Raw genomic sequence first — 60948 nt, 5'->3', positions numbered from 1 at the left:
AACTAGGAGGTCCCTCCAAAAAACCAACCTCAGGCCCCAGCAAGGAGATATGTGTGATGGAAGGCACCTTGGCACACAAGGATGCACCTAACACATATATATACATATTTGAGAGGCTTAAAAACTAAACCCAAAATAAACAATATCCCCAAACAGAAAACTAACAGACAAAACCACAGAGCTCTAGAAGCCATTCTCAGTAGGAAAATTATGTTCCTGATTAGAAAAATGAAGATTTTTCACTATGTACAAAAGGAGCTAAAATGTATTTCTTGTATACAAATGTTGAGGAAGTGCTGAAGAGTTTCCAGTTGCAAAAAATGGGAGGTCCTTGTTAGAAAGGAAAAATAATAATTCCAGTATCTACATCAGACCCACTACCCAGTCACCAGTGGCAAGTTACTTGTTAATCAAGCACAAACCTCCTAGCCTGGAAGTGACTACTTCCAACGTAAAAAAGAAAGTTTATGTAGGTAATTTCAGAAGTTGTGCTCATCTCTGACCAGAGGCAAAACTGTTTAAAAAAGCCAAGCATGAGAAAAACCAAAAGCAAATGTACATTTTAACTGCAGCATGACTTTCTACTAATGCATTCAATAGAGGGAGCACCAGAATAAGCCATAGATTCATGTCCATAATGCCTCATGAAGCTGTGAAAGTGAAGTTAATAATAATAAGTTCTTCTCAAGACTGTATTGGTTGTTAAACACCAAAAAAAAAAGACAAAAAAATAAAATTTAAACCAAAACCTGGATTGAAAATAAGAGGGAAAAAAAGCAAATTTGGTTAAAGATCCTTTCTGTCCAGCTAGTTACCACATTAGCTGGCTGTGCAAACCACTGTATTCTAGTACAAAGATAGTAAACTTAAGAAAAAACGTAAGAAGGCATTTTTTCCTATAGATATCTTAATTATACCATCAACCAAAGATTCATGAAATCTGAGTTATGTTCTGTGACAGTATATTTTGGTTCTTGTATTTGCTGTATTTATTGCTTGCTTGCAACTATGTTTTAACACATGTCTATCCCCTCACTTTTAATGTCCAGTTTTACCCAAATTGTAGTCTTAAAGGAGTTCTAAACATGGAAGCTAAGAAACTGTTCTTCAGTGACAGGGTAAGGATCAGAAATCTTTCCAAATGTAAATGTCCTTTTTCATTAAAAAAAAAAAAGAAGCCAAAAGGAGAACTTAAATCACACTGCAAGATATAACCCTTCTTATTCACCAGAGTTGGTAAGGGTTCTCGAGAGTATCTCCAAAATGCATGGAAAAGGTTAGAAAGCAAGAAGCATATTTTCCAAGGAGAAATATTTTAAAAAACCAAAGAGAAACAAACCTATTTACATTAGCTTAAAATTACTTGCAAAAAAAACAGACTATCACTGAATTTTGGGACGTAGGAACAGGTTTGATTCCATACATCCAATGAGACTCCAGGTCCCATATTCATCCCACAGAGATGAATTAGGTTTCAAATAAAAATTAAGGTCAGAGGTTTCCTACATGTTCTATTGAACAAAACACTCTAAAGGCAAAGACCTTTCTTTACTTGACCATTACTGCCTCACCTTCAACAGAATGAGAGGTATCCAGTTTTGTGACATATCGAAGTTACATCTCTATGCAGTATTGTCCACAATGTCTTAAGATAACAGCATGCTATGAAGAGGAAGGCAACTACTCCCATTCCTAGAGGTACAGAAAAATATGTCATCATAAAACCATGCCACACCAGAACAGGTCTTTCTCCATCAATAACAAAAAATTCACTTTAAAAATACTCATTTTGTTAGAAAACTACTACAAAAAGAGTATTTTCACCAAGGTTCCCTGCCCCATACTGAATATCAACCCATTGCAATAATAAAGTGGAGGGAAAGTATGTATAAAAAGTTACATTTGCACCTCTGAAAATGACTGAGAGGATATTAAGACCTACTTGCTGGTAAAACAGTCTGTAAGAAGCAACAGTATTAGAAAAGAATTTGTAACTACTTAATCACCTTAGTTTTGACACAAAAGCTTTCTTCTCTCTACTTGTCCCACACTCAATTTATATGAAACCAGAAGAAATTTGTCCAAAAATTTGTCCTTTTTTTGCACTGGTTGCTATGTCTGTGCCTTCCCCCAGTATCTCTATTATATTCCAATTACAGGAAAACTGAACAGGCTGCAAGGATAGCATACTTTGAAGGGCTGACAAACTTCTTTCTATTTCCTAAATCAGCACATCAATTACATAAACTAGTGATACGCACTGCCAGCTGAATAAACAAAAATACAAACATATTTCTAAACCACAATCATTTCTCTCAGCTACAATCTCATTATTACTATCAGTCAAAAAACGGCCACTTCCTCTTTGTAAGGCTTGTATTCAAACATATTTTTCTCCATTCTTTTGTCATTGTTTTAGACTGCTCAGTGACGTTCATGTTTTCTTTTTCCTCATTTTCTCAGACAAAACAAAAGTGCAGCTTATTCAGACATTCAGGAAACAACACAATTATTAGAAATTTTTTAAAGTAAGATTTTCACCATCTTCCTCAAGAATACTACTATAAAGGTAGGTCAATGACCAATATTCTGACATTTTTGTTTCCCTGACAACTGGAAATACTATCAACCAGTAGGAAAAAAAAGATTTCTGAGCTGATGGGCTCACAGCTTCTCACTGTCTAGTGGAACAGAGTCAACCACTTCTTTGGAGATTTGGAGCACCTCAGCTCCCACAGATGGGAAGGAAAAACCCCAACAGATTAAGAAAGCAGACAATTCAAGCCAGGATGGGACAGATGGATATAGAGAGGTTTTGACCTAGCTTAAACATGCACACAGCCTCTGGACCTTAGGATATTGGCTGCAAAAGCTTTTGGAGTGCATAAGGTAAGATACCTGACAACTCTTGAGAGCCCCATCTCTGCCTGCCAGAGAATACCCCACCACCTACTGAAGTCAGGAGCCTTGTTTCCACAACTGACTCCTCTTGCCTGATACCTCAGGTTGGCCATTGGAAGACAGTTATGGGTGGATGCTCAAAGACTTCCTCAGGTTAATTCACATGCTAGATTCAATGACGATAATTGCATCAAAGAGAGGTAAAAAAAAAAAAACCCCAAATAAAAACCACAAAACAAACACATACCAACCAGTATGCTTCTAACTAGTCTGTCTGGCAGCTTTGTAATAACAGTATCTAGTTTGGTAACCTTGACCTGGATCCTTGACTCTTTCATCTGTCCTACCAAGTTTTTTGATGTAGCAATGTCCACTTAGCATTAGGGAAGATATCCTTTGGAGCAAAGTACTTCTCAATGTTCAGCTATATAGCACCTTCACCAAATGATTATATAAAAGGGGGAAAGGGGCAAGGGGTGGTTGATTCTTCATCCTCAACTTTCCTAAGTAAAAGAGATGACTGAACAACTTGCCTTTATGTTTGTCTTTCCTGGGAACTTGACATAAACCTTAAAAGTTCACTTGGTGAAATCAACTGGCCAGATATTACAAAGTTCAGCAGGCTGAGTTATACCAGTTATATAGTGTCACCTAGAAAGGTGTCTTCCCATTTCATACAAGTAAATGGATTTGAAAGATTTCTGTTCAAATGGAGCTGTTCCAGGTGATGCCTTTGCAGAGCAGATGATTCTCCCTGTGGTTAGCATTCAGGAACCCATAATCATGGAATGATTATGCAGGTGGCTTTTATTGAAGAGCTCTGGGTGCCAGGGGCACAGACCCAAATCTGACTCCGACATGGGTTTGGGATGAACGTGTTTTTATACCCTTATCGTTACATGACTACTTAATAATTATTAAACTTATATTGTTCTGTTGTATATATTGATTTCATCCAAGCATGGATTTTTGTAATTTCCATCAACCCCCCCCAACATCGTTTCTCATGATTTTTGTTATGATTAGACAATAATTATATCCAATTACCAAACAATCATCGCATCTAACAATCATATCATTTATCATAGTCATTAAATGATAATACAGGTGCAGCCTAACATTTTCCCAGGGCCTACCTTAACATTTTCCCAGGGCCTATCAGGCCTATCCTTCCTTTCTAACTCCCCCGAATATTCCATGATTTAGAAACATTTTATCCCTGTACTATCACTATGACACTTATAATGATACCTTTTGGATAGAATAACATTTCAGAACAGCTGATCCAGTTTTGTTCCAGACTTTTAAAAATTATAAGGAAGACCATGAAAAATAAATTATTTTCATGTCCTTTCAAATCCCTCTGACACAGCCTTTTACTCAGATTACATTAAGGTTGATTTATAGCACAATCAAAATTAACAATCTGTTGCATGAGTTTTGCCTTTTTGCTAATGTCTGGGTCACAAACTGAGTTTTCAGAAATGGAAAGCAAAAGGATGCTTAAGAAATCAATGCCAGAAGTCTAAATTTAACAAAATAGTCAGAAATGTTTTCTTTAAGTATCTGAATCCCATCTTGCCTTATCATAATACCTTGTCTAAACAGTCAACATCTTCCTAGCTTCAACATCTAGTGTAGCACCATTAAGGCTAGCTCTGGAGCATTTAATAGACAGCATAAAGTAATTCTGCCATTAAACATTTTCCATGGAATGTGATAAATAAAAAATATGTGACCTTTCAAAACAAAACATACTGTAATTCCTTGAAAAAGAAGGTGCACTTGACTAATGGGAACATGCTGGTTTCAGTCCTCACACAGAACTAAAAAGCCTTACATACAGTTCTTCCTCAAACATGCTGGTTTTTTAAATCAGGTTACAAACATCTAAACACACAAGTTCACTGTGCTGACAGCTGCAGGAACTATTCGGCTCTACTGCCTTCCCAGCAGGACTGGACTGCCCCAACAGGCTGAGCACTGCATTGGCAGCACTGTCAAATGACTTATTTGCAACCAAATATCAGCGGATTAGCAAAAGGAGCACAGATCTGTACAAAACCAGTGAACAGACATGCTGTACCCTGCAATAAAGCAGACTACCCTATTACACTCACATAAAGGCCACATCCCTTATATATAATGCCAAATTTGGGGAAGATTGAAGCTCTCATTACAGCCAGTAACACATATCTGCAGTGGCACAGACACACTTGAAGTCTTTGTACAGAAAACTCTGAGCATAGGCACACCCTATTTGTGTGACTTCCTCCTTCCAGACAGGGGTCTGTTCTTGCTCCAGATCTAGGAGTGGTTTACATATTTGAACAAGAATAAAGTTCTACATATCTATAGTGCCTTTCACTCAAAGATCTCGAAGGACTTTATACCTATTATATACGTCCCAACCCCTCCCCTTGTGAGGTAGGTATTATTCCTATTATTTACAGATGGGGAAATTCAGGCACAGAGGTTACATTATTTGCCCAGGGTCACACAGTGAGTCAGTGACAAAATAAAACAGAATCCAGATGTTCTGATTCCTGTTTGCACAATCCAACTACTAATAAGCCTCATTTTCAAAACAGCCTTAAACAAGTACCAGTGTGCATAAGAACAATCTTGGTTTTCATGGGTCACTCCTGAAAGGCATAAGAAAGGAGAAAAAAATAGAAAGAAAAAGATTTGGAAACACATAACTTACTTCCTTCTGCAAGCCAACACATCTTTAAAGAAAGTTTCTGCTAACACCCCTCCCAAAGCTGAGGCAACTTGACTATGAGCCTGAGAAACAGGGTGGGAAGAAAAGAGACTGAATGAAAGTCTGAAAAAAAAAACCCAAACCAAGCTAAACAGCTATACTGTAAGCCTTCATCTTGAAAGCACAGGGTCATAAAATAAATAGGGCTGAGAGGGACCTCAGGAGATCATTGAAGTTCATCCAACCTACCCTGAAGCCAGGATCAACTACACCTACTTGTTTCCAACAGTCTGGTTCACCTGCTCTCAAAGACCTCCACCAGTGGAGACGCCATGCCCTTCCCCTACCATCTGTTCCACCTTACACTATCACATGAGCAAAAGAGGACAAACAAGTCTTAAGATAGCTACTTCTGCTATTTCAGTGGGGGTATGATGATTCCCAGGCCTGTCTAATGATCTGAATGTATTTCAGAGAAGGTAGTCTCCAGATATTTATTTGTTTCCATTCTGGATTCCTTGGGAAAACATCAAACAGTGATGTCTGCTGTAGTGTAATATTTGAATATTATTTGAAAATACTGATTAATACCAGGATACCGATATACTTACTGCCAAGTGCCAAATCCTACAAGGTCAGTAACAAAAGACTTTGATATGATAATTTCAGCTCATTGCAGATTCAAACTGCAATAAGAGGGTAGGGAAGACTACAGGAAAACCCCACAGCAAAAGTCAGCAGCTCAGAGTTGCCAAGTTTCACCCAAATGCAGACAAAAATCAGGCAGCTGACAACACATCTTCAGCAGAGGCAGCACCATATGATCTCTGTAGCATCCCTCCACATTATCTGTTTTCAAAGTGCATTCTCAGTGCAAAAAGTAGGATTGAATTTAGAGGGGCTCACTGTCCCCAGTGGTTTCATATTAAGACCAGAATTCTTGCTTGAGTTCATATGCTGCAGCTTTGTGTGTGTTAAGTTCACTTCTGCATAGCGGAATGGTGCTGTCCTGGCTCTGCCCCTCAGCATCCATGTCCAACAGTGTCCGCTCCTCTGCAGGAGGACCCACCTGGAAAGGAAGCAGTGCAGGCAGTCCAGGTCTCTCTTCTACAGTGCTGCTGCTACTAGCAAAACAAGAGTCAAGATTGCTTGGAGTATCAGTACTTGAACTGTTGGCAGAAGATTCACCCTTGGCATTGCTGGGTGACACAAACCACCAGGGATCAAGCCGCTGCCGACTGGCTGCAGGACGTGGCCGGGGTAGGAACTCCAGGGTCTTGGGTCTTTCCAGTGTGGGATCCTGCTGTGCATTCCATCGTCTTGGGGTTGGAGGAAAAACAAGGTTGGGGTCTGGCAAACGAGGGACCTCACTGGGATCTCTGCTTGGACTAGGTGTTTTTAATACACCTATCCAAAACAGACAATGTAAGAGAAGAGGGAAAAACATGTTAGCTGTCATTGCTAAGTGGTTCCTACAGATCTTAGTTTATTGTATATACAGTGCAAAAACATACTCAAAGCAGAAAGCCTTCATTCAGAATGTACAAACACTGTATCTTCAAGATTATGGCAATCTGAAGATGCTGGAACCAAAACCATTACTGCATTATTCTGTCAGCTACTTGTGTAAAGATAGGCTCCACAAGCAATTCTTGTGGGCTGGTCATCTCAACAAATGTATAATTATATTGCTTCTGTCTTTACTCTGAAGAGGAAAAGGAAGATGGCTGAAAACCTACCTGTTCCCAGTGCTCCAGTTAAACAGCTACTGGAAGGGCATCCACTGGTTGGGCACCCATTGACGACCAATCCACCCCCTTTGATGGCTCCATCAGAAGGCGTGCGCCTGTGTCCACTTTGCTGGGTGTGGGAAGAGACCGTCACATGTGTGGGAGTCAGGGACTGGTTGGGGTCTTGTTTGAACCTCTCGATCTGGACATTGACCAGTGGGTTTGTAATGGCTGGCAAGGGAGCCTTGACTGTCACTGGGCTGACAGGCATCTCATAAACCACAATCTCATCACTGTCTGAGCGCAGCAGGGACCGGGTGGAATTACATTCGGAAATGGAAGACAGGGAAAGAAGGGTGAGGGATGTGGATGGCTCGCCTAGCAACAACAGGGGATCATCCTTCCTGAAGATCTTCCGGGAAGGTGGACTAGTGCTCCTGCGTGGACGTCCAGCTCGCTGAAAAATGCTGTCACGCTTCTTCTTCTCTTCCTTGGGCACCTCTGGCTCTTCCTCAATCAGCAGCTGACACTTCCCTGCTTCTAGGAGATCAAAACCCAGGCCTGCAGCAGCCAGCACTGCTCCACAGCCAAGCAATGCAATCTCACATCGCTTGTGGTGGGAGCCGCTACGTTTGAGGCTGTTGGTGGGTGTCAGCTGTGGGGTACTGGTAGCAGAGTTTACAGGGGTGGACTCCTCATTGGCATCACTAGAAGGGCCGTCCCATTCTTCATTCTTCTGAAAGGGGATGCAGAGGTATGACTGATTGTGCACAGGTGAAGGGTGCACTTTGCCCTCTCCATTAAAACATTCACTGTCCTCATCATCTGGAAAGCAAATGAAAATAGACTTTGTGTCAATGTAACATTTTCACTGGCAAATTTCATTGTCTCACAATTACACTTCAAAGTAAGATTCTCCTCAGAAGATGCAACTGTTCCCCTCACAAACATCATTTATCAACTCCCAAATACAGCCTATTGTTTCCAAAGAAGACAGGCTGAGAGAAGTAACTGGAAACACTATGAAAGTGAAAGAAATCAGTGAAGCATTCATCCACTTGGGATTAATTGCAGAACAGCGTTTCAAAGACAACCTACAACTCAGCAACTTCTAGAGTAAATTTATGTGTTTGTGAGTGAGAAGCAAAAGACAGAAAAATTTTAAGGATTTCTCCTTTCAAGTGAAGGTGTAAGCATGCAGCACATGTAAATATCATTATTCAGGAAAGGAGCTGAGAGACAGCATGGAGCTAGAGGAGAATTAACGGAAACTTGTTAGCTTGACAGAGGGAGAAGCACAAGCAGTGAGGTGAAAAAGAAGAAAATCCATAAGGAGAAAGTGGATACTTGACAAAGAATAGAGAAAAAAGAAAAACAGATACCAAACAAAATTAAAACATTGCTGTAAGGTAGCAGCTGAAGGTCAGGAAAGAGGTTCATTGAAATGTGAATGGAAGTGGGGATGAGAGTACTAAGTTCAGGGCATTCTTTTACCCATCTCTGCTAAGCTGGTGAATCCTGGAAAAGCAGGTGCAGTTCTCTGGATCTTCCCAAGATTTGGTGCACTGGATGACCACTGCTTGCATCCCTCCACCAGAGCTTTCAGACTGAAAATGGTAGAAGGATGTGAGAAAATGTACCTGCTCACAATCAGTTTCCATTCTCCCCTCCCTTATATATTCTCTATTGATTTACTTAGGGTATGCTTGTATCCATCTCAACTATATAGATCTGAAATCCTCCCACAGCAAGAAATTTTCTGACATCTTTAACTCACATTAAAAGAAAAAAAAAAAGGAAATAAGAAAAAAAGGCCTGTTCCTCATGTGTTACACTGTGGCAGTCAAAAGGCCCCTGCTGGTAGCTAGCAAGCTATGAATGCAGAATAATAGAAGGCACCACTACAAAAATCAGATGAAAAATTTTCTTTTTAAATCAAGGCATAATCTTTTTAAATCTTGATTCCTTTTTGAAATCAAACTTACCATGGCAGGTAAAAAATAAATTGCTCAGCAAGGGCAGGAGAAAACACCTCCAAAAATGTTTTCATGTGAAACACAAATGAACAATGAAATTCAAACATCACTCACTAGGACAAATAAAATAATAAGCTAAAGCCACTGTAACAGCAAAGCCATGTCCCTGTGTCATAAACCCCAATATTTTTCTTATAAAGAAAACACAGTATTGAAGTACAGTTAAAAGCACAAGTTCTAGACTATGGGGAAAAAGGTAACTAAATTTATAAACCATGTCATTGTTTCTTTTACTTATAAACAAAAAAAGCCCATGACAAGAACCCAAACCCAAATCCCTACTTTGGCCTGTGTCTAAATGTATGTTACCAGGCTCCTGAACTTATTAGTGATCTCTATTCATAGGTTTTCATTATCATCATCCTGCACTAATTTCATGACATCAGACATGTCAACAACTTTCTGATACATCAATATTCAAAGTTTTATTATTCATTTATCAACATAGTTTGAAATGGAAAATTTTTGTGCCTTTCTCCACAAACTCCAACATGAAATATCACAGTGTTGGTGAAAAGCCACACACACTGAAGATAGGCAGAAATTACATGGAAGGAATAAAAAGATCTGCAGATAGTCTAAATGATCTCAACTGGACACACAAAACCATCAATTTGTTATTGACGGAACAGAAAACTCAAAGATCTCTTCCAACTCCGTTACTAACTTGTATTGTTTTTTGGTAAGCCACATAATTCACTGCCATCATTCCCTTAAAGAGAAAGGGAAATACAACCATATGGAAGTCACCTCTCATGATTCTTATTTCCCACCAGAATTACTCTGCATTTCTAAGACAGCCTCCATTCCAGGATTTCAAAAGTTTATTACATGGGGGTAATTTTTTGCCTTGGTATGAGTTTTTCCTCTGCTCTCTACCCAGCTGAGTTGCCGTACTTGTCAACAATACGGCAGCAATAGCAAGGCCACAGAACCTAAACTCGATCCAGCACATGATCAGTTGGCTGATGACTATGGTATAGACATTACACTAAAAGTATCCTGTGCAGTGCTCAACTGCATTGCAAGTCCATTCTCATTAACCATCCTGGCACATGCAGTACCCTGCTGCGATCTCGAATCGACAGCACAGCACTGAGCCCTATTTGTCAAGACAGACAACCCAGGGTTTTATAACACACATGCCATTCAGTGTGTGCATCTGTTCTGATTTACTCTGCCCACAGCTGTATAAGCCAGCTGTGTAGCACAACACACCAAATAATGTATGTTGGATCTGAATTACCCAGGTGTGCAACATGACTACCTAGGATACATACTATAAACAGAGATGCATATTAGGGGAAAGCTGGTGAGTGAAAATAACCATGTTAACAGTGTGAAACTGCAAACCTCTGAAACTCAATCTCAAAGCTCTTATAATATGGATAGAGAACTACTGAGGAAGGTGAAACTTCCACAGAGCTGGGAAAACACAAACTCAACTTAGTTTGCTCCTTTTTGACTTCTCAGAGCAATCTTCCCTTGCAAAGAACAAACTGAAGGTTTGCTGTTACTATCAAAGTGTAGCTCAGTGTGAACAGGAAGATAAATAGCTACCAGAATAATTTCAAGGCCTCCTACATTTGCCTTAAGGTTATAAAATTTTCATCCTTCCTTTTATTTTTTGCTCCTTCTCTTTTCCCCACAAAGTACAAGCAGACCTCAAAGACCTGTTCAGAAGATTGCTGCACTTCATTTTAGCTAGACAGTGGTGTGCATTTGAAAGCAATTCAAAACATGCAGACTTAGAGAATGTTCCTACTAGAGCAGTATTGTCTGCTATTGCCCTAAGGAAAGAGCAAATGGAATGATTTGAAAGCACTAGCACTAAAACTATATTTCAATCACCAACATAACAACTCAGGAACCTAAAGACTTCTTACCTGTAATCTATTTAGATTAACTAATCAGAAGGTTGTTACTTACTTTGTTGTATTATGACTGAGTCACTTTTCTGTTGCCTTTTTCTACTGGGAAGTCAGTGGCACCTCTTTTTGAGAATGATAAGATGACAAGGTTTATTTGCTCAGCAAATTGCAAAAGAGTTCCTTGCAACTGTAAGACAGCATGTCTGGTGTCTCAATACCATTCTGTAATACCATGTTAAGACATTAATACAATATTGCAGTGAATTTTAAAAAGGCTGCTGCCAGGCTCACCCCTGTTCAGTTTTCAAGATTTTAAGATGTAACTGCCAAAGGATTTTAAGTTACATTCACTATCACCTTCTGTAAAATTAGTAACCTGAACGAAAAGCAGGGTGACCATCACCGTGCCATAGTAAGCCTGTGACTAAACAATGCCAAGTTTAAAGACAATTAAAACTTCACAGTATATCCTTGAGAATACACTGTAAGATCACAACTGAACTGCCACAGAACTAGTTCAACATAAAGCTTCATCCAGTCTCAGCAATTCACTACAAAACTCTTCTGCTGCTGTGCATATTCTTTTTGTTCAAAGATAGAGAAGTGTTAATAATCATTGTATTATCTTTTCATGACTGCCTTTACTTGATGTTAATTATAGGTCACTGCAATTCTCACAATGCTATTCTCGAATAAACTTGGAATTATCTTCTACAAAAAATACATGGAAAGTGATAAAACTTATGAAGATAAAAGTTCCCTGGATCACAAAGTCCCATAAGCAGCAGTAACAGCAGCACTTCTGCTACCAGAATGGCATTATGGAGAATACTTGAACTGGACTTCTCTATCCTAAGTTTAGCTCTCCACTTATCCCAGTTCTCCCATGCTTCAGTATTTGGGTTGGCCCTATTTAATCTCTTTATCAATGGTCTGGATGAGGGCATTGAGAACACCATCGGCCAGTTTGCAGTGACACTGAGTTGGGTGGAAGTGTTGATCTGCTGGAGGGCAGGAAGCTCTGCAGAGGGATCTGGACAGGCTGCATTGATGACGAATCGAGACCAACTGTAAAAGGTACAATAAGGTGAAGTGGTGGGTTCTGCACTTCGCACACAACAACCCCATGCAATACTACTCATCCCCATCAATGGAGATGAGTGGCTGGAAAGCTGCTTGATGGAAAAGGACCTGGGGATGCTGGTCAACAGGCAGTTGAACATGAGCCAGCAGTGCATCCAGGTAGCCAAGAAAGCCAACAGCATCCAGGAAGGAAAGTGATTGTTCTCCTGTACTCAGTGCCAGCGAGGGCACACCTTGAATCCTGTGTTCAGTTCTGGGGCCATTACTACAAGAAAGACACTGAGGAGCTGGAGCATGTTCAGAGAAGGGCAACGGAGCTAGGGAAGGGGAACGTCACTCATATGAAGCACAGCTGAGAGAGCTGGGGTTGTTTAACCTGCAGAAAAGGGAGCTTAGGGAGTCCTTATCACTGTCTACAACTTCCTGAAAGGAGCGTCTAGCCAGGTGGGGTCAGCCTCCTCACCCAAATAACAAGTCATGGGACACGAGAAATGGCCTCAAGTTGCACCAGGAGAGGTTTAGCTTAAGTATTAGGAGAAATTTCTTCACTGAAAGGGTGGTCAGGCATTGGAACAGGCTGCCCAGGAAAGTGGTGGAATCACTATCGCCGGAAATGTTCCAAAGATGTGTGGATGTGGCACTTGGAGAGATGGTTTATTGGTGAGCAAGGCAGTGTAGGTTAATGGTTTGACTCAATCTTAAATGTCTTTCTCAACCTTAAATATTCAATGAAGTTTTATTGCCTTACCCTGTGTAAAATAAGAATTTAAAAATACTAAAAAATATCAAGAACTATCTTTTGAGTCACTAATATTTACTGCAACTCTGCTCCCTTTAAATTAAAGTCTGCAGTCTGGCATGACCTCAGCAAGGAGTGGTTCATTGTATGTTAGCCATACTGCCCTCTCAGCAAAACTCTCAAATTTCAGACACTCTGCAAAATGCAATATCCATATCGAGTCTCCCTAGGAGAGACTCTGAGTAATACAGAACATCTCAGTTGTAGAGAGAACAGGACAGTTTTATGAGCAACCACAGTTTGCAAGCAACTCCATTCCAGCTGTCTGTGCCCAAAAGCAATCAGTGCTTCCCACTGATTAGTAATGAATAGAAAATGGGAGAGGTCTATTCCCAGAATTCTAAAAATGTGATTTCAAGGTAGAAGTGGTTTTTTCCAGCTTCAGTGATCTCCCCACCTTTTACATAATTAATGATTGTAAAGTGTGACATCTGTTTCAATTCCTTAGAATGCTATCCTATCCTTCATTTGTAGAACAGGTAAAGTACAGGCAGCAGCAAAAGAAGCTTCCTCCATATTGTCCTGCCAACATGTCTTGAGTATCTCAGAGAAAGAACATGTTTTAAAAGATCCAGGTCCTCTTGCAGGGGACTATAATACTAACGCACTATGCAAACATCAATTTTTTAGGCATTTCACACCTGACCACATAATAGTAAAGATAAAGATTATAACTGGCTATCTTATTTTCCCTGCTAAAAAACATGGCATGAGTCAAACCATCAATTTATCAGGGGGAAAACACTCAAACATTACTAAAAATTACCAAGCATTCAAATATTTTAGAAGGCCAAAATAGCCCTATGTTTAAAGCAGCATTCCAGCAATGATTCACTGGAGTCCTGGTATAAATCATTCGCACACACAAAGGAAAAAAATAAGAAACCACAGAACAATAACCTATAGAAACAGAGGTACAACCTGTATTTCTGCAAAAATCACTGTCAGGACTGATTCACTCAAGGCACACGTCCTTTTCAAAAGACTAAAGAGAAGATATCTGCTTGGCTTTACCAGATACTTTTTATATACTAGCATTTAACACAATGAACTACAGAAAGCTGAGCCTTAAAACAGAGAAAAATTATTACAGAGAATTTTGCACAGCTAAGAAATTTGACAGCTTACAAATACACCTAACAACGTAATACCAGACAGTGAAACATCCGTTGCTAGGCAAATGAACTGAATGCAATTTCGTAAACTGTTCTGAATCTCTAACATCTCTGGCACAGGAAAGAAGTCTGGAAGCAGAAAGGCGTTTGCAAGTGGATAGGCAAACATCCTGTGAGCCAGCTCACAGTCACCTTTAGAACCTAGAAATGAGTCTTCCTCCAGGCCCTCTCTTACCCCTCTTCTCCTGCACCTAGCTCCTTGTGACAAAGCGAGCTTGGTCCCCAGGTGCGTCCCTTTTTCTTCTGGCCTCTCTTCTCATCTTCTTCTCCTTCCTCCTTTGGAAGGACTGAGCTTCGTCCCCACGTTTTACTGCTTTCAGCAGGTGTCACTTCACAAATGGAAAGAACAGCAGAAAATGGGAAGGAAAAACAGATACACAGATTAAAAGAATCGGTTCCACGGCAACATAAAGAATAAAACATAGGCCAGAACAGGAATAGTAACAAAAGTGATTTTCCCATAATTCTGACCATTTATCAACAAAAATCTAACAACCAAATGCCGAATTAAGCATTCCCTAATCCTTTCAAGTATAGGTAGCCTCACCAGCTTTATTCCACCACCAGTTTCTCTTTAGAACAAGTGCTGTGATCTCCAAGTACAAACACTCTACATTAGTTAACATGACTTTCATAATTCTAAGTCATGTATGTCTGCCTAATTCTGTGTTATTATGGGAACATTATTTGCATGAAAAGTGCCCTTGTTTTTATTTCCTTAAAACAGTAACTTAATACACTACAGCAATGTTTTACAGATCTACTCTGAAAATTAGTATTATTTAAAATTAACTTGTACACCTATGGAATATATTTTCTATAGAAACAGCAGTATTTCACAAACTTGAGTAAGCACGGTTTTAGCTTCAAATCAGGTGGTACTTCCTCCATCACTAGGACACTCCATTTTTCTCTCCAAATGTATCCATGCAAGGCACAAGGCAAACATTTTAGGTGCTTTCTTTAACAGTCCTGTCCTAGATAAGCAATCTTGGCATCTTACCACGCTGACAGACTGTACATTTCCCAAATTCAATACTATATTGAGCTCCTTACACTGTATGGCCCTGAGTCTGGGAATAATGGTAGGACTTGCAGGAGGGCTGGAGCAGCTACTGATCAAGCTTTTCCTTTTGTCCATCGTTGGAGAAGCCTGCACAGTGAATTTATGCTGAAAATCTGTTCAGCAAAAGAAAAAAAAAAAGGCAGAAAGACACAGTTAAAATTCTCTTTTTTTTAATATAAGAAAAAAAGAAATAATAATTTATGTTAACCCTCAAAGAGTGCAACTTATGGGATCTAGGTAGAAATGAAGTTTTACAGCTAATTGCTATTTCCTCATTGTACACAATAAGAATTCAGCACAAAGATGTGCACTCACAGCCCTGAAAATGTATCTTCTTAGTATATGTGTGAAACACATACACACACAGACGTTGTGCTGAGTGACATGCCAAATTATACCCCTGCATAAATCCTAGCACCTTACCTCTCACTTTCTTAAGCACCACCAAAAATAGGTGTTTGCAGACCTAAAGAAAGGCATAGGTAACATACACATTTTATCGTAATTTCTCTTCTGAACAGCCAATGTCTCCCAGAAAACAAAGAATACAGTGCAAGTCATCATCCCTGATGTAATAATGAGCACTAGGTGATTTACAAACCCCAGACATCTGGTTTTTTGACAAATTTAAATCTCCATAAAGAATCTGCAGTAGAAATGCTAAGGATTCAGTATTTCTGAATATCAGCATCTTCACTCTTAAAAGTGACTTTGCCAACATCTTACTAATATTTAACATTTCTTCCAGAAGTCGCTTCAGTGTCAACAGGAGTTCACATATGAACTAGTAATCTAGGGATTTAGTGTCACAGCTATCAATGTATTTTTGGTAATTTTTTACACTAAAAAAAATCCAGTAGATTATAGTTTCTCATGCAGCATTATGTAAAATATTTCCTGAGCATCATCTTCTATGTACATCCTTTAAAAAACTGATTCTTTTGAGTATTAACATGCTAAACTGCAATGCCACAATTTTACAATAAGCTATATACAAGCAACAGCTAACCAACATGTTGCATTTCAAACTAAATTCTGGCCTTCATATTGGAACTTTGGGCAATACTAGCCACAAGAGCATTAAATTTAGTTTATTGATCCCAAGGAGGCACGTTTTTCCTGAAGTACATCAAATCCTTTCCAGTGCATAAGGGTCAGTAGTATCAAACCTACAAGCTACTCCCATGTCACCTGGCACAGCCTAACACACCACCAACCTGAAGGCAAGCTGATATGATTGCCATCCTTTAACTTGAGCCGGCTCCTCTTGAACTTCCCCATGCGTTTCTTGACCCGAGGCTTCTCCTGACACAGCTGGTGGATGATGATGTTGAGCTCCCTTTCCAGGATGTCAATCTCACGCTCTGCCAGCTCCTGCTCCCGCCTTCGTAGCAGCTCCTCATGGTTCTTCTGTTCAACAGCAGCACGAGACAGCTCTTCTTCCCATGTGCGCAGCTCCTGCAGGGAGATAAGAATGTAGAAACAAAAGGCTGCCTTGTGACCTGCGGGTTAAGACTAACATTACTGGTTCTTAAGGCACAGCTACAATGGCTCGCACTCACAGAACCACAAACACCACTGGTTAAAGGCTCAGCTGAGAGCCAAAAACAATCCTCAAGGACTTCAACGCTTGCCATTCAAGGCCCCTCGTACCAGAATTAAAATTCAGACATAACCACTTGTGAGGCCACACCTGAAATCCTGTGTCAAATTCTAGGCTCTCCAATACAAGGCACATATGGACATACAGGAGAGAGTCCAATGAAAGGCCATGAAGGTGATTAAGAGACTGGAGCATCTCTCCTACGAGAAAGGGCTCAGAGAGATGGGACTGTTCATCCTAGCCCAGAGAAGGCTTGGGTGGGGTGAAGGGGTATCTTACCAGTGTATACAAAAACCCAAAGGAAGGGTGGAAAAAAGATAAAGCCAGGCTCTCTTCAGCAGTGCCCAGTGGCAGAACAAGAGGCAACAGGCACACACTGAAACACAGGGGACACTCACTGAACTCTTTTTTACTGCATTACTGAGCACCAGCACAGGTTACCCAGAGAGGCTGTGGAGTCTCCCTCTATGGGGATATTCAAAAGCCATCTCAACATGGTCCTGGCAACGGCACATAAGGCAAACCTTTCGATCTATCCCTGCTGACAAAACGAATTAATTGAAACTGTCCTTGAAATCCCAAAATCCCACTGTGCTCCTCTCCTCCCACCACAAGGACAAAGAATTCAGCACTTCAAATAATTCTCTCCAGATGGTCAATTCTACTGCAGAAGGCAAAAACTCCTTCAAACATCAGATAGATAATCAAATACATTTTAGTTTAGATATTTTTAATAATGGCATTGTTACCTGGCTCATCACAGGGACATTTCAATAAGTTCAGTAAGTGAATGGCATATAAAATTATTTCCCCATTGCTAAAGAGGAATACAGTACCCAGCCTGAGGGCAGTGCAGTTAGTACTGTTTAGCTGTTTGTCTGTTGAAGTTTCTGGTTTTTAAAAACTCTTCCAACACAGATACACTGTGGGACAACAGTAGCAAGGAAATGCCTATCAGGTAATTTATTTTTCCCAAAAGTTACTAAAATAGATTAATAGAAACATTTTAAGTATTCTTGTAGAAGTTAGACTTCTTTCCTCTAACCCAAAGTCTTTTTTTCCTTCTCTCTCTGCCTCTCAAACCCAACCTCTGAGCCCAAATCAAGACAGCTGCTTATTATGAGTTTACTTTCAGGCAAGAGACTGTGAACTTACAAATATATTATTACACTAGTGATTTTGGTTCTGCTGCAGTTTTTCTTACCAATAACTAAAGACAGTCTCTGTAAGGACCTTAAATTGGATGCAGCAAGCTGCTCTCTGCAATCATGCTTGAAGAAATTGTCAGCTTTTTCACATCTCCTCTTCAAGGCTGATGGTCATCAATCCTGTTATTCCTGCTAACATTTTTGTTTCCTGCTATTTGCCCAGATGGACTTCAGTTATAGCAGTTACTGGACCCTTCCCCTGGTAGCACTCATGTTTATTAGTCCATGCATTTTGGTTGTGCTCAAAACCTTGAAAACACAAACCCAGCAGAAACAAAGCTGCAATGTTAACTAGAGTATATATATGCTGAAACTACCCTCCTACATCTCCTGTTAATAGTTTTCAGTGGGTTTCTCAATTAAGATGCTAATAGTGAAACAGTTATCAAATGCAATAAACAATCAACTCATCACAGCAATTTGCACAGAGTATAATGGAAGCTCACTACAATATTAGAAAGAGTAGCAGCTGAGGATGTGGATATTTATTTTTCTCATGATTCTACCCTTGTGTGCATCATAACCTGCCACTGATTCGGGGACTTAATATAAACTCCAGCAAAACAAAGACAACATTAGCTCTGGGATGCACGAAACAGTGATCCCCATTTGAACTAAGAAATGGGGAAATTACAATCCAGAGAGCACAAGCAGGGACCATTACTCTCTACTTACCTTTTCTTTGGCTCTAAGCTGATCAAACATCTCTTGGATCTCTTGTTTCCAGTCTTCCTGCAGGGAGTGGAAGGAATCTTTGGGCATTTCAAAAAAACCAGACTCTTCTATGGCAGTAAGATGGTCTAGGATAGTGGCAAAGGAAGGTCGTGAGTGTGGGTCAGGGTTCCAGCAATCTAGAACAGAATAAAGACAAACAACTGTCAAGCATCTCTAAGTATGAAGGTCTGAGAGGACAGGTAGTACTTTACTGATCCCCAGTGGCTAAGAGTGGCATACACACTACCTGTGTTACCCCAGCTTTCCCACTGCCCACTTTCACCGACTATTGTCAAGTACAGGATTCATGCTTTCATGCTTGTTCAATATCCAACAACACTTAAAATCTTGAACTACCTAACTACCTAGGTCTCTAGGTTCTATTGCAATAATATGTAAAGTAAAACATGGATTTGTTAATTTTACAGAAGGATACACCTCAAAGCATTTTTAAAAAATAACAAATAATTTCCTTTAATATTTTGCTTTAAGATGCATATATATAGAAATACTATGCAAGGCTCTTGCAAATACTTCTTTTATAATAGTTACACTGCAGAGTTAACAGTCATACTGCAGGAGGATATCTATCAGGGTGTTTTCTGATGCCAAAATCTAATACTGAGCTGAGTCATTATGAATCTTTTCTCAGAATGGAAAACCTTTCCTGCAAAGCAGACTGGACATAACTTGTGTGGAAATAGGAGATTCAAATAAATAATGACATCAAATGGTGCATTTGGAGTTCTCCTATTTTTACAGGTCCTTTTTTATTATTTGAGAGAAAATTAATCAGTCATTTTTCTTTTGCTTTTAGGAGAAACCACATATGTAAACAAGTCTTTTTCGTTTACAATCCAATGCAATTATTCATTATCCAATTACAGAGCTCTAAAAACAGAACCATCTTACCACATAAAGCAGCTCAGTGAGCAACACTACAAAAGGCAATGTTTTACAGTGATGGGAATTGAACACAGAAAACAGAAACAGAAAATAGTATGAAGTAACCCCCAATCCATTGCAAACAATTCCCCAAACCGTGACATCAAAACATTTGATTTAACAACACTTTTGAATATAGAATTTGCACTTATTCAGTCCTCTCTCTTCCTTCTCCCTCATTTCTACTCCAGCAGAAAAAAAAAAAATCACATTCTCATTCTATGTTGTCCTGTACCAGCACTTACACAGGTTCTTGTTCAGCAGTTGTCCTTATTCTCTTTAGTACTGCTAGATGCCTGCATGCCAAAATTCCAGAGCAACCAAACACAAAACTTCACACCCACATGTATTTGTAAGGAATACAGCTTTTCTGAATGAATGGAAGTAACTAACACATGGGTCTCTCTCATCATACAGCATTGCTCCACATGGTCACTGGCAGCACAAGACATGAATCATAAAAAAATGTTCTAAAAGTTTTCTAGACTTTGAAGTGAGAAAAAAGGGAATATTGTTAAAAATATTAGGTGATGTCCTAAAAGAAGTCCATTCATCAGTTTTGCGCACTGAAGTACACCAAGGGGCAGCTGTAATTAAAAATAAAAATCACTTCACAAAACTTGTATACATAAATACATTTGTATTTGTGGCTTTTATTTTGCTTCTTTTTTAAAATAGAGAACTGAGGATGTTTAAGAGGGCTCTGATGATCCCCTGCTGCTGGCCAATTAGTTGCAATGGGTGTTACAGCTGGACTGTCAGTACCATAATCCCTGTGTCTTTACCTCAGGTTTTAAGCATGGCAAAGCAAAAATGACCAAAAGTAAAACAAAATGCTGCAGCCAGCCAAATGCATGAATGAGTGAACAGGATAACTAGCAGGTGGCCCGTGGATTTTATTTTCCCAGGCCTAGATCAGCCATTATTTGCACTAATGAGGACAGTTGTAACATATAACTTTTCTGTGAAGAGCAAAAGTTCAGCTTTGTTGTCTCAGTGAAGACCACCACGGCAGTAATTCAAAAGTGAAAGCAGCGCTAGAGGAAGAAGAGTTCACCCGAGACGGGAAACAGCCTGTTTGAAACACAGCTTTGGTGAAAGGGCAGAAAGTAATTGGGTTCTTTTGTTCCCATCTTCCCCCTGCACACGGAGAAGCCAAGCGTTCCGAAGCCACGTGGGTGCTCACCCCTGGGCTGCTGGGTTCAGGCACTGGCCAAATGCCTCTACCTAACTTTCCCAATAGAGGGCATGATTTTTAAATCCTCACTTATAGTTAAGAAATTCGGGAAAGCATGTCAAAATAAACTACCTGGCACAACACTGAGCTGGTAGTTTCACCCACTCTTTCACATGCAGTTTTTCACTTTACACTGCCTCTATGCTACTCTACCTGCAACTCTATTGTTTACTGTCCAGTAGGATATTTCTTTTGTAGCAGAACATACATGAAATTTTTCACTTTAAATTAACTGTAGCCTGTAACCCAATGAAAACACCAGAGAAATGAAAAAGTATTCCAAAAGCAGGGAAAAAAGAATCCATCAGAAACATTTTCTTTATGATTCATATTCCTTTCCTGAGGCTAGAAGCACCACCAGAGGCCACAGAGTAACAATTCTATGTTGAGACTCATTCTTTGGTCACCAAGACTATATAAACCAAGTTTGATTTCTCTTTATCTGTTTTCCTTTCTGACAGATAGGCATAAAAATGTTTATTGCATATAAACACCCACAAATCTTTGGGAATAGGGACACTGACAAAAATACTGAAGGTAAGAAAGAGAGGGCAGGAGAAAGGGAGGGAGAAATGAAGGGAGGAACAACTGAAGCTCAAGAGACATGAAAGTCGTTTCAACGGCCAGCAGACCAGGTCACAAAGAACACCTGAAAATGACCTCACACAACCCTTTTTAATAACTAGAGCAGCTCTGGTGACTAATTTCTGTATTTCTTTCACCTCTCTGTAGCCCACCTTAGGCACGAACTACCTCCACAGACAAAGCAGAAAATCACATCATTCTGACTGAAAATATGGGTTGTTTTGGAATATCAAAGCCACATTTAAAACCTCTCCCTGAAATGTCAGTAGGATAAATTTTCATTTCAAACCAATCTGACACTATTAGCAAGATGTTTGAGCTATGAATTTTAAAACAAATTAGACTTCAAACAAGACCTAAATATGTGAAATTTTGGTGTTGGTCAGTCCTCACTACTAGAAAACAAGCTAAGAGAGAACAGCAATAGCCCCCCTTTTCCTACAAAGCCAGTTAATAAAAAATCTTTCATTATTCTGGTAGTAGACTGACTGTCACAGCACACTTACAGCCAGGCCTGGCTCCCACAATAACCTGCACCATTGGATAAAGCCACTGGAGAAATCTGTGCTCTGAGGTAAGAAAACCAACACAAAGAGGCCATGCTCAACAGCACTCTATCAACAGCACAAACCACACACACCACAGCTGGCTTACCTTCCATGAGTTTGGCAAAAGGCTCAGGACACGTGGAAGGGATTGGAAGGGCAAGCTTATTCATAGCAACACCATATGCTACTGCAAGACCATCAATTCCTCTGAATGGTACTTCTCCTGTCAGCAGTTCCCAAAGCAGCACACCATAACTATTGGGAAGGAAACAAAAAAGAGAAGAGGTGTTTGACTTTAACACAGCCTTTGTTAAGCAACAAGGTACCTGAACCTGAGAGTTTAGTATACTAAAGAAATTGCAGTTTGCAGGACAAGCTTATAATGAATGCCAAGCTGGTGATCTGCCCTATTCTACCTGCTTTTTTAAGTAAGTCTGAAATAAGATTACATTTTCACTTTTTAGGAAAAATAATATTCTCTCTGAAACTGGGAACAATCTGAAAACCATAAATCTTCTAATTTAGTGTCAAAACAGAACCTCTCAAAACACCCAACAATATGACGAAGATTGTTTGGTGGCTTGTGATTTCTAAAAATAAGTGAAAAATACTTCTTCAGAATTAAGTTGTTATCTTAAGATATTCTACAAAATACTACCTATGAAGTTATGGAAATAGTTCCAGGACTGTTCTCCCCCAAAGTATATGACAACAAACATAACCTCAGAATATTTTTTTCTGCTTCCAGGAAACTTGAAACAGAAACTGCTTCTTCATCCTTGGTGACCTGACAGTTTTTTCTTCCGTTGATCTCTTACTCTCTTCTGAACCCATTTACCATCCATTATATTCTGTGGTAGTGAACTCCACAGATTTAATGATGCATTGCCAAAGAATACTTCTGTGTATGTGTTTTGAGCTTGTCACTTGGTAATTTCATTGGCTTCTTTGTAATTCTTTCAATACAAGAAAGAGTAAACATATGTTCCCTATTAGCTCCTTCAATGCTGTCCATGATTTCACAGGCTTCCATACATCCTGCCTAAATCATCATTTTTCCAGACCCCCAAATCCTAATCTAGCTAAATCCTAGTCTAGTTACTATCCTGAACAGAAGCCATTTCATATCTTTCATTGACTTTGACATCTTCTGTTGGAATGAGCAAAATCACAAAGTTTTAAAGATATGGTTAGAGGCACAAATGGTATTGCTTGTTTTCTTTCTTTCCTACTAAATTTTCATTTGCCAGTTGCCTTTCTCACTCTTTACAAAATAAGCTAAATTATCCATAGTAGCTCCAATGTGTTTTTACTGAATCACAACAATAAAACTTAGAGTCCATAAATTGTACATATGAAGTTCTCCCATGGGTTCTACTTTGAATTTATTACCATTACCATCTATTTTATCATTCATGATAGTAAAACTTCTCATCATCTCTCTGCAGTACATTAATTTTTCTTATCCTGAATAACTTGGTATCATCAACCATGCTACCTAAACATGTATTGTTTTTTCAAATCACTTATGATTGTGTTGAACACAGAATTTCCCTCTAAGGAAACTGATTTATTCTGTTATTAATTAATAACTGATTAAATTATGGGAAAAATACTTGCCCTTTTCCCACATAAATTTACTTTATTTAAATGCTTATGATGAAGGATTTTGCTTAAAGTCTTTATAAATCTAAATACAGTATAAGCAACCTCACCACTTATCCACAAATTCAGTATCTCCTTCAAGCATTTTCACTTTTCACAAAGCATTACATTTTCTTCTAAAAAGCTGACTGTTCCCCAGATATGCTCACATGTCCAACAGCACCCTGCTCTTTAGTGCTGTTTCTACCATTGAGAAGAACTCAAGATAATACTTGCCAATCCTTAGGAAGCTCTTTTAAGACCTGCCACCATGTCTGCTGCCTTCCATTTCTCTGGTACTACACCAGCTTTAAGCAACAGATTGCACAGCAGAGCTACTAACTCAGCTGACTCTCATGTTCTTGTAGAAATCTTGGGTGTTACTGTAAATCTCAGGAATTGTCACTGCTCATTTAATCAGTCAGTTTTAACCTCTTTGAATTTTACTTCAGTATGATATGTTCTCCAGGCTGGACTCCCTTAAAGAGAAATTTTCAGCTTAAAATGCCTCTTTGCTCTATTCTGGCAGACACAAGTCACTGAGGATTTTTTCTAGTATAGCCTTATTTTCTTTGCACTCCCACATTTTACCCACCTCTGGGCTGTTATGTTCTCCTGCAGGGTTCTCACCTGTGCTGCATTTGAAAGCAAGGGATTCGGTTTTATGCTGTAAGAAGACTCTCTTCAAAACCCTTTTATCTTCTTTGTTTTATGTTAAATTTGAAAGAGCTCTAGTCAATGCATCATCTTCCTCATTTGGATACCGACTGAGCTTTTAAAAATATGTCTTTAGCAGTCTTTTCTACACTGCCTTCTTCCTTCTTTTAAAGGATTTCCCATACATTCAGTCAGAGCTTTAACAATGTCCTGAAAAGATATCCATGTTGTGTGTTGTGCTTTTGTTGTTTTTACACACAGTTCCCAATGTTGTCAATAATGTTGAGATTAAACACTACTGTAATGGACTAATTTTTCTTAATTGTGCTTGCAAAGATATAAAATCTTAATATACATATATTTGGACCATGTTATATTGTACCACCTTGAAGGCCTCCTAAGTACAACTGAAGACCAAATGAAAAACTGCTTCTCTTCCAACAAGTTCCTTAAATAGCTACTCCATGAAAGAGTTAAAATATAAATATAATATAAAGCTAAAATAGTAAGCTTTTCTTGTTTCAAAGCAAGTTTCCCTGTCCATTTGGGAGTACATTATCGCAAACTGTACCCTTGAGATCTCCCTTTCACCCCATCACATCTTTAACATTCACTGTAACTGCTGCTACCTTAGTGGGACACCTTTAACAGTACTTATCCTACTTAAATAAAGGATTTTAGTAACTAAAGATCCAACCTTTGCTGCTAACACAACTATTTTACTTTATTAAGCAGAATATAATATTTTTGACCTACACAATCTTTTGCTTTTTTCTTATCTAATTCACACTCTTGAAATTATAATTTATCATTTCTTACTGTCTCAAGAGCATTATTTGAAGAAATTAAACTACAGTCTAAGTAGTTCCCAATTTCTTCTTGGCCTTCTAGGATTTATAAAAGACTCAAAGAAAATGGAAACTGAACTAAATGTATATTTGGACTGTCTAAATCTGATTGATCATTCATGTTACTTTTCAGTTTGGATATCACTGTTGATAGTAAAAGGTAATAAAATCTACCAAAGAGCTGAATTATTACTGTAACACTAGTATTGGATAAAGCACTATTGATGTGTTCAGAGCACTTCTTCTTAAAGGAAAAAGGAATAGACAGATTGGTGTTTCTTCTAATGTGACACTAGAAGTGTATATTTCAGGAAAGGTCACTTTGCTTCTGAGAAAAACTCAATGCCACTATACTTACAGCTCATTGCTGAGAATACTGCTTCCACAGAACTGGAGAATACTGCTTTGTGGCACTTGAACAATAATCCCAAGTGAATAAACACCAAGAGAGGTGCTGAACACAGTGTTTTCCTATTAACTCTCAAGCAGAAGATTGGGAAGTACAAAGGAAAAGGCCAGATCAGAAGACTTACACAAAAAAGGCATAGAAATAAAGAAACAAGGGCCTCTATATATTCTCAGTGGGAGAAAGAAAAAGTGATCAAGCTCATTTATTTTTCCAGCCCCTAGTAGTAATTTTTGGACTTTAATTATGAAACGAACCGTGTGACACAACCCATGCATCCAAGTCAACAGACACTTGTGTGAATAATTAACCATCTTTCAGTGATCCACTAATCCCTTAAACCATTTAACATCAGGTTCAATCCTACTCACTGGATTTTCAGGGCAAGGGAGGCTGGAGGTCTGCAGGATTTCACATGTGATTTTGCCACCTCCCTTGTTAGTCTGTGAACTTTTAAAAAACAAGTAATTTTTTCTCACTGGTACTGTTCCATGGCATATGTACCACAGGCTTCTCTTATCCATCTCCCCAGGTTCAACACTTTCCATGAGGAAGGAATTATCAGCTCAACAAAAAGATCCCAGTTCCAACAGCAACTAGAACATGACTTTCATTAAGGAAAAAAACTCCCAAACTTCATTACATTTTTATGGCTATTAACAGCTGGTATTTTGCATGTTAATGAACTGACAGTTCCAGAGACGACCTTTCCTGCCCATTTCACAACAATCACTACCATGTGCTTCTCCCAAGTGAGTTTCTCCTAATATTGCTAGTCAGCATTTATCTGCCAAGTATTGAAGTCTTGACCGTGCTTCATGACACACAAAAAACTACAGAAGCAGACAAGTGGTTGGTTGTGGATAGAGGTGCTTGACCAACACTTGATTAAAACAAAATATTCCAATGACTGAAGTCTGTACACCCAGCACTGAATGCCTGAAACTTCCTGATCGTCTAATCTGATGGTTTTAGCTAGAGCTGGTATTCCATTCCTAAACAGAAATTAAATTCCCAATTATTTCACTGGTCTCAGAGTAGATACAGCTTAAAAACATCTAAACTGAGGAAGATAGAGCACCCAGATGATGGTTGTATGGTGCCTTTATATTCCACATACCGTAAGTACTTATAATATGACTGGTTTAAATAGTACAAGTAAAAAACTAAGTGTACAGCAAACAAGAAATATATTTAAACAGCCAAATGACAGAAAAATGTTATTTATACGCCTACTAACATTAGCATACAGTACTGCATGAGCTGCAATATCCAAGCTTCAACTTTACCCTTGTAAATCCAAAGCAAATACAAACACATAACAGACTCACAGGAAGGGACTTACTTAAATAGAACTGTAGTTTCACTGTCCTCTGTACGATATAAGCACAAGGCTTCTACTACATATCTAGAGCTTGTGGGTACAGCACAGCAAAATTCACAGCAACAAGTTTTCACTAGCAACATTTACTAAGTACTGGTACTATGAACAAACTTCACGTTGGCCCAGACCCTGGTGATAAATACCATGTGTGGCGATTCCTCACTCTTTTTAAGTTCTTTGCCAACCCTACTCCAGAGTAAGCAGATGTAGCTTTTCTAATGGAGCTTGAAACATGTTTTGGAAAGATGAAGCAGTCAGTTATGATACGGCTGACTCAGGAAATTTCAGTCCTAGCATACATCTTCTTCAGCTGTTTGTGCAGCAAGAACGCAAGGAGAACAAGATTCTTGTTCAAAGGCTGGGCGACGGTTCAGCCAGCAGTATTACTCTAATTAGCTTTAAAGAAAAGGTGTTGAAATAAAAGGGTTCACGAACATTAGAGACAATTCTGTTGATGCTGCATAGACTAACTGGAAGGCTGTCGGGCAAAAAAAACCCTATGACTCCAGTGACTAACCAAGTGGTTGAACTGGACAAGAGGAGGAGCAAGTCTAATAGGATAAAAAAGTTCATCCTGTTAAGAATTTCAGGTTGCATCCTTGGGTGGGGACAGGAGTTATTACACAAGTCCATGACCTCTTTTGTAAAATCTAGGGCTCACAATCATCGGCAGACTAGTAGTGATCGCACTGGCAAGCGTTTGTCCTCTGCATGTTCTTTTCAGCTTGTTTAACTACGAATAGAGGTTTTAGCCACCAGAAGGAAAAAGCTTATTCAGAGACAGTATATAAATTCCCTTAATGGTGATGACTGTCTATTTAAGGAAGAGTATTGTGAGGAACTCAAGGGAAGACTGGTAACTATAACAAGAGAAAGTGATGAAGGAATCTTAAAAGTAGAAGTAAAGTATTCCGAAAAATGAACAAATAATTTCAGTTATTTACAGTCCTTAAATCCCGAAGTGATTCACACTCCTTAAATCAATGATCAAACTGGTACTTTTGCATGGGCATAGAGGCACTTCATGAGAATCACCAACCATCTGGATAATTCTTAACTTTTTTAAAATTAATTCATACTGGCACAGAAAATCTACTGATCTGTTCATAGCATGCCTGGATTACTAAAGTTACAACTACAGGAAAACTGTTCCTCCTTTCCCTTAGGCTACCCTTAAAGGCCCTTCCTGGCACTGTTTCAGAGAACAGCAAGTTTATGTTTGAGGTTGACAAGCTGTGTACAAACCAGTACCATCATCACAGGCACAGAAAAGGTGCACAGCCTTAAAATTTTCATTTCTGCCAGACTTCACTACAAATAAAAGTCTGGTTCTCGCTCAATCTATCTCAGATTAGCTAGGCTCAGATTAGGAGGTTACCACATTTAATTACAGAGTCATAATTTTATCCACATCATTAGAGTGCAAAATACAAGTTCAGAGACTTATCACAAGGCAATACATTATCTAGTCAGCAAAACTGGACAAGGAAAATGAAAATCTCCACACCAAATAGCTGCCATAAAAGCCAGACATGTCTACCAGATGGGCTATTTCTTTATCCTGGTGGATTTTACAGCACGCACTCGCTTGTGGAGGAGCATTAGTGACCAGCAACAAAATCGTACTGCTATGAAGACAAAGATCCTGACATTTCAATACCTTTTTCTCCACAAGAAAAACAAAATTCTCTCTATCTGTTTCAGATGTTCAGTACTAATTCCAAGTCATCCAGCATCCAGAAAAGTCACTGTCCTAGAGCTATTTACTGAATTCTGTATTTACCAATCCACTTAACAGTGGCATTCAAACTCAGTGTCTGGAAGTATATGGGCCAACCGTTACACTCCTCCCCACCAAATTAGCTCATCCACAAAAACTCCAGTGCATGAATGAACAAGAAAATATATATACATACAAGTTACTATTTATGGATTACATACTCAGATGGACCCAGATAAAAAATCTAATATCCTATGTGAAATACTAGAAGTGTAAAAATAATTCAATTATTTATATTTATTTATTTAAATTATTTATATTATTTATTTATTTATAAATAAAATTATTATGAAAACAAAAAACATAGTATTGGGATTGAAACAGGATAGGGAATTCAATTAAGTACAGTGTGTGTGTGTGCACACATACATTAGTGACAGATTACTACCAAAACAAAATATTTCAAAATTATCTTGTATGTAAAACAGTATAAAAATAAAGTACTTCTCAGATTGTATTATGGCCTTTGATTATGTCAGTCAATAGCCAAATAAGCCCAAAATGTCTGGTTAAGATAAAGTAGAGGGGATTTGGATTATGGATCTCAAAATAATCTGAATGAAAACTTATAGAACAACAAAAATTTAGAGACATGCAGTAGCTGGTCCACCACTTATTTTCTACAGTAACAATAAGTCTGAGATAAGTCGGACAGATGGAAAGCTGGTGGATAAAGTTTTCTCAAGACCTGAGTTTTAATATTTGGTTCACCATTACTCATTCTTACACATAAAAGAGACTTCCTGGCAGGTCTAGTTACCCTTTAGTATCCAGTCACTTAATGCCAAATCAATACCTCCAAACATCGCTGCCTTTGGAGAACATGGAAGAGCGGATGACCTCAGGAGCCATCCAGGCATATGTCCCAGCTGCGCTCATTTTGGTAGTTTTATGCCACTCCCTGGCCAAGCCGAAATCCGTGATCTTCAACATCTTGTTGCTCAGATCTCCATTTTCCACCTTTTCGAGTATCAGTACTGGAGAAAAGAGGGGGGGTTGGGAATAAAACGTATGCAGAGTAAAGCTAGTATTTATGCAAAAAAAAAAGATTTTCCTGGAGATCCCCCAAATTGCAAGATTTTCCCTGGCTTTTCGTTATTCAAACATACCATACCCTATTACAGGTTATTTCAGGCTGATTCATTCATCTGACAACTGAACAGTTCTCTAGCAAATAACTTCAAATTTAACCAAAGCACCAAGTCCCAGAGAAGAAATACGTAATAACATAATTATTTAATATAGTGCCTAGTGTCATTCTGTATTATGCTCTGCCAAGAGGAAGTGAACCACTGTAACTTCTAGAAATCCAGATAAGGGAAGACATTTCCTAATTAATCCTCTCTCAGCAAGCCAGTAATAGCATCATTTTCTTGAACTGCTTAGAGGACTTTTTTTTGTAAATCCAGATACACACATAGGCTGGATATACCCTTCATGTAAATGTATTAGGAGTAGAAGCTCTATGCACAGGTTTTTTTTAAATCACTATTGAAAAAATTTATTTTTGATCAGTAATAACGTGCCCAATTCCAGAGCATATAGACCCCCATAGGCTCCCTCCCCCATCATTATTAAACAACTTTTCTCTGCCCTGTTTCAGTCCACAGCCAAGAACTTGAAAAACACCTTGAGCAGAACTCAAGAATGCTGAGATACAAGACATATTCCTCTGTAGTTGGAAAGTTGTACTGTTACACCACCAAGTGTACACCAGAGTCCACAAGTATCCACTCTGCTTTAGCAGCACCTCATTATCCTCTTTATCTTAGAGCAAAGTGACCACGCAAGTCACAGCAGCAATGCAACATAAAGCAACAGAAAATGAGGGCACTAAGCTTCCATAACTAATGGAACCAAAAGCCCCTGAAATATTTTTAAGCCACTTTGTAAAGCACCACAAAGAAAGAAATATTTGTATTGGTATTATTCCAAAGACTTCACATCAAAAATCACCACGCCAGTTACACACCATCACTACATGGCTACTTTGTTTTTAATGTCATTACAGACACTACAGACAGAGGTTCTTAGAAAACATGAGGATGTTGATTTCTTTTTCTATGGATATATCAATTACAAAAAAAACCCCAAAAAACAAACAAACAAACAAACAAAAACCCCATAAACTCCATAATCAATCAATCATGGATCATAACAAAACCTATAAAAGGCAAATATGCTGCAAAAATTACAGAAAATAATCTTCAGGACCATTTTCAGCAGTCCATGAAATGAAAAGACTCAAATGTCAGCCTCAAGCTAACACAGCTTTCTTTTTTTTTTTTTTTTTTTGCGGGGGGGGGGGGGCAGTATCATTCCTTCCAATAATTCAAATTATTTGAACCCTTCTACATTATAAGTAACACACATTTAAAATGTTAAAATACTGCTTTTACTTCAATAACAGATTTCACAAAATACTACTTCAAAGATTTTTGTGGGACAACTCAAGGTGTGAAGAAGTTAGACCTATGGTTAAACTCCTGGTTCTTGCTTCTTTTGCAAAATTTCTAACATGACGAAATAATGTTTTTTTCCTTTTTCCTAATCACAGAGAAAAGAGACTGAGGCCTAGAGTTACTGTTCTCTTCATTTTGGCAAAAACACATGCATTTTTAGAATACTTCAGTGCACAACAGAACCACCACAAGAAACCAAGGAAGAGAAGGTGCCTTCCTTTAGGCCTCTTCTTTAAATTAAGTCTAACTTTTTTACTTCTTTCTAGCAGATGAAGAAGTGCTAAAAGAAATTGCTAGCAAGTCACTCATTGATTGCAAAGTGAAAAGCTTCCTAGAATGTACATAGTGTTTCTTTTTCTAGCTTGTACCCATTTTGCCTAAAGAACTGGCAGAATAACAAAATGTAATTTTAAATTTAAATGCAGTAATGTAATTTAGAGATGTACAGTGATGTTGTAAAGGTGAAGTAAAACTTTGAGACAAGAAAGTATGGGTTTAGGGGGTTTGGGGATTTTTTTGCATCCCTCCATAACCACAATGAGGAACAAAGAAATTTATTGTTCACAGACCATATTCTGTCTGAATGAGGTCAATAGCAGGACAGAGTAGCACATATCACAACAGATACATACTTTGTACATACCTGCCTGGTAAGAGGTTATTTAAATCTAATTACCTTTATTTTTATTAAGTTCTAACAAAATAATTAGTACTTCCATAGTTCTTTTGTATCCAGAACTTGTTCTTTTGTCAGATGCAGGATAGTAAGAAAAATTACCATGACAAAAGACCACAGAGAAGGACAACAAAATAGTCGGATTTATCGTAAGTCTGATTCCTTAGTTATAGCCTTGGCTCCTTTTCTATTTCCTTGTAATAACTGCTTGGAATAGCAATCTTGCAATCCAAATTTTTTTAAATTAATTTTAAGAATGGTATCTCTTTCCAGCATCTGTTTCAGTTCTCTTTATTGTGTTATTCAGTATCAACAGGCTCACTTGCCAGGAGTCTCCCTCGCCCATCTGTCAGACTTTCAAACCAAAAGCCTTGACTCTCTCCTCTTGTTTTTGCCTGAATTTCAATGAAGAACTTGTAAATAGGTGAAATATTAATTTGTTTCAGTCTCCTCCTTAAAAAAAAAAAAAAAAAAAAAACCACAAAACTTTTATGGAGAACACAGAGGAGGTTGCTAGGACATTGCACATGCATTTTGCTTATGCTAATCAACATGGTCTCATTTGCTTCTGAGTATTACCTACAATCAGTTATTACTCCTTGTTTAATACTCTCAGTGCCAGTCCTCTTCTGCAAGTACTACTTCTGCACTTGTTCATGACAAAACAAACAAGATACATGAAACATGAACAAGCAACATGTTCTCTACAGTCACAGAATTAATGTACTTTCCCTATTTTAAAAGATTTGATCACTCAGGACTGAGATAACAGTGGACAGATGATTAACATCTGCCATAACTGCATTGAGTTTGCATGGCCAGGTTTTGGTAGTGGTTTGGGTGGAAGATGCTAGAAGCTTTCCCCATGTCTAGCACAGCCAGTCCCTGGTGGCTCCAAGATGGATGTGCCACAGGCCAACAGGGAGGCAATCGGAAGTGACAGTAACACCTTTGTGACAACATATTTCAGAAGAAGAATAAAAAAATAGTTATCGTGCAGATGTAATTGCATCAAGAGAAGAGTGGAGAGAGAATATGTGAGAGAAACAAATCTGGAGACACCAATGTCAGTGCAGAAGGAAGGGGAGGGGAGAAGGTGCTCCAAACACCAAAACTGACCTTTCTATACAGTCCATTAAGGACCACATGGATGCAGAGATCCACCTGTACCACATGGAGGAGACCCATGCCAGAGCAGGTGGATGCCAGAGGAGGCTCATACTAGAACAGGCTCCTAGCAGGGACCTGCAGATCGGGGGAAAGGTTTCCTGGCAAGACTTGTGACTGCATGGGGGACTCATGTTGGAGCAGGCTGTGCCTGAAGGACTGCACCCCCTGAGGGAAGAGTGCAGGAAGAGTGACCCATGTTCCAGCAGTTTGTAGAGTTGTTGCCTGTGGGATACACTCATGTTGGAGAAGAATCTCTTGTGGGAGGGACCCCACACCACAGCAGCAGAAGGACTCCTCCCCCTGAGCACCAGCAGGAACAATGTGTGATGAATTGGGCATAACCCACATTCACTGCCTCCCTGTCTTGACGGAGAGAGGAAATACAGCTGGGAAGGAGAGAAGGGGTTTTTATTAAGGTGTTCTTTTACTTCTCATTATCATGCTCTGAGTTTTTTACTAAGAAATTCAATTGATATTTCTAATTCGAGTCTGTTTTTGCCCGTAGTGGTATTTGATGAGTGATCTTCCTGGTCCTTATCACAACTCATGAACCCTTTGTTTTATTTTCTCTCCCCTGTGCAGGTGCAGAGGGGAGTGACAGAGAGGCTTCAGTGGGTGCTTGGAGTCCAGCCAGCATCAACCTACTACACTACCAAAACAAGTTCAGGCACAGATACAGAGCACTTACATCAAAACACAGCTAATATACCAAGGAAGTAAATCTCAATCTTGTCTGCTGATTTTAAAGATCTCCAAGTGATACAGAGGTTTAAAATATGTAGAAAATTTGAAAGAAAATCTTTCACATTCCCAGCCTTCAAAAGAGGGATTAGCAGCAAAGACACTGAACCTAGTCTGCAAGCAACCAGGGAAGAATGAGATCCAAACCAGAAAGAACATGAAGAATGTGTATCAGCTTGTTAGGGGTGGATCAGCCTTTCCCTGTTTCAGCAAGGTTCATGCAAGAAATCTGTTCCTACGTGTGCAGGCATAGAGCCAGCCAAATTGTAGATGAAGGTCTGCTATGTACTACTGCTCCTCTTCTTCCTCTGTGGCACAGGCTAAAAGCTGATCTTAAGTAGCATGGTAGGAGCCAACCAGCAATGTGCAAAGGGGAATACAGTCCTGAAAGACTTGGAACTTGTCCTCAAGAAAATAAGCATTTGACAATGAGAAATTAATTACAGCTCACAGAAATTCTGTTCAGCAAGACAGCTCTTCAGTATCTCCATGTGTCCTAGTGTAGAAAGAATATGACCAAATTTGCCTTACTATCTCTTCACAAGACCTTCCTTAGATCAGGCAGTCATCCAGATGCAGATACATATGATTTAGCTGTGTAATTTCAACGACTAAGTGTGTACCAAGAACTTTATTACCATATGGACCTTCAAAAGTCATTACTGATCCTTGATCTGACCCCACTGTTTTATCCCTTGAGAGCCAGGCAGACTGCAAGTGCTGAAAGATGACAGTCAATCAAGGTATATTAGAGAGCTGAGACAGAAAGTTAGAAATTAAATATTGAGCCTCCTCTTATCTAGGTTATGAAGAGATAGTCCTTTTTCTTTGAAATTAAAATGTTGACTGAGCTTCCTCCATATTCTTCAAGAACACCTTTGGTGCCCTACAAGAAGCATCAAGTTATTTTCCTGTCAGACTCTTCTGAAAAATTTTCTAATTTGTCATCATTATATTTTCAGTACTTTTTGACAGAGGTTTCCATCTATGTGATGCTTTGGCTTCTGCTCTGGCTGAAACAAATTGCAGTAACAAAGGGGAAAGGCAGCACTTCATGGCATGCAAGTTTCAATCCTACAAAGAATGATGGGGTGTAACTCTGCTAATGCTGGTACCATTTAAAGATGGTTTCTAACTTAGTATGGAAGTGGAAGAACAAATTATGTACCCAGAATCCTGTTATGCTTGTCTGTGATTTGTTGTTTTTCAACTCTGCTTTTCTAGCAGAGTTGAAAGTGATGGAAACCAACTTCTTGAAGAGAGGTGAAGCCAATTTACCTTCCCCAGTATTAGCACCATTCCGTATGTACATTAATAGCTAGCAGGCGTTCCACATTCCAATGTCAGTCTTACTGAAAGTCATTAATCCTGTGGAAGACCCAGATCCTAGTGATAACAGATGCCAAAGGTTTTGGTTCTCAGTTTCATGAGATACAGCTGTATATCAGTGGCTTCAAGAAGAATGAGGGTTACTTTTCTAGAGCCAGGGCCAACTTAGATGCTTTTGTTGCTTAAACAGAGATTTGTACTGAAAACAAACATCACAGGAACAGATCCACCGAAGTACGACTGACACAATGTTATCTGACACTGAGTCAGCTCTTCCGCCTGTTCCACGGAATTCCAAATTATTATGCTTTACTAGAAAGACAAAAAACATCTGCCTTAGTATTCAAAGCAATACAAAAAACAACTTGGTTAAGATTTCTAAAATGCCGTCATATCCTTCAGCCTTCATGTAGTTCCTGCTGCTGGATCTTCAGTTCTGTCTCATCATCACAAGTCACTATGGAGATAGATGCCTTTCAAAAGGAGAAATCACTGCAGTGAAAATACTGACACCTGCAGCTTCAAAATTTTATTATTATGGATACCTGTACAGTTACAAAACCACTGATTAGTTCTAGGTGGCAAAACAGAGGACTAAAGGATCGAATGAATTCTGAAGGAATACAAACTGAAGTTACAAAAATTAACAGTTTAAATGCTAGCCAAGTTACAACTCTGATATAAATTAGCAGATAAAACTACAGAAGGGTTACCTTGGAGGCAAATAATAAACATTTCTATAAAGATGAAATTCTGTCTTGCATGTTTACAACCTGCCACAGCTTCACATGTTCAAAAGGTGAATTGTCTTCTCCTTCCTGTTCTCTGCCCTCTGTAGCTGTGGACCATTACAGTGAAAACTGGCTTACATGAAACCAACTCACAGCATCTCAAGAAGGCAGTCTTCCCAGGCTCCAAACAGTAGAGAAAAGACAAAGCCTCTACAGAAGGGGATTCCAAGCATATATCTAATATACATGTCTGAATTACCCTCCACAGGAGTCTGTCATGACAAGAGGCACATCTGTCCTAAGTGCTTACTCAAGCCACATAAATCTCTCTGCTCTGATATAAACAATCTATTTCAATTACAGAAGTTCCCCTACACAAAAGATGTTAGGGAAACATCTGGTGAAAACCAATTTACTTATCATTCCAAGATTACCTCAGTGGTCTAAACATGTACAAAATTAAGTAGTCAGAAATATATTGTTCTATTAGTATGACAGCTAATGTAAGCCAAACTGGTACTATTGTAAAATAAGTCTTAAGTAAAACTGTCCTTTTGTCCACAAAGGCAGCTCTCATTGCATCTTGCACCATTCACCTTAATAATCACTGAACCCGTTGAAAAGTCAGTGGTGAACATCACTGACAAACACCCAAAGTCTTAATGCAAGTAAGATGTCACTTCCAGATATTATACAGCTGTGTTTTCACTACTCATGTATCTACTAGAAAGACTTAAGAGCAGATATACAGATATGCCAAAACAAAATAAAGATAGTGGGATAAAGATGTATAACCTTTGATGGGCATAAAGCTATATATCCTTTGATCTACTTGTACCTATGCTTTAAAACACCTGAAGAGATTGGGTAAACCACATCTAATATGCATCACTTCTACTTCTTAGCCAACTGCATTAGCAACTTTTAAACTGCTGAGCAAATTTTTTTTGGGGAATATTTTGAACTTTGCCACAGTCTTGCAATGTAAAAAACTGCATTGTTATATATACTCTTCTTTCTGCTTTACCCAGCTTATTTGTATTACAATGCTTTTCCTCTTTGCAATTATGCTAGAAGCGCTAAGTCTGAATCTCTTTCCCTCTGCCAAAATATATACATTTGTATCTCTTTCCTTTAATTTTCTTCTTAAACCCATCTACTCTCCTTCTAAACATGCTCCTCTATTCTACACAAACAGAAAAACCATTTGCAGCAATTTTTTCAATCCGATCGCTAAAACAAATAAAATGAATCTTTACTTAGGTTTCAAGTTGGTCACTATAAAACTTCAGTCATATACCTCCTATTTTTAATCCAACACTATACTACCTCCTGTATGCACAAAAAAGATAGATTAAAGAGGTAGGAATTTTTCACGAGGTGAATTAAGAAAAAAAAATTTTGCAACGAAATTAACGACAGCTGTTTTAATTCTCTGTTCTGCTCACATTACACCAGTTAAACAAGAAAATGTATTATAACTTCCTTTCACAAACAGATACTCCCTCTGGAAGGTGGTAACACTGTCAGATTTCTCCTGGTTTCTCTTGGAATGGTTGTTTTAGTTTCCAGATACATTTTTGAACAGCTTGAACAGCATTCTTAGTGGCCAGTGGGCCAAAGCAATGGGGAACAGCTAGTAAGGAAAAATAAACACCTAAACATATTCTAATCCAGTTGATAGCACCATCAAAGAACTGTTAGAAAATGGATACTCAACTGTCAACATTAAGTGTCAAGGCAGCAAAATATGGTCATAATTGCCTTTTTTGGGTTTCTGAGCCTAGAGAAAGGATTAGGTTAATCTGCATAGTTTAGTGCTGAACAGAATACTCCTTTGCTTTGCTTGTGTTACTAGCTGACTCATCACTTCTGAAGTAGAACAACATTCAGGAAGGAACTACTACAGTGTGATCTTCCACAACAAAAATATCCCACTTTTATCTATCAAAGTAGAAGAAAGGGGCTGCTGGTCTACTGCACTAAATAGCATGATCAGCCAGGCACAGCAAAAGCTGGCTTCAGCTTTTTCAACTCTGCTCTTGTATTCCTGGTTTATTTGGCACACAGTACACCAAGAAAATAAAAAAGTTCCTGACTTAAAAGGCAAAAATTGGTAATAACAATACCAAGGAAATCAGGATTACCCTGCAATACCACCACGAGAGTTAACCACCAAACTGCCCACTGCCCCTGTACTTCATGACGACAGCTATATCAACAACTTCATACTCCATTTCCCAGTCCAGAGAATGCGTGTGTGTATTAAGAAATGTGAAAAATTTGCAAAAAAAATCTAAGACAGTCTCTTGTATGGTCCAGCTCACACCAAGTCAATTATCTGTGCATGATGCTACTCATCACCTGGAGCACAAGAATAGAAAGCTATTAGCTAATGAATGTCAGGCCTGATGGAAATGGTCACAATAATTAGGTGAAGGAGAAATAGATAAAGAAATAAGAGCAGGACTGAGTGCAGTGAAAACATACAGAAAGAAATATGTAAGGAAGACTGTTAGAAGACAAGGAAACCTACTGTGGGGGAAAAGAGCTGGAATTGTCATCTGTAGTACACCAGGATATAATTCTAACTTGATGGATGATTGCTGGTTTCATACTTAACTTTCATATAACTTCTCCCCAGCGAGACAATACAACAGGCAGAACATGAAAAAATTATTACCTAATGATAAAGCAACATAAAAATATTACAGTAAAATACATCAGTTAAAGTTTTATCAAGCTTTCAAACCATTCAAAAGTTTTTCTAGCAGGCCAGGGTGGATATTGATGCTTTGAAACAGGTTGGGAGAATAAAGTATCAGAAGCTCTTTTGCCATGAATGTAAGAAAAATTGACTATAAAGGTACTTCAAGCAAACTGGAGCTTAAAGGGAGCTCCTGCACCTGGAGACAAAGCAGGTGGTGGATGTCCCAGGGGAGGCCCTGACTGCTGGCTACCAGACACAGCACTTGCATGATGCAGAGTTGAGAAGGGCTGAAACCCTCAAAGGCGCTGGCAATACCCAAACACCTGTAAGTGTCAGTGCACTTGAGAAGTTCTAGTTCAGCCTCTACCAACACTAGCACTGCTGTGGTCAAGTGCTTTGCCCCCAACATTCTACAAATGCAGAAAGCAGTCACATCAAAACAAGAGGAAAATCTCAGGAAAAGCACTCAGCCTGTAAATGTATCCCACTCACACCCATTCCCAGGAGCCACGACCCATTACTTTGCGTAGTGCTTTTGTCCCCTTGGGGCCACATCAGTTGCTGACATAGGCCAAGAGCTAGATGGCAGCAACACAGCAGATGGGAGTGACAACAGAGGAAGGACTATAAATAAGATAAATGTCATTGTTATTTTACTTGCTGTAGAAACATTCAGTTATAATATTTAAATCATTAACTAGCTGCATGGACTTGGTGAAGATTCTTCCCTAGTCTCCCTTTTTATGTGGACTCTAAACAAGGTCACTGCTTTACTTCCAATGCTTCAGTACATCTATCTCATTTTGTTAAGATTGAAGAGGGGTGAAAAGACCACTAGTTACGACCTGAAAGGCTGAAAAATGTCAAGGGAAGTCAAACTCACATGAAATGACATTATTTCACCTGACTTTTCTCTCCCAGAATAATACCATACCTTTTTGACACAGTTGGGTGTTTTTGCAGATCATTCCAGAGCAACTGGAGCACCAATGGGCACAACAGCCTAGTACCAGATTTGAGCTTTTGCTCATCTGCTACTGTACAATCACTATTTCAAACTTCACTAAAGTCAACTGTAAAGAAGGGAACTAACGCTTACCCTGTCATAGCTGGAATGTGAAAGACCACTGGCTGGAGTACAAATGTGGGTGGGAATACTGGACACATTTTATTTCTTCCTCCATTTTGAAAACAGAACAGCCTACTGTGGCTTTACTGACCAAAATGGAAAATACCAAAATGCAAACTACCAAAAGTGGTCAGATGGTGAATAAGCATCAGCCCATTTAATTCCTCCATTTAGATAATTCAGGTACTGTAAGGAGATAAATCAGATACTCAGTCCACCAAATCCCAGGTACAGGAACTTTAATGAAAGAACAAAGTAAAACCTTTACGAAAGCCAATGCTGTTTCATTTCAAGATCCTTAAATGCAAAACATGAGCAGGGTTTCAGTTCTAAATAATGCAAGTCATTTCTGTGGTATGATTTAAGAGGAATCCAGCTCATACAGGAAGGTGCTACCATTAAAACCTCTCTCTGCCACCAATACAGCAGAAGTCTCAAGTGCAAGAGTTGAAGGAAACAGAAAATATTTTCATTTCCAAACAAATCCAAATTTATCCAAAAATTGCTTAACACAAATCTCCCAAGAAAGCTAAAGGCTTACTGAAGTCAGAGGTTTGCCAAAGCAGATAAAAGACTGAGTAATATCACAGGATCCAGACTCTGCCACCCACCCACAGCAGAGTATATCCAAAACTGAGCCAATCTGTTACAGGAAACTTTGTTTTGAACAAAGAATCTTTTCACTCAGCCACGTTATGTTTTCTAAGGGATGTTTTTGAGACCACAGAATATTTATGCAAGCAAGGAGAGCTCTGAAGGAGGTTTATTTGATTTTAATTTCTTCTCTGACACACAGAGACCCTAGAATTTCACAAGTGGGACAGAAAATTTCAGCCTACAGAATATTTTCCACTCATCTCCCCACAATATAGGTATAATTTGCACTTTGTACAAATCCCTTTCACTGTCTTCTAGATCTATTTCCAGATGAAATACTTTCAACTACTGCAAGGCTGTGAAATTCATGCAAATGTGGATTAATACTTTTAAATGAAGACTAATTCAGAAAAATCAGATAAGCGTCTTTTGCTTCTTGCATGGGACAATTACTACTTTTTCTACTTGTTTTTATCTGAAAGAATAATTAAAAGTTCCACTGTACTCTGAAGAAATGCAATGCAGTCTGAAATCTTCAGGATTTTTATACAGAAGGTACTATAGTAAAACAAGTATTAAACATTCTCCTCTAGCTTTTGAACAGTCCTTGCTTCAAGGACACAAGCATTCATAGATTAATCAAAAATATTCTTGAATAGAAGACTGCTTCACTGAAATTACTCTGATTGTTCCAATCCTATTTTTCCCCTCCTATAAATAAGGAAAACTTCCGAAGATACATGTCAGCTCAGATGCTGGAGGTGGGAAAACCTGGATGTTAGATAAAAAAATAGCCTTAATGTACTGCTTCAAGCTGCTGCATTGTCTCAGAGAGACAGAGAATAGCTATCAAGTCTGCAGTTAGCCTAACAAGTCAAAAAAGCAGCGCTATTGCAAAGGGAACAAGGGACTGAGGTTGCCAGGCAATCCTTTTTTTTGTTATTAAGTCCTATTGGCAGTACACTGGCATTCTGTCTTGAGGATAGAATTAAGCATTTGGGAAAGGATTTCAAAAATTCGCTCCAAAATGAGACCTCATACTGTAGCAGTTTGCCAAAATCTAATTTGCAATTTTAGCTCTACCTTCCATAGTCAGCCAGCACAGCTTTGCTTCACAAGTATCCAGATAATGAGCAATCTGCTCTTGATCCTGCATTCAGAGTACTTAAAGTGATTAACAGATCTGCACATGGAATAAGACCAGGCTTTCTGCATGTAGCCTTTACCTACCTTCTGTTGGGTACTCTGCCATTCATTTCAGCAGGACTGCATCTTTAATATCTGTTTGAGGTAGAGCAGGCTAAGTGTTGCATGAGATGCTAGAGAGGACAAAATTTAAGACCCACTCAAAATTTCACATCTTAGAAGCAAAACCAAAACCCACAAATCTTGCCTCTAGTAGTAAGCAGCAAATATTTTCTCTCTTATTACTAATCATTCAGCAACAGTACATTAAAAAAAAATTATATGTACACCTTGGAACCAATACCTTCTTAATTACTGGGTACGAATCAGGGTTCAGCAAATCCATAAAGCTGCATGACTGTCCTCTTCTATCAACCTAGAGGAGGTGATGGATGTGACAGCACAGCAGTCCTTGGATTTTAAGCCATGCAGTACAGTAACTCTAAAGAGCTAATGCATAATGGGGGAGGGGAGAAGAAAGGCCTCCAAAGCCCTGATATATTTAGAATCGATCCTTTCACCTAGCCAGGCCGTAAAAAGTCTTATCGCTTTAGTGATCTGTACAAAACACTTTGAATGCTCAGGTGAGTTTCTGGGAAAAATAGAGCTGTTCAGTTCAGGTTTCAGACTAAATCCTTCCATACAGCTGACATTGCAACAACCTCTAGCCCAGGCATGGATTATTGTATTCTTTACAATCAGTTAAATGTTCCAAGGAAAAAAATATCATTACATCTGTACTCAACACAGGGCATTGCCAAACTGTATCACTTTGAAAGCCTGCAACAAATCAAGAACTGTATTAGGCAACAACAAAAAAAGGAAAGGAAAGAGTAAAATCAAAATCACATGAATGGTATTCATCATTCGTCACTCAAGAGACTGCCTGAAAAGAGATTTAATAATAATGCTGGTTCAGTGGGAGCTGTTTCCAGGCAAATATAAACATGGAATTTGTGATGGAAAAAAGTAGCCCAAACTGTTTTGTTTTGGTTTCAATTAAGACATCTTTACGAAACAGTAAATAAGACCAAAACCAACTCATTCATGGAATAAGCTGGCACTCCAAAATCTAGAAGGTAGGAAAGACATAACTTCACAGGCAGCAGCATAATCTACACCAGAAGCTGGGGTGTTTTATGGGGTTTTTGAAATCAGATTCAACTTGAAATATTTTTAAAAGGTAGAGAGGTATATTTTCATTCATCAGAAAAATGTTAAAAGGCTCTTAGATGCAAAATCAACACCAAGCTAAGTAAAACTCAAGAGTTTCTTAGATACTGCAAAGTTTGACCTTAAAGTGAGCAGAACAAGCTGTCAGCTGCTGAGAAAGAGGGTATTCCTGCACTATTGTACATGAAAGTCCACATAAGATAGCAACTCATTCAACAGAGCTATCAAAAAGCTGTTGACTTTTTGATGTGCTACATTTCTGTTAGATTTTTTTTGAGCCAGCTTACCCTGTGATTAAAGATTCTAACTACGCAATAACCTGATGAAGTATTAGGAATAGTCTAGCCAGCTTACCCTGTGATTAAAGATTCTGACCTGATGAAGTATTAGGAATAGTCCGTGGTTACCAGATAACCATAATCATATCAAAGCCCCACATGATGTGGCTGATTACATCAAAAAAGAAAAAGCCAATCAATAAACCCAGGGCAAGACTGACAACACTTCAACAAGCAGAATTAGGCATATCGAGTCCTAGTAATCAAAGTTACAGTACTTTTTTTATTCTCAGGATCCTTGAACAATGCAAAGTCAAAATGAACTAAAGACTGTTCTCTAACATCTTTCCATAGGCCCATACTCATGAAGGAGAAACAACAGGAAATGCAATGCTTTTGTGGTAAGTGGACCACACAGCCTGGTCCACATACATGTACCATCCTTACAGCAATTATTCATACTAGCATTTCTTAATAGTATACCAGGAACCTCCCAGGAATCCTCAATTTAAGCACAGAAATTGTTGCAATAAAATCTTAGTGGTAGAAGTATTTACCTGTTACTGGTAAGTGAAGCTGCTGGCACACTGTAATTTGCTACACATCTCAACAATTAGTCTATACCTAGGCAAGGAGGAAGCCAGGCTTGCATTTAAACGTTTCCAGCTTGTAATACAAACAGGAGATCCTAATATTTCTCAATGGCCAAAGCAAAATCCAGGAGCCTGTTGTACAATGCATCAAAGATGGATGTACAGAAAACTGGGAGCTTGGCCTGTAGCTGTAAAAATTATCCCAGACATAAGACATACAGCATTCAAAACACATACAGAATTTCTCTTTTGGGAGGGTATTTTTGTTTTTAATAAAAAATGGTGTTACAATAAATGTGTAAGCAATACAACAACGCCTCTAGAAAGCAAAGTGGAAGGGCTGTGCGTGGCAGTAATACAAACACTTCACAGGAAGGCTGCGTGTCCTCCGGCTACTTCCTTCCCAAGAGGACCCTAAGTGATGCTGCACCACGCTGCCATTACCACCACAATGACTATTCTACAGCCTGGGACACAACAATCTACTGTTCTGTGGGCAAGAGCTCTTCTTTCTGAACTTAAGAAACAGTGATGAAACCACACAACATAATTCTGAACTGTTATGCTTTGGAATAGTTTATTTTCTCAGTGCATGAGTTTCTGTTACTGTTTCTTTTTCATACCTGCAAAAAGCTCGGGTCTGAGGAAGACTTTTCATTAGCAGTGGGACAATTAACAAGCAATTAGCAGACACTCCAGTCAACTTTGGCAACCTTTTGGCAATCAAAGTCGCCAACATAAACTAAAATAAACATAAATCAACACAAATCCTAAAATCAGAAAGCAAACACGTACCAAAAAGCAGCTACTTAAAACCGTGTGCTATGCCCCGTATTCTTTCAAACTACTTAAGATTTCCTTTGTCCTGTCGTAAGGAAATGCACACAGTCATCAAGATGGGATGTAAATTAAAGAATTATCTTGGGTGATGGATCATCACTTCAAAGAGCAAGACTGTGTTTTATGTCTGATGCTTCAGGAGTGAGTTTGTTTCAGGTATGTTGAAATTCTGAATGGAATTGTTTGATAAAAAAAGCAAAAGTGAAGCTGCTGACAAAAGTCAGTCAAAATTAAAATTAAGTTTACTGATGTGGAAGAAACACAAAAAAGAAGTGGAGATTAAGGAATTATTCTAGCTTCCCAGAAATACCACAAGGCTGTTCTCACCCTTAACTGGCTCCTTAGAAGTTTCAGAAGAACACAGCTCTTTCCCAGCTCTGTCACAGATGGTCAGACAGTGAATTCAGGGGATGCCTACGGACCCCTGCTGCATGACTGTGCCTAGGTCTGTTCTATGCTTCCATATGCATAATTTGAATAAAGGGCTTAATATCACAACTCTAAGTTATTTTTTCTTAGGAGCAGAAAGAACCCTGCAAAAAAATGTACACAGTGGCTCAATTACATGAAAAGAATATTAGCTAGGGTTTCAAATGTAATAGACACAAATTCATCTCTTAAAAACAAGAGGTACTCTTTCCATAATTGTCTATGAGGGTAACAGATTCCATTGGTGAAGTTGCCTTTTTACTACTTAGTGTGGGCAGGAGGACACCAAAGTGTTCTTGTGGACATCAAACACTTCATAAAAATGTCATATTTTTGACTTGCCCTTAACAATGCAGATATCAATCCATATTCAACTAAAACCATTTATAGAAGATGGATTTCATTTTGAAATTCTCAAAAATCTAGTAAGACATGAAAACAAGACTGCAACATGAAAGCATCTGTCAAACCTCTCTGAGAGGAAAACAGCTGCACTAATTTACAAAAGCTAATGAAGAAAAAATCCAATAAAGTACTAAGGCACAACACAGAAACTGCCACCCTACTTCTGTGAATTCCTGGTATTTTAAGATCTTTAAAATTAGCAACACTTTCAGGCATGATTTACATCTTCTGCACTAATAATACATAATTTCTTTTTCATTCTTTTCAGTGAAAATGTGTAGTATGAATGGCATCAATTTCCTCAGGATATTACCACAAGCAAAAGTTTACGGCTATTTGGAATTTTTTTTAAACTACAATACAAATGACCATCATCTCCCAGCTGTTGTCTTTCACACCACCCATCTCCCCACAAAACATCACCTTTTTACCACTTTCCTCTTACAGGCCAAGGGAATACTCAAGTAAGGCCAGACCAACTACTCACCCAGTGAAAAGCATTCAGATATCACTGAAATAGCTTCACAATATTCTACATGAAGCATTACTCAGTCATTTAATTGCACTGACAAAGGAAATCCATTCTGATAGAAGGTACAACACTGGAGGGTTAGTCAGCAAATTACACTGAAGTACCAGAAGCAGCAATAACTGCGTGGAGTTCCAAACTGCTCTGCCAACATACATTCAGGAGACCCTGGAAGAGTTCTCCTCTACACCTCTGCCAGACAGATGAAGAGGTTTACAAGTACTTTTCCTTCTCTGAAAAGACCAACAGAAGAGTGTCAACTGTGATTGGATTAAAATAAAAAAACAAGAAATATTTTAAGTCCTAGGAACAACTATCCATAAACCACGTGGAAAGTCAGCTCTACTGGCATCAGTATGAACAGATAAAGGCTTAACTACGTTAAATAAGCAAAGCTTATAGCAGAGTTTGGAATTCTTTCAGAAAGCTAGAGCTTTGAATCTCAGGACACCATAAGCTGACATTGGTGGTCCAAAAAGTACGAGATTCAAATAACTTGAAAGGAAAAACTACTGACTTGGCTGAATCAGAATTGTTGGGGTTTATTTTGACCTCTGTCCTTTCCTCTTTCTTTGACCTTGGCGATGTCACTTTGCTGCTAATCTCCTGTGCCACTTTGTGGAACACAACCATGGTGATGTTTAAAAAGCACTTTGCTAACTGGCATGAACACCCTCAGCAAAATCTTTCAATGCAGTGCAAATAACAAACATGTTCTGCTGAGACAGTCAAAAAAAAAATCAAATATGCTTTTGCTAGCTCTCCACAGTATTAGTTAATTTGCTTTATTCCTATAGCAATGCTGGCATATCTAACACTGACAGACAAACGGGACCAACTTTGTTATTTACAATACTTCACTAAAACCAACAGGACTGTCTCTTTTTGATCCTAAGCATTAAATGCCAGGCACTTTTCTCTAGCCAGAAATAAGACTTGAATCACAGATGAGAGATAAAAGAAAGGGAAACTCTTAAGAGCTATTCTAAGTGCAGTGATGTTGATCGCAGTGCGCATTTCTAATTGCTTTTTTTCCTACAGTCCAGCATTTAGATTATTTAGGTGCTTTCACGTTGGGAAAGGCCTACTAAGGATTCCATAGCATATGGAAAATGGCTCACCAATGTGCAGCTGAAGAACGAAAGGTTGGAAATACCAGCACATGAAGAGAAGCAGCAGCAGCCACTGAGGATTCTGTCAGATTAGCAAGATTAATTTTCATATGGAATAACTTGAATCTCTTAAATCAAATGCCCAAAATAAAAAGAGAAATACTTATCTCCTCACACAGCAGAACCAAATGGTTTCATAAATTACCTTTTTTCTGACATATGAGTTGGTAATACCATTGGAACACTTATCTACCAGACTTAATGCCAGCTGAACTCAGACTCAAGAAAATAATTTCAGCATCTCTAAAACTAAATTACAGGTGTAGAATTTATTCTGTAAAGACCTTTCTGTAGCCACTTCCTGACTGCATCCCCAAAGCAATAAAACAGGCAGCCCACAGAACCCCCAAGATTTACAATCTTCCTCAAACAAACATGGTATTAAACATACAGAGCACTTCTCCTACACGCTAAATGTATTAGGATTAAATGTAAAGTTATGCAAATGTAAAGAAGAAAAAAATTTTTTAAAAATATAGAAAAAATCCTTCTTTTCATCAAAAAAGATGGATAACAGACAATTGATTTTGAGTGCTTTTTGATGAGGAGTATCTCAAGAAAGGAACACCTGCTGGAATCTTCAAATAATCACCTGAAGTTCAGTTCAGATCAACTAAAGTGAAATTATCTCCTAAAGTAATCAAAACTCTATCTTTTTTGTTACACTACCAGAAATATTGACAACTATTCTGAGTGTTGTTTTGGTACATAACATCTGAGTCCACCAAGCTGCAATAGTTTAAATAAAAAAGGATGTTTTTTCCAAATCCTTACATAATGGGGTAATTTCTCAGACTTGCATTAGGGTGCCCACTTGATAAGTTCAAAATGTAATGTGACCTGCTTAAAAGATTCATCATGAAGTACTGTCCTTAGCATTCTGTGTCTGACTAAATATAAGCAGACATCTGACAACAAGGCATTCTCTGATTTTCTTCTATTCTAGTAGAAAAATTGATTTTAAACAAGGCAAGTATGCTCTTTCCCACTGCCCCATCTTGTTCTCTACCTCCCAAATTAACTCATCCTGCAGTTTCAGATGCACTGTGTACATCCCAGCTGGTGCTTGAAGGCACGATGAGATGTACAAGAATCACAACCTATTACTTAACGCAGGCAGTACCAATCAATAGATCAATATAGCTGATGCTCCCATGACAGCTCTACAGCGCCTGTAGATGTTTAGTACACGTAAGAAATGCATCTGCAAGAATCCTTTCCAAGCTCTTGCAAGCAGAAACTCTTTCCTCACCATAGACACATCACTGCCTGTCATCTAGTGGGTGGTAGCTTGTGCAAAGGAAATGCTACAAGCTTGTAATTCTATAGGCACAAAGCCAACGAAATAACCTGCTCTCCATTATCCATGGTAATTAAGAAAACTAAGTTCATCAGAAAAGTAGACAAAATGCAAGCTATATATTAATCAGCATGCAATAATATACTCAGTCCAATAATCTTTACAAAACTAGTATAAAGCTTTCCACACGAAACAGAGCAGAGAAATTTCTAAGATGCTTATATATAAGAGAAAAGGGATTTCAGCAATGCAGTGACAGAGTAATCAAGAAAGACATTACTTAGGCAGCTCAAAGTTTTTCATCCTACAATCCCTTATCACCACAAAAAAGCTCCACCATTGTAATAATCTAATATTTATGATGTTTGCTCTGTAGATACACTCAGAAAATAACGTGTATTTCAAATGTTTAAAATAGCATATATTTTAAATTTCTCTTCAACCACACAGCACAGAATGAGGAACTTCATTTTGTTTAATAAACAGCTGTTGCAATATGTCAAGCCCATGCCCGAGGCTACTAATTTATCGAATTTCAAGAGAAAAACAAACCAATAATTTTTCCTTAAAATATCTTAAGTCCTTTCCTCCAGTACCAGCTCCTACATTCATTTAGTTTCCCAAATGTAATACTGCTTGCTCCAGCCTTATCTGGGATAGAATTGTCCTATATCCATCACTTCTCTACTAGACCTGATGCTGTCGTGGTCACAACCGCCATGTAAATTCTCTATCTTTCCCCTTCAAACACAGAACATCTCTTAATCCTTTCAGAGGCATTCTCACTCATTCTTCCCCTTTCTTTTACTATTGCTTCCTCCCAAATGATGGAAATTATAGTAATACATTTAGCAACTTCTCACTGATCATTTACAGTGCAGCACAATTAGACTCTGCTGATTCATTGTGACAAGAGACATTTACTCTTGCTGCTGACAATCCACATGTTTTCTAGCATCCATATCTGTCTGGATGGCAACACTGTGCACTGGGTGTCCCTCTGGTTGGCCTAGTTCTCTTGCTGAAGCTTTTCCCTTTTACAACTAGAAGTCTCTGGTCTGAATAAAACAGTGAAGTACTAGAAGCTAACAGCTTTTTATCTTAGAAATAACTTTCATTCTAAACCTCAAAAATGTTCAACTAGCACTTAGCAAGGAAATCTCAATGGCCTGTTAGCAAAATAAGCAAGTAAATTGTTTCTTAGGTAAGGAGGAAATGCACAGCACTGAAAGGCAGTTCTTTCTCATTCACAGATGCAGCCAATCATTCATTAAGTAATGCAGCAATCATTCCTTAATTTTACAACATTTATTAACATGCCCATATATTTGCCATCTGTAAGGGAAGGGTTCAGACCTTCAGGAAATCTTTATTGACATTAAGACTGCCTTACTCTTAACAAAATGGGAAACTTTGTTCCTATAAGAACAATACTGTAGAAACTAACTTGAAGGCTCTTAAAGTTCCTATTTTTCCACTAACAAAAACTAATAATCCTTTTTTTTATTCTTCCACAACCAACTAAGTAAATTCACGGCCACAATATCTGAGACCAAAAAAACATAGTAAGATACTGCAAGGCCTGGAAATTTACAGCATTGCAATGGTTAATCCTAGTCAATCTATTTAAGATATTAAAATTACCATCTATCAGACCTCTTTCTTAATGTCCCTGCCCTCAAAGCAAAAGGGAACATATGCCTGCATCCCAGCCACCCAGTTCATACAGCTTCTTATTAACTCAAGCCATAAATGACAATGAGTCCATCTAACACACCAATCTAAACCACCACACCCAACATGCAGGTCTGTGTTTGCTCTGGCCATCCAGACACAGACAGGCAGAGAGAAAGGCTAAACAGCTGCATACAGGCTTCAGGAAAGAAAATTATGCTCTTTAAACCACTGCATCACTTTGCTCCCACACTCATATATAATGTTCTATGTGTGTGTTTGACTGAAAAGTTAAAGTTTGTGAAAAGAGACACACTATGAGAACAGCACCCAAACAACACACAGCAATGCTGTCAGTGTTACAGAGCAGCTGAAATCACCATGATTTCCACAATCCTAACTACCAAAGTTCAGTTCCCCTTGCCCTCTAACAGGCAAGCTGTATCATGTAAAGCATCACAAATATCAGCCGAAGTCCTGGGTGTACAAGGACATTTTATTCACATGAGTTAATGTTTCTGTCACCACCAGCTCTGCAATGGATAAAGAGAAGATCCAATTCAGCTGGGATGGGTTAAATCTCCCATAAGGAAAACAGGCTTGCATCTCATCTATACACCCAAATCTAGCAAGTATAAAGAAAGCCTAGGAGCATTTATCCTTACAAAGAAGCACTTTTTCTTTCAAAAAGTGGAAAAATAATACACATTCTAAATTCAATAAGGCTTTCTAACATACAGAAGTCTGCTGAAATGCCAATAAAACCTAGACACTATATGAATATGAACTAGTAGCAAAGCATGGTTCATTCACAGTTGCTTTTGCATCCAATTATTTAAGTTGCTTCTACAGATTGAAAACATTTACAGAGGAAAGCATGTTTCCTGTGATCTGTAGCACCATACTGTATAAAAATAAAACCCTTCTGGGATTGAATTAGAGGATACAGTGGTTCACTAAATTAACATTACTCCCCTCTTTTCTTTGTATGATTTTTTCCCCAAAACCATATCCCAAAACCCTAACTGTTCACTGTGTAGCACTTACTGTTGCTGGACTTGAGGTCACGGTGAATTATGGGAACAATTGCTTCCTCATGCAGGTAGTTCATTCCCCTGGCAATCTGCACTGCCCAGTTCACCAGTATGTCAGGAGGTATCCTTTTACCAGACAGCACCCTATTGAGCGATCCTCCGCGGGCAAACTCCATGATCAGGCAAAGATTAGGTTCCTTCAAACACACGCCTCTGAGGGCAATGATGTTGGGATGTTTTAACATTGCAAAGAGCTTGGCCTCTTGGCGGACATTCTCAATGGTCTGGCTGATGTCCTCATCAGGGTCATAGCGAGCTGCCTTGACAGCAACCTCATCTCCTATCCATATAGCTCGATACACTTTTCCGAAGCCCCCTATGCCAATGATTTCTTCCAGAACAAGCTCTGAGAAGTCGATCTCTAGGACTAGGGAAAGAGGAAAAAAAAGATATAAGCATTCAGCAACTATGCAGTCTGTACATCACTCCATGCTGGCCGACCTCACCCCTGCCCTTGGAGGAAGGGCCAATTTTCATTCCAAAACATTACAAAGGAAAGCAGTGGGCCTTTCTGACAACCTTTCAGTGCCGAACAGTATTATGACACTGCCGAACAAACCTTGCGGTGTCATAAAACTGGCATGAAGTACTCACTGTAAGTGATAAAATAACAGAATAGCCTTTTCTTACCACAGTTAAACCCTTATAAACCTGATGCCCCTGCCCCTACCCCCCTTAAGGATAAACTCTTAGTGACAGCACCACATTCTGAAAATGAAAAACACACTCACCAACTAATCTTCACTGTATTCACAATACAGTGCATAAGTAAAATAGCTAAAACTCAACACAAAATGCATCTGCTTCTCCATTTGTCCCTTATTTAAACATCTCTTGTTGAACTGCCACAGCTATCTTTTAGGTCTTCCCAAATCACACTTATTCTTCCACACCTCTCCAGGCTTTGCAGACTTGTTCCCCACAAGAGATCTGTTAACCAGTTCTGACATTACCAACAACAGTGTGACAAACAGATGGATCAAACCACATACTGAGTGTACAGAGCAAGCAATAAGAAAAACATTTCTTGATTAATGCATACTGCATTTTTGTTATAAAAACTTCCTATTCCCATACACTGACAGCTATACTTAACAGGCTGACACAAAAAAATCTACAGCTGCAGCTGTCTCAATTCAGCACACAAACTGCACCTGGAGCAAAAGCAATGAGAAAATTATCCTGTACAACTGTACACTAAACACAGTTTATACAGGTGGCCAAAAGAACCCAACCAACACTGACTAATGTAGAATGAAAATTCCACATACTAACCAATGAACACATGTTGACACAGCTTAATTTACAGCAGTGGAAGGCTACTACTGATGCTACTCTGTATGACATTTGCATGCTTATCAATTACAGTCAATGACATTTTAAAAAGTTTTCAAGATGGAGTACCATAATGCAAGATTTGAACAAAAAGTGACCAAGCCTTTTCATATTTTCCTGCATTTGAAATGCCAAATTTAACATGGTTTCCCTACTTGGTCTAGTACAAAGGAAATTAAGTATGTAAGGGAGCAGGTTAGATCCCACTTAAATAAACTAGTCTCCTTACTCCAATCAAATGCCTTTCGTATGTATAAGCCTACAGCACAAGACTTTGTCACAAAACTGTACAGAGTTAATACAAACTCTTCTATCCACAGCTGTAGGCTTTTATTTTGTCTGAGCTCTACCTTTCCTGAACATGATTTTTAGAAGTTGGCTTACTTTTTTAAGTTAGTCCTATGAGTTAGTTTAATAAAGATGCCTTTGCTGCTTTTCCTAGTGTTCCATGAACAAAAGGCCAACAGGAAACAAGATAGAAAACTGACCAAGAAAGTCTGCCAGAAGGAGAAAAGGTCTCTTCCAGTTCAGAACACAAAAAGAATTTACTTTTTTTCTACTGTGAATACATATTTTGGGTAACACTCTGAGCTTCAAGGATTTGCACAACAAAGAAGATTTCAGTGCTACAGTAGCAACCTTGGTACTCAAATGCTTGAGACAGAGACTACTAGAAAGCATGAAAGGAGTAGATTCTGACCAGAAACACTGAAATTTTAGAACAAGACTGTAATGACAATAAGTCCAGATGTGAGACTACTCTGTCACTGAGAGTACACCAAGAGTCACTCTTTTATTTCTCACTAGTAAAAGACCTACAGAAATCAGATGTTGAGTCCTATCTCTTCAGTCAACAGAATTGCAGCACTGCTAGAATCCTCACTTAACCTGTTCCTAGGGAGAAGGTCAGTTAAAAGACTGGAAATGAACAAACACGCACCCCACACCACCAGGGTGATCTCCTGCCCTGCCAGCTCCGGACAGACAGCGTTCAGGTGCTGCTCACAGCGGGCACTGCTCGGCCATTTCACGGATTAAGAGGACGTCAAGGAGGCGCCGGGCCCGCCGGCCCGCCGGTGCTGAAGGGACAGCTCCGGCGGCAGCGGGCACGGGACGGGGACGGGACGGGGACGGGGACGGGACAGCCCCGCGGGCAGCGCCCCGGCCTTCCCCTCCACACAACCCCTTCCCCCCATCCGCCCCGATGCTGGGGAGAAGCGCGACAGGAAGGTGGCAGGCAGGAGAACAAGATGGGCAAAGGAAACCGAAAGGGCTGGAAAGTAGAACACTTTGTGTGCCGCCACCCATTTTCCATGAGAAAAAGCACATCCCTGCTGGAGGCGCAAATTAATAGGGGTGGGAAGTAAAACCGGAAAGGGCTGGAAAGTAGAACACTTTGTGTGCCGCCACCATTTTCCATCAGAAAAACCAAGAGATTCCAGCTTCCACATGAAATCTAATGCATGACATTGAATGTTATTTTATCTGAAAGTACAACCTTATGAAATCTAATGCATGACATTGAATGTTCTTTTATCTGGAAGTACGACCTCAGTTTAGTTTGAAAATGCGTACTTCTATAAGGCAAACTGGCCAGCTTACCCTGTTGGGTAGCTTGTTCATAAAAACACCCTGATTTTTTAAAATGTTTTGTTTAGGATTTTTAAAAGGTATTTTCTGCTGAATTAGTTTATTAATTTTCATGGTTTGAGTTATACATGTACATTAGGACACAAAATACTTGGGTTTTGTCACATTTCTAAACACACTGACTCCAGTGTCATTTGGCAGATGTGTTGTATAGGACTGTACAGAATTCAAGAAGAGAATGCTCTCATTCCTCTGTGGGCTGGTAAGGAATTACAGAGCCTGTATGCCATGAACCAGTGGCCATGTTGACAACTGCAAAGTAGGTGCTGTTTAATCAGCCCTTATTAGACCATATGATTAAACTGTTTAATTCAGTCTTAAGTATTTAAGAACCCACAGCACAGATGAGAGTCCCTCAAGTTGGCCCCCTTCTGAGAGCTGCTACGGGCTACTTTTTATCATTCATGGTATCCTCACCAAGGCAAGATTCAAGCACACTACATGGATGGCTAAAATTACCAGCTAAACTAGGACAGCTCTCAGTAGAAACAGAATCTCTAGGACTTATACTCCCAAATTTTCATTAAATATATGGATAAACTTTAGGAAAGCAAGTAAAAATAGGTTCTGTGCTGAGGTGCATGTCCAGAATGACACTTTGCATCACTCCTGCAAAACTGGACTTACTGGACTATGAAGAATTAAACAGTAGATGGTGATTCCTATTCCAAACAGCTATTAAGCTAACATCATCAGCTCTAAAAGTGGATTGCATTCCTTGCGAAGGATTTCAATACTCAACTTGAAAATCCAATTCAATGGCAACCAACTTGAACCCCTGTCCAAACCACACTGTTTTTTTAAAAATGCCCCATACTCCTTAAGCATTACACAAACCTCTGGAGGACAATAAATTCTACACTGTCATGAACATATGGCTGGTGACTTGACAGAAGAGAAGTAGTGTAGTTCTGTAGGGGCATGGGAAGAGTAAAGCAAAGATGAAGGGGGAAGGTACAACTCCTCAACTGTTGGTGAGCTATCAAACCATAGAAGAGGCAGCAAGACAGGAGAATCTACAGTTACAAAGCCTGAACTTGAATACTCAACACAGGATAGGAGCTGAGGGTTCGAAAAGTTCTATAGAAATGGTTCTCCTAAGTATCTCTAAAAAGCAAAACCTAATAAGCATTCATTCACAGCTTTTTCTGTGTGTGGGGAAAAAATAACTTACCAGTGCTCTTGCAGCATGAAAGAAAGGAACAGCACCTACTCCTTTCACAAGCCCAAGGGCAATGCTACAAATTTTACCTAAATGCTTTCAAGCAGAATACAAAGTAAGAAAAAAAAGCTATTAGTTGTACTCCTTGGAGATACAGCCTAGATAGGACAAAGCATCTTTTCACTCTTTTACTTTCTAGAAAAGCCTACTAGTCTGAAGATCTTCCTCTGCCCCTCCAAAAAAAAAGCATCCTTGCCTGAATTGTCAACGGTGACAGATAAACAGGATCTAGAAAGTCATTCCACGTTGTTTCTCTTTCCACAATTGTACATAGTGACTAAAAAAAAGTCGAGATGAAACAGCCCTATTCTCTGTCTCCAACAAAGGCTTCAAAACTGCACCAAAATTCAGGGAAACAAACCAATGTCTCAGTGCCTTCAGCATCACAAGTGACCCTCAGGCAGGCCCAGATACCCAAACGTGGATACAATTCATCCACAGGTATTTCAGGACAGAACTTGTAAGAGGGCAGAGGAACCTGGTAACACAAGTCAACTTAGGAATTTTTCAGTCAGAAATTAAAAGCTTTTGGTTAGTAAGTAGGATAACACTGAACGAGTATCAGCAGTGAATCAACGCTTCAGAAAACAACTGCATCCCTCCCAGCAACCTTTCTCTAAGAATATCCTTAAAGGCAGAATGACCAGAGCCCTGGTGACTCCACCACTGCCCAGCCGCCAGGATTTTGTCGCTAGATGAAAATTTACCAGCCCCTGGAAACACAGGTCTTAACAATGGGAAACTGCTCCCGGCGTCGCCGAAACGCTAACACACCGAGCCAAGCTCTGCCTTCCAGGGAGCGGCGCGCTAGCCTGGAAGACAGAAGGGCACTGGAGCAGCAGGAATACCTCCGCGGGTGGGAAAGGGAACACACCGGGGGCCTGGGGCGGCCCCAGGGCTGGGGGGCTGAGACGCCGTAGCCCCTCCGCTCGCCGCCGAAGGCCATCGCAGGCCCCCCCACCCCGCCGCCGGCTGGGCCCGCGGCCTCCCACGGCCGCTCGCCACCGGGATGGGCCTTCCCTTCCCCCTCAGCGGCGGCACCGGCTTCCAGCAGGACCCACGGAAGGGCCGGGCCAGGCCCCTCGCCAGGGACATCGGGAAGGCCGAACCTCAGCTCTCGCCACAAGCTCGGCAGTTCCGCCGGTCTCCTTCCCTCTCCCATACCCACCCCAAGCCCGCGATAGGGCGGCAGGACCGGGCCTCTCCCCTGGCTCCCTCCCTCTCGGCGGAGGGGCCGCGCCGAGCCCCCTGCCCGGGCCCGGGCTCCCTTACGCTGTATGGCGGGGGGCGGCGGGTATCGGGCGCGCAGCTCCGGGCCGCCCCCCTGCACGCCGCTGCTCACGTAGTTGCTGGGGAAGATGCCGACGCGCTGGTCGATCTTGCCCGTCCACCAGCCCTCGTCGCCGGACACGTGCGAGTCCCGGGACAGCACCTGCACCACGTCCCCCGGCCGCAGGCTCAGCTCGTCCTCGCCGCACGCCTCGTATTCGAAGACAGCGGTCCAGAGCGGCCCGTCGCCCGGCGGCTCCCCGCCGCCCGCGCCCTCCTGGCTGAGCTCGGTGAGGGGCTCCATGGCGAGGCTGCTCCATAGGGGGAGGCGCCCGCGGCAGCCGGGCGCTGCGGGGGGCGGCGGGGCCGGGACCGCCGCCTATTGTTCATGCGGCCCGGCGCCCGCCGGCACCAGGTGCCGCTGCCGGGACTTCCCGGCGCGGGGCCGCCTCAGCCTAGCGCGGGCAGGGGCGAGACCAGGCAGCGTGTGTCGTGGAGGAGCCGCCGCATCCCCCCCATCCGCCGCCTCCTCCGCGCCCGCCTCCGCCTCCTGCCGCCGCCGCCGCACATCCCGGAGCCACCTGACTCTCTGGCAGCTTCGGCGGCGCGAGGGGTGGGCAGGGCAGGCCCCGCCCCCGCGCCGCCATTGGCCGCTGCCGCCGTCCGTCAGCACCGCCCTCACCTGATTGAGGGCCCGCGCCCCCTGGGCCACGCCCCTCCCCGCCCGGCCCCCGGCCCCGGAGTCGCGCACTCACCGGTGCGCCCCCGATTGGCCCCCGCACGGTCAGCTCTCGCTTCCTATTGGGTCTCGCGCTCCGAGCTCCGCCTTCCCCACCGCGTCTCATTGGCTGGAGAGAGGGGCATGACACGGGCCAAAGGCGGGGTGGGGCGGCCCGAGGGCGGAGCGGGCAGGCGCCACCTGGTGGCGGGCGGAGGCGGCGCACACCTGGGCCGGCCCTCGCCGCCCCGGGCTCGGTGTCGTACCCCCCGGGCACCGCCACTGCCACACCGCGAGCGCCACTGCCCCGCTGGGCATCGCCACTGCCACACCGGGGACCGCCACTGCCCCGCCGGGCATCGCCACTGCCCCCCGGGGACAGCCACTGCCCCGCGGTGACCGCCACTGCCCCGCCGGGCACCGCCACTGCCCCGCAGGGACCGCCACTGCCACACCGGGAGCGCCACTGCCCCGCCGGGCACCGCCACTGCCCCCCGGGCACCGCCACTGCCACACCGGGCATCGCCACTGCCCCGCGGTGACCGCCACTGCCCCGCCGGGCATCGCCACTGTCCCCCGGGACCGCCACTGCCCCCCGGGACTGCCACTGCCCCGCGGGCCCGGGGCGCGGGCTCGGGCCGGAAACCCGACAGTCTCTGTTTTCTGTTGGGCCATGGACTTCCATAACCCGTCCGAACTTAAGCACGGGTTTGAGATGGTTTCTGCACGAGGTTATCGTGGGTGTATCCCTGCTGAATGCTTCTGTTAAAAATTAACAGAATTTACTTCTCACTCTTGCAATCAGCATGTAGCTGCTCGGTCCTGAAAATCCAAAATGCCATCTCCCTGCTGCCAGGGTTTTCACAGCTTGTGGAGACACCAGATCTCATCAATGGAATTTGTTTGCACTTGGTGATATTACTTGGAGATTTTCTTTGCATTTCACTCCTTTTTTTTTTTTTTAATCCTCATTTGAATTCCAGTGGCAAAACTGGAAATGAAAATTCCCTGTTCATGCTTCATCATAACAAAGCCCACTGATGCCAAAGGAGAAGCCCAAGTACCGTGACCACATCTGATGTCTCCACACTTATACATAAAATGCAGGGCTTCATTATTCTTTATTGTTTGCTAAATGCAAATACACAATTCTTCTCTGCAAGACAGATTTTTTAAAAATTCTCCATCCCCGAGTGAGACCTTCGGTTTGGTTTATGTACAGAGTAGCTCCTAGTAATTCTTAAATTTTGTGCATTGTGGTTTTGTCTATTTATCTATCCTTGCATTAGCATTATGCTGTAGTACCTTTATAGGGAGCCCCAGGGTTTAGGCTTTTAATAGAACGATGAAGATCTTAAACGTAGCATGCTCTGAGTTCATTCAAAATCTTTATCACTGTTTGTAAAATATTTGAATTTACTTACATTTACTCTGGGAATACACCCCCTCTCAACTGAACCTTAGTAACAAGTATTGCAGAGAACCCTACTGGGAACTACAATTATTCTATTTTCTCTCTTCCCCAAACTTCAGAGCCTTTATTTCTCACAGAAGCCAAACAAACATGGTCTAGAAAGAGCTGGTATATTAGTATCCTTATTTTACAAATAGAGACCAAAACATGTCAAATTGAGGTCAGAACTAACATTTCACTGTGATGCATGCAAGATTTAGGCATGCTTCAGCACAAATTTTCAATTGAATTTGTCTAAGAACTGAGCTTTGGGTTTTCTCCTCTCTCTCCACTGCCTCTTGTCAGCGAGGGCAGAACTGAGGATGCATCCTCTCCACTATTCCTTTGTTACTTAAGGGTGTGTTTTCACAATTAGTGTAAGCTTATCCAATACTACTCTGTTGCTGAAAGGGACTTTCCTGCCCCTTGTCACATGCTTGACCTGCTTTCCTGATTGCAACACTAGTGACTGTGGCTGTGGAGTCATTTCAGCTCATTTATCTAGCTGAAAGCTAAGCCTCTGAGTAAAAGCAGCTAGTTTTCAATCAGCTTTTTAGGTTGATCTGACTTGCATTAGGACTGTACACACAGACATTAACGCCGGCACAAGGAAGCAGGGCAGGTGAAAGGGACAGCCACCTGGCTTTTTCAAGAACATCCATCTTTAGGTTACCTTGTCTTGATCATGAAGACAAGGGGTAACAAATAGCTGTATTCATGGGTTTGGAGTTCAAATAATAGATTACTGAGATGGAATGTGAAAGACTGCTGTTAATGTTCCTAATTAAAGTAATTGCAGTTGCATGCAATAATTTTCTGTCTAATTTTATGTAGAAAAAATTATTTATTCAATTCACACAGTGGGAAATTATAATACTTTACATTAATATGGCACTTTAAATATTGTAATACAAAAAAGTGTAAGACATAAGAAAATAGAGGCCTCTTGTCTTTCAGCTGCTTGCCACTTATTTTGATCACTGCTGTAGAGCACTGATAGGTTTAAAGTAGATAGTGATATTACTGATGGTGAAAACTATGACAGGAAAAAAATTGCTGCTGTAGAGGCTCAGGTTGCCTGCTGTAGTGACCTGCCAAGACAGAACCCTGCCATCTTGTGGAACGCCTTGATATCAAAGTACACAGCTTTGCTTCTCAAAAGACACCTCTTTTTTTTCCCTCTCTCTCTCTCTCTCTCTTTTCCCCCCCCCCCTTTTCTTTATTTTTTATTTTCCATTATTATACGTTTGTTTCTGCAGAAGTGGTGTGACTGGCTCAGGAAGCCGTTTGTGCCTGGAGTGTCCAGGGAAGTACTCTGAAGAGCCATCATAGGATTTTCCCAATCTCATAGACTTCTCTTGGCATCTTTTACCAGCCATGTCAGAAACTGGTTTCTGATTAAAAGATCTGGCCAGATTGGGTAGGCTGTTCTTAACATCAAGGTAAATAGAACTGTCAGTAAATGTTAAATTCATATTCCAGTAACTGGCAAAAGGCAGATGCAAAGAACGTTAAAGAGTGTCTGCATGCAGTCTCTAAAAGATGACATTTTAGCATTGGCAAGATACAGACAGATTTTTAAAATGGTGCATGCCTTTCTGATGAACATATAGCCCAAATGCTACATTGAAAGTTTTTTCTTATGCATTCCCTAATAAAACTGTATCTGTTCCCATTATTATGCAGCAGATCTGAATAATGGGAATTAGATTCTGGGTATAACAGATCCAGTTCCTAAAGTCTGTGCTTGAATACAGACTCTGCTTCCTAAAGTTTTTTTATGTTAAGATTTTGTTCTGTGTTTCAAAAGAACAGTCTAACCTGCAAAATGCATATGATACTCTGAATGTAGTTCAAACTTTCTTCAAACTGAGAACTTTGAACCAAAACTTTTAATTCAGGCTCATTTTTGCATCTACATTTTAAAAGTACCAACAAATTATTAGATGGTAAACAAAAAGGCCAGTCTATTCCCAGTCTTTGTTTTAAGAAGCAATGGAAAGTATTCTGCTTATTCAGTATCATTATTAATACAAATTTAGGATTATGAATCTCAGCTTTTGTCCTGTGTTTTCTAGAGGCTTGTGTAGACTACCACTGGACTTAGCAGCTCTATAACTTATTAAAACATGGCAGTCCATAGTTACAAATCTAACTGGA

General features: G+C 40.1%; 1 protein-coding gene across 1 annotated transcript; it reads right to left on the bottom strand.

Annotated features, from left to right (window-relative positions):
* Window positions 1-5676: 5676 nt before the first annotated feature.
* Window positions 5677-57186, bottom strand: MAP3K9 (mitogen-activated protein kinase kinase kinase 9). Its single transcript, XM_041399403.1, has 11 exons — window positions 56621-57186; window positions 51095-51508; window positions 29721-29901; window positions 22312-22460; window positions 18852-19027; window positions 16583-16823; window positions 15356-15478; window positions 14475-14628; window positions 8830-8942; window positions 7345-8160; window positions 5677-7012 (listed from the first exon to the last, which is right to left on the bottom strand). The coding sequence occupies exons 1-11, from the start codon at window positions 56919-56921 to the stop codon at window positions 6531-6533; spliced, it is 3150 nt and encodes a 1049-aa protein (XP_041255337.1). The 5' UTR covers window positions 56922-57186; the 3' UTR covers window positions 5677-6530.
* Window positions 57187-60948: the final 3762 nt, after the last annotated feature.

Source organism: Onychostruthus taczanowskii, unplaced genomic scaffold (genome assembly GCF_017590055.1).
Source record: "Onychostruthus taczanowskii isolate IOZ18803 unplaced genomic scaffold, ASM1759005v1 scaffold1, whole genome shotgun sequence".
NCBI lineage: Eukaryota > Metazoa > Chordata > Aves > Passeriformes > Passeridae > Onychostruthus > Onychostruthus taczanowskii.
The sequence above is the reverse complement of the archived record's forward strand: the minus strand, read 5'-3'. Positions and strand labels throughout refer to the sequence as shown.

Coding starts and splice junctions, on each gene's coding strand:
- MAP3K9 (XM_041399403.1), bottom strand. CDS start 56,921: ATGGAGCCCCTCACCGAGCTCAGCCAGGAGGGCGCGGGCGGCGGGGAG. Junction 15,479..16,582: donor TCATATCAGCTTGCCTTCAG/GTTGGTGGTGTG, acceptor TTTGCTGAACAG/ATTTTCAGCATAAATTCACT. Junction 8,943..14,474: donor CTAGGTGCAGGAGAAGAGGG/GTAAGAGAGGGC, acceptor TACCATTTTCAG/TCTGAAAGCTCTGGTGGAGG.